Raw genomic sequence first — 72089 nt, 5'->3', positions numbered from 1 at the left:
TTGCGAAGATTTGAAGGGCCAATGTAATAATAACGTGCTCATTTTTATTTTGAGCAATAACTCGCTAATTTGTTAATTATGTATATAAAAAATGTGCCTCTCCGGTTTATTTTTTATATTCATTGCTCCTTCTAACATAACATTATATATATAACGAGCCAAGCTAATTCGTGTATTTGAAAGAAGTGCAAATGGGCTGGGGTTTCTTAGATCATAATATAAATGGGCCGCATTGACGCGGAATTATTTGTTCACCCAGCCCAGCAAATGGACTGCACATTCTAGAAAACATGGGTTAAATATATGCCACATTTTTGCAGGCTGACATGTGGGCCAATAGGTCGAAGCCTACGCAGGGCGTTGTCAACTTGGTCGGCATGCACCTTCAATCTCTCGTCTTCTTCCTCCAGCGTCGCCGGGACCGCCTGGTCCGGCCACCGGCGGCTAGCGGCTCTGCTTAGCACGCATCGCTGCGAAGCACTACCCCACCGCTGGCCAGGCTATCCCTCCACCCATCCACACCTCCTGTTATTCTTCACCGACTGCAGCCCCATGCCGCACCAGAACCAGTTATAACCCTTCTCCTCCACTCAATCTGCGACTCCACTGCCGCGTCTTCCCATCTCCGAGTCGTTCCCATCCGGGGCCTCGCCATCGTCCATCGCCTCGCTGCGCCCGGTGCGGCGTGGTCAACAAACGAGAGTCATCGGAAGAGGACTGTATGTGGAGAGCCTGACGGTTGGGACCCACGAGGTCCATGGTCGCACGCAAGGAAAGTTCCTCCTTATTAAGCTGAAAAATGTTTCCTCCACCTGACAGCTGGGACCCACCGGCTGTATCTTCGCCCGGAAGGAAGTGCCTCCTTGTTATGCGAAAAAATTATTCCTCCCGTTGACAGCTGGGACCCGTCAGATTTGGTGGCTGACTTGTGGGCCTACTAAGCGAACGTGTACGCAGGGCTTTGTCAACTTAATCAACAAATGATTCTAGCAGCTGGACCGTTGGATGTTAATCCAACAGCCGTGCTCCTTCTTCAACCTCTGTTCTTGCTCCTGTCTCCCGTGGGTGGCACCGCGGCTGTGCTGCCGCGCACCCGAACCAGTCAAGTTTCCCACTCCTCTCCATCTGCGACTCCACTGCCCCGTCTTCCCCATCTCCAGGTCGTTCCAGTCTGGGGCCTCGCCGTCATCCACCAACCTTTGGTGCGCTCAGCATGGTGTGGTCAACGTGGTCAACAACCGAGAGTCATCGGAAGATGACTGTACGTGAGATGCTGACAGTGGGGACGCACCACGCCCATGGACGCATGCATGCAATGGAACGCGGCATGGTCAACATGGTCAAGGAATGACTTCATTTGGAAGTGTAGTGTATGTGGAGAGGCTGACAGCTGGGTCCACAGCCGCAGCAAGGAAGTGCCTCCTTATTATGTGGAGAATAATGATTCCTCCACCTAACAGCAGGGACCCACCGGACGGGCCACCGTATTTTGCGAAAAAAACGTTCCCCCTGACTGCTGGGACCCACCCGACGGGTCACCGTATTTCGCGAAAAAAACCGTTCCCCCCCCCCCCCCCCCGCTGTCAGCTCTGACCCACCGGAAGTGCCTCCTTATTACGCATAAAAAAATGAATACCCCCCCCTGCTAGTTGGGACCCACCTTGGTGGGTGGCTGACTTGTGGACCTACTAAGTTGACGGGGACGGAGTGCTTTGTCAACTTAGTCAATATGAACGATTCTAGCTCCAGTGAACGTACGATGTCCATCCAACGGTCGTAGTGCTTCTTCAACCTCTGGTCTTCTTGCTCCAGCCGCCCAAAGCAGCGCCGGTCGTGCCGCATGCTCCTGCCTCCCGTGACCGGCTGTGCTGCCGCGGAGGCCTCACCGCCCCCTACTATTCCCACCGCTGGCTAGGCCCTGCGGCGACAACAGCCTCACACCGCAGCCGAACCAGTGAACCCTCGTACTCCTCTCTGCGCGGGCTTCCACTGCCGCGTCTTCCCCGGCTCCGCGTTGTCCCCTTCCTAGGCCTCGCCGTCGTCCACCGCCCTGGTGCTCTCGGTGCGGCGTGGTCATGAAACGACTTCCATCGGAAGAGTACTGTACGTGGAGAGGCTGACAGCTAGGTCCACGGCCCCAGCAAGGAAGTGCCTCCTTATTACGCGCAAAATAATTATTCCTCCACCTGACAGCGGGGACCCACCGGACGGGCCACCGTATTTCGCAAAAAAACGTATCCCCCTGACTGTTGGGACCCACCAGCTACATCTTCGCACGCAAGAAAGTGCGTCCGGGCAAAAAAACGATTTGCCCCCCTGACTGCTGGGACCCACCAGCTACATCTTCGCATGCAACGAAGTGCCTGACAGTTGGGACCCACCTGGTCAAAGCGTACGTAGCTTGGTCATTCTGGTCGCGAACGTGTATGTACATATTGGTCGATGTAGAGGCGCGCACGTGTCGTAGTAGAGGCGCGCACGTAGCATGTACACGTACGTACAGCAGCCAGTGTGCAAGAAAGAAAGTACGGCCACGTACATACGGGCAGGGTCTTGAACGCCTACTCGCGCATACGTACGGCCAGGGCTCGTGTACATGGATTGGTCGGAACGAAGAAACTACGTCGTCGTCGTGTTCATGGGGAGCCAACCGGCTGGGTCGGAATGGAATGCGTCGTCATGTTCATCGGGAGGGCTTGGACGGAACAGCCGATGGAAACGAGGTCTGGCGTACCGCAGAACGAAGGAAACGGCCTTGTGTTCGACCGGCCATGTTCGAAACGGGATCCTGTTCATCGAGAGGGGTCTGGCGTACCGCAAAACGGAGGAAACGGACCTCCTACGGTCGAAACGGGGGTCCTGTTGATCGGGAGGGGTGTGGCGTACCGCAAAACGGAGGAAACGGACTTGTGTTGGAGCGCTGCGGTCGAAACGGGGGTCATGTTCATCGGGAGGGGTGTGGCATACCGCAAAACGGGACTCCACGGGATATTGTTCATCTCCACCGTCGACCCCCTCCAGCCTCCACGGGCTACTATTCATCCACCGTCGACCTCCTCCAGCCTCCACCTGCAACTGTTCATCCAGCCTCCACCGCGCGCTACTCCACCGGCTACTGTTCAACCAGCCCTCTCTACGGGCTCCTGTTCAACCACCCCTCCACAGGCTACTGTTCATTTAGCCCTCCACGGGGTGGTCCTGTTCATCTAGCCGTCCACGGGGTCCTGTTCATCCAGCCCCAACCGGCTCAATCAATTGGGGTCCTGTTCATCCAGAGGCAACACCACGGGGTCCTGTTCATCCACCCCCACCGGGAACTGTTCATCCAAGCCCCCCCAGCAACACTCACTGTTCATCCAGAGGCAGCATCGGTCGGCTTCAGTTAGCAGTAGTAGCAAAGGAATCGCTCGAACGGGTTCAATTAACAGCCATCGATCGACCGCTCAGGTTCAGTAACGCGTAGCCTACAGTGCAATCGCTCGGGTTCAGTTAGAGCCCAACGCCTCGCTCGGGTTCAGTTAGAGCCCAAACGCCTCGCACCCACGCGCGTGCGTGTACAAGAGAAACGCGCATCCCTCGGCCCTGACCACCCACCGTAACCGGGAACACCCCGATATTTTCCTCGCCCTCGCTTCTACCATGGTTTTTTCCGTCATAGACGGCCCAAAGAATGTCATGCAGTTGCGTCTTCAGCCCGCCCAGGACGAAAATCCCATTTTCTATCATGATTTTTTGTCATAGAAGTAGGAGCCCACCACATCTATGATGATACGGGGTTTTGTCGCAATTATCGTCATAGAAGTGGCATATGTATGGCAGAATTTTTTTTGTTCGGCCCAAAATGTCTCGGATGTGTCTTTTTTTGTAGTGAAACAGAGTGTCACTAGTATGCCTCTACTTGACTAGCTCGTTGAATCAAAGATGGTTAAGTTTCCTAGCCATAGACATGAGTTTTCATTTGATTAACGGGATCACATCATTAGAGAATGATGTGATTGACTTGACACATTCCGTTAGCTTAGCACTTGATCGTTTAGTATGTTGCTTTTGCTTTCTTCATGACTTATACTTGTTCCTATGACTATGAGATTATGCAACTCCCGAATACCGGAGGAACACTTTGTGCTACCAAACGTCACAACGTAACTGGGTGATTATAAAGGTGCTCTACAGGTGTCTCCGATGGTACTTGTTGAGTTGGCATAGATCGAGATTAGGATTTGTCACTCCGATTGTCGGAGGGTATCTCTGGGCCCTCTCGGTAATGCACATCACTATAAGCCTTGCAAGCACTATAACTAATGAGTTAGTTGCGGGATGATGCATTACAGAACGAGTAAAGAGACTTGCCGGTAACGAGATTGAATTAGGTATTGAGATACCGACGATCGAATCTCGGGCAAGTAACATACCGATGACAAAGGGAACAACGTATGTTGTTATGCGGTTTGACCGATAAAGATCTTTGTATAATATGTGGGAGCCAATATGAGCATCTAGGTTCCGCTATTGGTTATTGACCGGAGACGTGTCTCGGTCATGTCTACATAGTTCTCGAACCCGTAGGGTCCGCACGCTTAACATTAGGTGACGATCGGTATTATGAGTTTATGTGTTTTGATGTACCGAAGGTAGTTTAGAGTCCCGGATATGATCACGGACATGACGAGGAGTCTCGAAATGGTCAAGACATAAAGATTGATATATTGGACGACTATGTTTCGACATCGGAAGGGTTCCGAGTGAGTTCGGGCATATACCGGAGTACCGGGGGGGTTACCGGAACCCCCCCCCCCCAGGGAGTTTAATGGGCCTTATGGGCCTTAGTGGAGAGAGAGGGGGGCTGCCAGGGCAGGCCGCACGCCCCCTCCCCCTCTGGTCCGAATTGGACTAGGAAGGGGGGCGGCGCCCCCCTTTCCTTCTCCCTTTCTCCTCCTTCCTTCTCTCCTACTCCTACTACATGGAAGGGGGGAATCCTACTCCCGGTGGGAGTAGGACTCCCCAAGGGGCACGCCATAGGAGGGCCGGCCCTCCCCTCCTCCACTCCTTTATATACGGGGGAGGGGGGCACCCCATAGACACACAAGTTGATTGTTCCAAGCCGTGTGCGGTGCCCCCTCCACCATATTCCACCTCGGTCATATCGTTGCAGTGCTTAGGCGAAGCCCTGCGCTAGTAGCTTCATCATCACCGTCATCACACTGTCGTGCTGACGAAGCTCTCCCTTGAAGCTCTACTGGATCGTGAGTTCGTGGGACGTCACCGAGCCGAACGTGTGCAGATCGCGGAGGTGGCATACGTTCGGTACTAGGATCGGTCGATCGTGAAGACGTACGACTACATCAACCGCATTGTCATAACGCTTCTGCTTACGGTCTACGAGGGTACGTGGACAACACTCTCCCCTCTCGTTGATATGCATCACCATGATCTTGCGTGTGCGTAGGAATTTTTTTGAAATTACTACGTTCCCCAACAAGAGGGACGGTGCACCTGTGATTGTCAGGTAGTCTACCAGCATCTTCTCCTTATCCTCGTGCATCAAGGAGACAACACCGCCGTAGACAATGGTGACCACGTGGTTTTTGCGGGGGCAATGACACGCATGGTTGTGGAAGTAGCATGTGTTCGCGTCTTCCGTGGCCAACATTTGATCCTTGTGGGACCGTTGGCGGGCGATGGTACGCTTGAGGGATTCGGCGGATCATTATAGCGCGTACGGTGGCTGTACCATGCGCAACCCTAAAACCTGTCTCAATCTCATACACGTCACTCCAACCGCTCGTCGATGACGTAAATCCTTGCGGGCTGACTAACCCGGCTGATTTCGATGTTGACGCAAATCTTTCTGAACCGGCGCTTTTTATCCGGAAAATCGCAAACTTCTCGATCAATTAGAGAAATCCCTCCAAGAACTCAACACCACCGTGCGCAGCCCCACGGTGGGCGCCAACTGTCGTGGATTTGTCACGGCAGATGTCCTTAATGCAAGGACTTAGTTGTGAGGCCAACGCATCTATCTGGTAGCTTGAGAGAGGTTGAGTGGGACGAGAGACGCGAGGTTTTACCCAGGTTCGGCCCCTCACGGTGGAGATAAAAGACTACATCCTGCTTCATTGATATTGTTGATGATAATGCTCACGAGTACAAGGGTGCTCTTTTGCTACCTCTATCTCGAGAGCTATTGACTTGTCTGTCTAAACTTGCAAAACTTGTCCCTCTTGGGGTGCCCTGCCCCTCCTTATATAAATTGGAGGGGCGAGTTTACATGACTAGTCCTAGTAGAATTAGGATTACTCTATTACAAGTGGAGTCCTAGTCTTGCTTCATTTGTAAGAGAATATTCTTTACGCGTTCCTCTTAAGCCGGCTCACCGGATACGCACCTTGAGTCGGTCTTCTCCTAAGCCGCCTTCTAGGCCTTGGGCCTTGTTATTCATCTAACCCGTCCTCCGGGTCACCAGTGATTTACCAGTCTCAGGCGGATCACCAGTGAGTCGCCAAACGTCAGCCAGGTCATGCATCAGGCCGGGTCATAGCGCGGGGTATATCCCCGACAGGGGAGGGTACGGGCAATGTCATTCGCAGGCGACCTATGCACCAAATAGGATCGCCTGTCTCCCTCGGCGAACCATGGTTGACGCGCCCGTGCGTCCAGCTGCTGCGCTCTCGATGAAGCGTGCGCGTGAAAGAGCAGAACGTGCCGGCCCACGTCAAACCTTTTCTTCTTTTTTTGCCGGTTTTTCGGTTTTCCCTGTTTTTTTTTCTCTTTCTGTTTCTATTTCTTTTCTTTCTACTTTTTTATATCCTTTTGTTTTTATTTTTATCCTTTGATTTCAAAAAAAAATTGATATTCCATTTTTCATTATTTTAAATTTTTTCATGGTTTCAAAATGTGTTCACAATTCAAAAATTGTTCAGTGTATACTACGAAATTGGTTAATGCTTATTGAAATATTGTTCAGTGTGTATAAAAAATGTTCAATGTGTGTTTAAATATTGCTCAACGTATACCAGAAATTTTTTTAATGTATATTTAAATATTGTTTAGTGTATATCACGAAATTTTCAATGTATATTTAACAATTGTTCATTGTATATAAAAAATTCAATAAACATTCAGAATTTCGAATTTGTGTTAATCTTTCTCAATTTTTTGTTCACTTTTTTCCGAAATATTTTTCAAATTTGGAAATTTGTTCATGATTTTCAAAAGTTATTCGTACTTTTAAGAAAATTACATTTCTCCAAGAAATGTTGAAAATAAAAGAAAAACCCTGATCTGGCACTGTATTTAGTACTTAAAGAAAAACACCATGACGATGACACAAGACTCGCCCCCAAAAAGAAAACATCACACGACCCCAACAAAAGAAAACATCTCTCGATTTCAACACGTTACCCCATCTAGGTTGCCGCTTGTCCTTCTCCTCATGAAAGAAATAGGTTAACACTAGTGTTATGATTTCCCCAAACGATAAAAACAAAAGCATTAACATACACTAAAAATTCAAAAGAAAGAAGATTAAAGCACACATGGTCACCACATTGATTTGCTGAAAAGTCATGTATTTTGTGGCAACCGAAGTAGAAACTCAAACCTAAAAACCTATGGAGAGGCAAATCAATTACATGACTACAAATGTCAAGACTCAAGTCAAATCTACAAATAGCTGATCCATTTTCACTGCAATAAATAATACAACCATATCGATATTGGCAGGAATTAAAATCATTTACATCGTTGAGATAGGATTGTAATCCTATTTGCAATCCACATACCCATACTAAAATATATTATGTTTTCTCATATGTTTTTGTTATTATGAATCAGATCGAAACAATATAGTTTATCTTTATTACATTCTATCTAAAGAAAAACATTCATAGTCGATCACTACCTGTTAGCATTTCTAGATAAATTTTTTGTCGTTAATCCACATGTGAATTCATACGGTTGAAGGTGCTATCATGTGGAGCCGCAAGGTCACATACTGTTGGTGTAATGCAGATGGAATTGACTTGAGGTAGAAATATTAATTTTAATAGGTTTCATACCTTGTACACTTTTGCACCAACATCATCTAAATATGTTTGATCATCATACTTCAAGTCAGAACCAACCGATACCCACCTGGAAATTGCAGTTGCAAATCAGCTAAAGGTAAGTAGTGAAGAACACATGATGGCAGAAATTCTTCAAAGTTCAGCAGAGCAGAGACTAGATGGGAATTCTTGCCAAAAGATTTCCATATTGCCAAATTTTCTAGATTAATCCAACAATTGTTCGGCCCTTGCCAACACCAGCAGCATCACCAATAGAAAATGAAAATATTACCTAGCCGACGTTCCCTAGGAGGGCAACCCCCAGCGAACGCCACCATTGTTGTTGCATGGATCTCAATGCGGAAACAACGCCACGTCGGATGGCTGGAGGCGTCCGCTATCCGTCATTTCCCGGCGAATGCTTGTTTTTGAATATTTTTTTTGACAAAACATGGGAGACCCGCATGTGTCGGCAGGTTTCAAACTCGCACCCTCCTTGCGGGAGCGCTCGGTCTTTTGCCAGTGGGCTGCATGGGGAATTTGTCAACATTTACGGTACAAGTAATTTTCATATATAACTTTGGCATTTTTAAATTTTAAAAATAATTTGTCTGAAAATTCATATTTTTGAATTAAAAAAGGATGGCATTTTTAATTTATTGTGAGCATAGCGGTTTTATTTGTAACATGAAGGCATTTTCTATTAGAGGATGACATTCTTTTTATTTATTGTGAGGATGGCAGTTTTATTATTATAGCATTGTCATTTTATTTGTAAGAGGATGGCATTTTTATTAGTAAAGGGTGGTAGTTTTATTTATAAAAGCATGGCATTTTCATTTTATAATAGGGTGACATTTTTATTATTGTGAGAACGGCATTTTTTTTGTTATAAGATAGGCATTTTTATTATGAGAGGATGGCATTCTTTTTTTCTGCGGGAAAACTTTCAATCTATTTATCTTCAATCATGGCAGTACAAGAAACACCAGAAAAAAAAATTACATCCGGATCCGTAGACCACCTAGCGACGATTACAAGCACTGAAGCAAGCCGAAGGCGCGCTGCTGTCATCGCCCCTCCATCGCCGGAGTCGGGCACAACTTGTTGTAGTAGACAGTCGGGAAGTCGTCATGCTAAGGCCCCATAGGACCAGTACCCGAGAACAACAACCGCCGCCGATGAAAAATAACGTAGATCGGAAGGATCCAAATCGAAGGACACACGAACGTAGACGAACAACAACGAGATCCGGCCAAATTCATCAAAGATAGATCTGCCGGAGACACACCTCCACATGCCCACCAACGATGCTAGACGCACCGCCAGAACGGGGGCTAGGCGGGGAGACCTTTATTCCATCTTCAGGGAGTCGCCGCCGTCTCGCCTTCCTGAGCAGGACACAAACCCTAGCAAGATTGAAAACAACAACTAAAAACAGAGCCCTTCCGCCGGCCCTTGTCAGGATCCACCGCGCCTCCATGGCCCTAGGGCCACCGGAGACGAGGCGGACCTGCGTCGGCGCCCGAGAGCATGGCATCTATAATACCTAACTAGTTCATCCCCACTATGATATTTCTCTCAACATGCAAGCTATCCACATCAGCAACTATGCCATCTAAGAAAAACTGATTCCACTTGCGGCCACATCATCACTAACCCTACAGCTGCCGCCCACACAATTCAATCAAACAAATCATGGGACTCGGTTTTTCCTTAATACTTAACTATCCTGGTCACTGAAGCGTCACGTCCTTTATTCACTGAACCAATCCGTCGTTTCAACTAGGATTCAGTTTTTACTTGAGGCAAATTTGACATTTTTAACCTGTGGATAAAATGAATTGCTACTAAAAAATTTTCACTCAGTCCTGGTCACCGAAGCAACCCATCGTTTCCTATTCATAACGGACGACGCATCCCTGCCCTTCTATAACCGGAGGAAGAACCCAGATGCATGGTCTCTCACATCCCGACACATCTCATCTTCCCACTTGTTTCTTATCGAGTTGCGGCCGTCAGAACCGAGCTCCGGCGTGACCTCGATGCTAAGATGGGCTTGGATGTTGCGCCACTGCACCGTGCCTGACGGAACGGTCGCATGCCCATAGTGCGTCGCTGGCTCTCGCATGGGCTTCGCACGGCCAACCACCACCGACCGTCTGCATGGGCTTAAGGCATCTCCAGCCGCGCCCCAGGAAGGCCTCCTGAAATGATTTTTTCGTGCCGGCGCCGAAAAAACGGCTCAATCACGTCCCCAGGAGTCCGATTTTCGCCGGATTGGGCCGAAAACAGCGCCGGCGGACGCAGGCCGAACCCGGCGCGCTGGGGGGCGTCCGGGGGCGCCGGGACGAGCTGTTTTGGCGCGAAAAAGACGCGGGCCAGCCGCGTCAACGACTCGGCGTCTCGTCTTCCCCCAACGGCCTCGGTTCCCGCGGGGAATCAATGGCAAGGCTGCCGCCGGTCAGCCTTACCATTGATTCCTCACGGGCGGCGCGTCACGGGACAGCGCGCCGACGCCTCCCCTCCCTCGCACGCGTACACACGGGCGCGGCCCGGCTATAAAAGCCTGCGGCCTCCACTCGCCTGTGCCCACACCAACCCCGCCCCTCGCCGCCGTCCAGCCCCTTCCTCTCCCTACCTCTACCGAGCGCCGCCGCCCAGCCCCTCCCTCTACCTCTCCCGAGCCTGCCCAGCCCCGCCGTCGCCATGGCAGAACGCTTCCCCGGAGATGAGGCGGCGGCCAACGGCTTCGGCCGCCGTTCGCTCCGCAAACAGGAGTCCTGGCTCCTGTTCCAGGCGAACATCCCGGCGCCGTCGGACATGCGCGCCGGGCCGACGGGGTGGAGACTCAGCGCCGGGGGAGTGCCCATTCCCCCGTTGCCCGACGCCGTGGCGAAGCCGAAGTACTTCGCCGAGGAGGTCGAGATCATGCGCGCGTCCCTCACCGACGCCGAACTCTCCCTCCCCCAGTACGCCGCCGACAACCACGCGGCCTGGGCGGCGTATTTCGAGCGCCGCCAACAGCAGCGCTTGGCGTCCACCAACGGCGCGCGGGTGGTCGGCGGCCGGCAGAACAGCGAGGGGCGCCACCTCTGGTGGGGCGTCCCCGGCCGCACACTCGAGGGCGGCAACGACCCGCCGTTGGCGTACCCCCCGGCGAGGGTGGCCGCCCCGGCGCAGCACCGGCGCGCCGGGCCATGGGCGCCAAGGAGGTTCGACGCCTCCTCTTCTTCCTCCTCATCACGCTCTTCTTCACACTCCTCCGGCTCTTTGACGCTGCTCGGCGTCAAGGCCGAGCCCGCGGCGGAGACGCCGCTCGGCCGGCGCACTCGCAGCGCCGGCATCGTCATCAACGAGGGCGGCCGGCGCGCCTCCTCGTCGGCTCCTCCGCGCTTCGTCAAGCCAAAGACGGAGCCGGGGCTGGCGCCGGTGAAGGCGGAGTTCGACGACGACGACGCGGCCCTCGAATGGGCGCGCCAGGACTCCATTGCGATGGAGAAGGCGCGCCGCGAGAAGGAGAAGGAGCGCCAGTGCGCCGCCCTACGCTGCTTCGAGGAGCGCCGACGCGGCCGCGAGGAAAGCGGGGTCGTCGTCTTGTGCGACAGCGACGACGACGACGACGACGACGACGCGCCGCCACCTGTTCGCCATGGCGACGCCGGGCAGGGGTCCAGCAGGGGCACCCGCATCAAGGAGGAGAACCCGACGACGACGATGGCGGCGACGACTTCAGCCCCTTTCTTTTTTTTTAGATTAGGTTAATGTGATGTTTGGCCGAATTTCGCCGACATTTGCCATGTTTGGCCGAAATTTAACTAGTTTTTATCATAACTTCGCTGAACGGTTCTGTTTTTTTTTTAAGTTACGCGCCTGGGGGCGGCCTTGGGAGCCGACGGCTGGGAATCGACTCGCCCCAGAGCCATTTTTTTCGCCGGCTCACCCTCAGGCGGCGCTTTTAGACGCCTCCTGGGAGGCCAACGGCTGGAGATGCCGTAACCCGCCCTCAGCTGCCTACAACTTCGCACCGGCGCCACCAAGAATCTTGCCGACGCCTGCCGCCCGCCACCCACCCTACAGCCCTTCATACCTCCTCCTTTTCCTCAGGCGTGGACCTGGAGCACGGCGAGCCGTTCAAGGAGATTTTAGGTGAACGCACAGGAGACTCCAGGTCTCGAGCCAATCACGTCAAAGGGTTGCTCAGCATAGGCGCTGGTGCCCTCGCTGCTCAGATAGAACATGTCGTCACCGTCCGACGAGCAGGCAAGGAACATGTCTTCACAGTCCTTGCTCGGTCGGACGTGTCTCTCTCACTTAATGACGCGGTGATTAACTGTATGGAAGTCCGTCCATTTACTACAACGACCTCACCAGGAACCGGTTGTTCGATGTCATGTGGGCGCAGTTTCGCGATAACTTGCCGTGCGAGTCCATGCCAGGAGACTCAAGCACCCTGAAGAGCTCGTGGTAGAACATCGGTTTGTACCTTGGCATGCCGGCATGTTTGGATCCTTTGGACACTGTGGGTTCGTTCGTTTCACATCTTTGGATTCTTTGGACATCGGGTTCATTCGTTTCACAGGTGTTGCTGCTGCCAATTACGTGATGTGCAACCACTACTACGACATGGACTCCGGCTTTTGCGTGAAGCTGCAGACCAACTTGCAAAACTGGAATCAACACAGGAGGTACATTTTGCTTTATAGGTTATAGAAACCAAATACCAAAATTTTAAATTAAGAATTTGTTGCTGGTTATTTGTTCTAATTTTAGGTTGGCACGTCACATCTTTTTTTTAAGCATCAGTACAGACACAAACGCTCATATACACGCGCATACACTCATCCTTATGAACGCACACACGCACACCCTATCCCTATGAGCACCTCCGAGACACTGAGCCGGCATATCATCTTGAGATTTACGAAGTCACTGTAGGCGCCTCGTCGTCGAAGGGAACGTCTCCTCCCACTGAAAGCGCATTGCCAGAAATCCTGAAATAAATCCAGGAATAATGCGAGCACCAGGATTTGAACTCTGGTGGGTTGGGGATACCACTGTCCACCTAAAAGCAACTCTAACAGACCCCGCATCTTCCCGGCCCGCAAAACGTTTTTGCAGTTCGCGAAAAAACGCACTTGCGGGCCGGCGCGGACGGCCGCAGTTGTAGACCCCGCATAATGGACCCGTAAAAAAGGATATTCCCAGAATATGCCTTTTTACGGGTTGGGGTTGCGACGTTTGATCTGGCGCAGCTCCTCCCGGCCCGCGAAACTTAAAATTGCAACTTAATTTGATCTAGCATATTGCATTGCTTTGCATCCCCTCTAGTTGCACATGCAACCGCATCATTGCCTTCGAGTGTACTAAGGAGTGCACTAACATCTATTAAATTTCTTTCTATCAACAAATCAATGTATTGCCCTTCCCAAAATCAAAATGAGCATCCATCGTCCTACACAAAAGAATGAGCCACCTCGAAGTGAGCCACAGCAATTGAGCTAAAGAATGAACTATGAAACGAGCTACTGCAAGTGCACATACCCTGTCGTTTTCGCATTTGAAGAACACCCATCCGAGGTGCTTCGGCGTGCTCGAAGTGAGCCGCAGCACTTTCCGCGTGCAGTCGTCGCACTCTATGAGCGGCATCGGCAAACCACAAAGACGCTGCGCGAGCGCCGAGCCCGGTGGACGGTCGGACGAGTCCATGCCCGCAAACCTTCGGCGACGGTGGACGGACGACCTCGTACCTGCATGCGGTGATGCGCCCTTGCCTGGGCTGCGGGAGAGGCTCCCCGACCACTCCATCGCTTGGGGCAGCAACCGGCGGCCGGAAAAAGCCAAATCCCGCGGCCCGCGATGAAGTGTCGCAGATCTGCAAATCCAGTGGCCCGCCGACGCATGGGGAAGGGGGAGGCCTTCCGGCGTGCTCCTGCCGGCTGCGGTCGCCGAAATCTTGGGCGGCGGCCGGCGGCGGCGCGAGGGGGGAGAGGAGAGGTGGTTGGTGGGAGAAAGCGCGGGATGAAATGTCCCCCCACCAACCGCTTCCGCTTACATGCAGGGCACCGCAGCCGCGAGGGGGAAACTCGCGTTTTCCCGGGTTGGGCTCGGGATTTTGTCGCGCCCCCTAAAATTTTTTGCGGGCCGGGACGGGATGCGGGGTCTGATCGGGCTGGTTTTTCCGCCCCGACCCGCATTTTGGCGGTTATTTTACGGGTCGGGGCGGAATGCGGGGTCTGCTAGAGTTGCTCTAACCATCTCAACCACAGGTTGGTTCGCCACGTCACATCTTTCAACAAGTTAATGTTTGGTATGACAAAACTACAGGGAACGGCACATCCTCATATTACGAAAACAGAATGTATAAATTCTCTCAAAAAAAACAGAATATATAAGTTTTTTCTTTTTGCAAATAAGAATCTATAAGGTTTTACTCTTTTGTCCATTCTGATTATGTTTACTTGCAGCAAAACTTACTCCATAGTCCATACAGTGATGGTCCATACACACCCTAACTCAAGAACAAGCTGGTATTTCCTTGACATTTTGTTTTGATGCATCTTCAACACCCAGTTGTTTATACAGAATTATATAGGTGTAATAATAAAAGTAATTGGTGACAACTTCCTGCTGCACCTGCTTCTTACCGCTGGCACATGCAGGCAACCCCATGGTTCTGGCAAAAGCCATCTACGCGTGTGTTTTTCCAATACATATCACCAAAAAGCAACGCTATCTTTCTGGTGCCACCACCAACATGTATTGTTAGTTCTATCACCTCCAATCTTAGTGGTAGTGGTCTCTCTGCATCTCAGCCAAATTGTACGCTTTCAACTTTCTCAAGCATTCAACCAAAGGGGAGATCAATATACAAACGTTGTCACTTCCTTTATTTGAAAAAAGGGGTCTAGATCTACAGCGATCTGATACCTTCTTCCCTTGGTCTGGGATGTCAACTAGCATAATTGCTTGCTTTGGTTTATAACAACATATGAACACATCTTTGAATTTTGCTGGTCTCCTTGGAGATTTTTTATTTATCTTTCCTAAGGTGTTCATTGGATTTAATTTCTTTTGTCTGATAAATCATAAAGGAAAGAGAGAAATAAATCTCTACACCTAATTCATCATAAAGCAAAGGCTGAAATGAATCTCTACAGGTTGTTATCGCTCATAGTTGTGAACTAGTTTTATCGGCAGCCTAAAAATATCATATGTGGTCACTAATGAGATCAAGAGAATTTGGTTACCTAATAGTACTATTTATTTTATTCCAAACTCACACGATAGAATTAGTAGCTTCATTTATTTCTCTTTGTGCCTGCTAGCAATAATATTTTTTAAGTAATATTAAAGAGCTGGTCCATTGCTGAAAACTAATTTCATTTACCCATTGTGTATGCAGTTTTGCACTATTTATTGAATGAAAACTTCAATCCTTTGTTGCATAATCTTAGACTTGCAAAATTAAATCACCGCTCCAAGATCTGCCTCTAACAGATACTCATGTTTATGAAATCATCTTTTAGTATTCATGTATATGAGAACTATCTTCAGTGCTATATGGCAATATGACTAATCTTCAAAGTAGTACATTGCAAAGCCCCTGTCTTTGTTAGTGTGTGTACCTTTTTTCCAGCAATGCCAATATGTTGCTAAGAGTGTTCCATTAGTAAACAAAAACAGCTATTTAATGATTACTGAAACCAATCCGTTTAATATTTAAAAGATTGCAAAAGATGTCCCGCAGCGACGCGCGGGGTATTCATCTAGTTATTAATGTTAGATGATCACACTTTTATTAATAAGAGCATGGTATATTTTTATAACCGTTGACTCGGTGAAGACTTGGTGGTTCTCCAACGGTTCCAGGACATTGCAGTCAAGACGAGCACTTTCCCCTATTATGTTATTATAATCTCGTGGGAAATCTGGAAAGAGCAGAATGCTATGATTTTTTGTAACACCGCGGTGCCTGTTGGTGTTATAGTTGCTGGACTCAAAGAGGAGCCGTGTTGTGGTGCCTTGCCAGTGCCAAGCATTTGTGTAACGCCATGCCGCGAGAGTGATGTCTTGCATTTGGCCTCCAACTAGAGCTCTAAAACTCCTTATTCAATGAAAATGGAAAATCTATTGCCTAGTTTAAAAAAACACTTTTTATTTCATTGCCACATAGACTGGGTTGGCACGGGAACTGGCTCCTCTACCGTGCCCAGCGACACGGTACTCTGATGTGCCTTCTTACCCAGCGTACGCATTTGTATGGGGCATACGGGCTAGAAATTAAATCTAACAAGCACAGATTAACTTGAGTAATTGACTACTTATTATTGTACCCCTAAAAAATTACTTACTATTGCATGAAAAATAATTAACTTTTAATTAGCAATACACATGGGCAGCATTCTTAAATGAAAATGACTTGTATTAGAAAAATTCTCTGTCATATTCTACGCAGAGCGGTTTCTAATATTTTATATTTTTCTTTCTCCTATTTTTGATTTGTTATTGTTTTATCGGTTTGATTAGTATGCTTCTTCGTCTTATGCTACTTGTGTAACATACTCGTCGACCACGTGCACATACGATGCATGTCGGTCGCTGCCCTTATGGGCACCTTTTTTTTTGTGGGAAGAACTCCAGATTATATTTAAAATAAGTAGTGATACAACGCAACGCAAAGAATAAGAAAATACAAATAGCACCATAGGAAACCAATCTAGCCATACCACCAACACGGGATGAGGGCGCGCTGCCGCTCCTTGCCGAAGTTGGCGAAACCCTTGGTTGTGTGCATGGATTAAAGACGATGGGAAGTCACCATCCTCAGTCCTAGAGAACTAGCACGCCGGAGATAAGCCAGATTGGAATTGTGCCGCCACTTGCACCGGCTTGTTGAGCGACGACGATGAAGCGCTGCTAGCGTTGAGAACCTGCAAATCCGGAGTCACCATGCTCGTACATAAGCTCCATGCCCCCATGTTGACGCCGGAGCGCGCGTCATCATGACGGCGGGGCCAGGGCATAAAATCCACCTCGAGGCCGGCACCACCGCCGCACCAGCCTCGATTGGTTAGCCTGCTACCAGATACGCTGATGACCGCCTCACAACGCCCACCGGAATCGAGTCCCAAGCAAATTTATTCCACATTGTCATCACCATAACCGTCAGGAAAGGAACATTGGAACGACGACATGCACACATTGCGATCAACTCTGAGGTGCCGCTGGTGTGGGAATAGAGTTGAGGCAGATTTATTCGCCCGAATGCCGCTGCCACCACCCCAACGACGCACCACAACAGATAGACCCTAAACCTACCTACTAGGCCAGAACGGAAGAACAAGATCCCCGTCCCTCTTGCCGCCGGAGCGACAAGCGAAGGGAAAGGGGACCAGCGCCCTCGCCGGCGGAGATCGGGGATGGGACTTGGTCGTTGCCTGTCGCCCAAGGGAGGAGGCAGGGGAGACATGCGCTGTTGTGCCCTTATGAGCACCTATGAGAGACATGTGAACACATTTACGTGCGACCGACGAACGCGCAACTGTAATTACGTGTGATTGATGGATATGCAGTTGCGGTCGCATGAATCCCCCGGATATGGATTTTTGTCAATCAGATATTCAACGGATATGGTAGCGTATATGATATCGATAATATCTGACGGATGTGGATTATCCGGGGTTTTTGCGAATTATCCGAGGTTATCAAATAGGATTATCTGATAAATTTAGGCCAAACAACAAGTAGCGGTCTATTTTTCGGTAGGCCGCTCCGTGAGCAAGGAGCGTCGCGAGGAGAAACACAAAGGCACAAAAATAAAAATAAAAGTACCAATCCAACTGATAAAACAACAATAAAAAAATAGGAGAAAGAAAATATAAAATACAAAGTTTGCTCTGCATAAAATATGACTGAGGTTTTTTTTTAAGGGAGTATAAAATATGACTGAGATAATACTAGCATTTTTTAGGCAACTGAGATAATAATTAGCAAAAGCATAATTTTGAGCCGTTGGTAATATTCTGGCCCGTATCAATGCGCACCCCTGGGTAGGAAGAGTACCGTGCCGCTGGGCACTGTAGAGGAGCCGGTTCCGATGGCACGGCCAGGCGCGTCCCACCGTCCGACGCATCGTATCCGTGCCGCACTCGTGTCCAAAGTTTCCAAACCTAGAAAGGAGAAAGCGTGTCCCAACGCCGCGAACCCAAATCCCGCACGCCGCACGCGGCACACCGCACGCCGAATTCGTCGCCGGAATCGTCGATCCAGCAACCGAGCCCGCCGACGGCTGGAACGTAGGGAGTAGGCGAGGAGCAGGAGGGATCGACGGAGATGGTGAGGGCCTTCTTCTTCCTCCGCGGGTGCGTGGAGCAGGCGAACGTGGCGGCAGTGGAGAAGCGGGGCCGGTTCCTCCGCCTCGCCGAGCCGGGCATTCACTTCTTCAACCCTGCGCCGGCGTGCTCGTCGCCGGGACCCTCTCCACCCGCGTCCAGTCGCTCGTCGTCCGCGTCGAGACCAAGACCAAGGTTCTCTTTCTTCCCCCATTCGCTTCCCGTCCCTCGGGCACCACGATTGCTCTGTTCCCCCATGGATTGATGGTACCCTACCCTAGATTGACAATCTTTATCACTCGCCCGTGTAGATTCGCGATTAATACTAACTGCTAGAAGCAGACGCTACTGTTTCTGCTGGGATGCTAGTAGTTACTTGTACTAGTTAATTATAATCGTTTGTTGCCCAAATCTCTGCAGCGCTGGGCAGAGTTGTTGGTATAGGTTGAAATCTTGAAACAACCCGGGCCAAGCCTAAATTCGCCAAATTAAGAGCTCTCTGCGCCCAGGACCTTGTGTCCAGTCCGGTACAGCAACCCTATCAACGATGTCATGTTACTAGTTTCTACCTTAGCCACATAATAATACATGTATGTGTTTGCGGGTTGCAATCCCCATGTCAGAAAGCGAGGGAATTTGTTTGCCATTGCCGAACCAGTTCTTTCGGGGCTAGATTGTTCTTTGGGAGGTGGTTGGCAGTTAAAATCATTTGTTGAGTTACAATGAGGCTGCAGCACACAGAATTGGTAGTTCAAATCTGCGCTATGCTTTCGATCCCTCGGCCACGTCACGATTGCTCTGTCCTCACTTGGATAGATGGTAGCCTAGATTGATCGTCTGCGTCACTTGCCGCTGCCAGATTCATAATTAAGAACTGCTGGAAGAGAAGCAGACGAGATTGCTCTGCTCATGTTTTTTAGCATATAATTAATTAAGTGTAGTTGCCCAACTCTGCAGTGTTGGGAAGAGTTGTTGCTATGAGTTGAACACCCCTGGCCAAGCCTGAAATCGCGAAATTAAGAACTCTCTAAGCCCATGGTCCGTCTCTGCCCCTGTGGCCGGCCGGTTTAGTGAAGCGAGCCTATAAATAATGTTATGCTACTAGTTTCTACCTTAGCCGCATAATAATACATATATGTAGTTGCAGGTTCCAATCCCCATGTAAGCTAGTGGAGGGAATCTGTTTTGCCATTTCCAAACCAATTCTGTCGGTGCTAGGTTGTTCTTTGGGAGATGTTTGTTAGTTCAAATCATTGTTGGTTACAATGAGATCGCAGCAGGCAAGGATGCTAGATATCGCTGCTCAACTATCTCTGAATATGAAAAACAGAGAGTAGTGTTAATGCTGTGGGATGATGTTAATATTGATAGAGAAATTATGTGTGACAGTTGGAGAACATTGCTTGCACAACGTTGGGTCTTCTGGACTTGAATTGGGTTTATAACTGGATCAAACCTTCCTTTTTATCTAATTTTGCTACTGATGGGAGATGCTTGGAAACTTAGTCATAATGACCCAATCGTTATTCACAAAAAAATGACCGACCATGTGATTGGTCTGCTGTAGTACATAAAATCCAAGTGAATGCAATGACAACTTTGCTTATTTGTATACTTGCTGAAATAATTGATGACCTCGTTTTGCCTTGCAGGATAATGTCTTTGTTCAACTGATCTCTACAATTCAATACCGGGTTGTTAGGAGAATGCAGATGATGCATTCTACAAGTTGCAAAATCCCCCAACAGCAAATTTAGTCCTACGTCTTTGCTGGTGAATATTCATATCTTGCTATGTTGTTTATACTGTCTCTTTAAAACCTAAGCTGGTGTTCTTTCTCTGGAAAATAGTGGTCCGAGCCATAGTTCCAAGAATGGAGCTGGACAGTCTTTTTGAGCAGAAAAATGCTGTTGCAAAGGCTGTACTTGAGGATCTTGAAAAGGTAACCCCATTAACCGTGTTTTCTTTATTACATGTACTACGTACTGCCACGCGGCGCATCATTACATGTATTAAAGTCATTCTGCCCGCTCCGAAGTATGTTGTTGAGGTTCTGCGTGTAGCAAAAGAGGGAACCGTGACCTACAGTAGGGAACGTCTTGGAGATTGCGGTTGGACGCCAACCAGCTGGAGATGGCTGCGAGGTGATGATCTTCTGTACATAGCGATGAGGCGCGGCCTCCTAGAGATGTCGGAGAGGTAGTGGCCATCTACTATTGTGTAAGCCGCTAGAGGAGGCGGTGTAGCACCATCGGTACCGGTTGTAGAAGTCGATGGAGGAGACGAGGTCGCAGGCACACAAGCACCAAGCGCGAATGGAAGGCACTGTGCGAGACGTAGTCAGTGGAGTTATGAGCACCAACACTATCGATGAAAGTTGTGAGGGTATTCGACGTAGAGCAACCATCATCGTCAGCAGAGGTTACGAGAGGTGTCACTATGGAGCCACTGCCCGAGGTTGCGGAAGGCACCGGGGGCAGAGGAAGCAACGTCTTAGCTGGAGGAGCACCAAGCACCGATGAACAACTCGTGTGCTAGACGGGTCAGTGTAATGAACACCATAAAAAAATCACTGGACAAACAAGAGAAATTGTGTCCAATGAAGTCACCGTACCTTTTTTTTTTTGTTATTTTACTCTTTTGTTTTAGAGAACTAGCTCTGTCTTACGGAAGAAGAGAGCGCTAGAGCATGGAAGAACGATGTATGGGGCACACGAGGGAGGGGCTTGGTCATCACCATAACCGTCAGGAAAGGAACATTGGAACGACGACATGCACACATTGCGATCAACTCTGAGGTGCCGCCGGTGTGGGAATAGAGTTGAGGCAGATTTATTCGCCTGAATGCCGCTGCCACCACCCCAACGACGCACCACAACAGACAGACCCTAACCCTACCTACTAGGCCAGAACGGAAGAACAAGATCCCCGTCCCTCTTGCCGCCGGAGCGACAAGCGAAGGGAAAGGGGACCAGCGCCCTTGCTGGCGGAGATCGGGGATGGGACTTGGTCGCTGCCTGTCGCCCAAGGGAGGAGGCAGGGGTGACATGCGCTGTTGTGCCCTTATGAGCACCTATGAGAGCCATGTGAACACATTTACGTGCGACCGACGAACGCGCAACTGTAATTACATGTGATCGATGGACATGAAGTTGCGGTCGCATGAATCCCCCGGATATGGATTTTAGTCAATCAGATATTCGACGGATATGGTAGCGTATATGATATTGATAATATCTGACGGATGTGGATTATCCGGGGTTTTTGCGAATTATCCGAGGTTATCAAATAGGATTATCTGATAATTTTAGGCCAAACAACAAGTAGCGGTCTATTTTTCGGTTTTTGGTAGGCCGCTCCATGAGCAAGGAGCGTCGCGAGGAGAAACACAAAGGCACAAAAAATAAAAATAAAAGTACCAATCCAACTGATAAAACAACAATAAAAAATAAAAATAGGAAAAAGAAAATATAAAATACAAAGTTTGCTCAGAATAATATGACTGAGATTTTTTTTGAGGGAGTATAAAATATGACTGAGATAATACTAGCATTTTTGTAGGCAAATGAGATAATAATTAGCAAAAGCATATTTTTGAGTCGTTGGTAATATTCTGGCTCATATCAGTGCGCACCCCTGGGTAGGAAGAGTACCGTGCCGCTGGGCACTGTAGAGGAGCCGGTTCCGATGGCACGGCCAGGCGCGTCCCACCGTCCGACGCATCGTATCCGACCGTGCCGCACTCGTGTCCAAAGTTTCCAAACCTAGAAAGGAGAAAGCGTGTCCCAACGCCGCGAACCCAAATCCCGCACGCCCGCACGCTGCACGCCGAATTCGTCGCCGGAATCGTCGATCCAGCAACCGAGCCCGCCGACGGCTAGAACGTAGGGAGTAGGCGAGGAGCAGGAGGGATCGTCGAAGATGGTGAGCGCCTTCTTCCTCTTCCGCGGGTGTGTGGAGGAGGCAAACGTGGCGGCAGTGGAGAAGCAGGGCCGCTTCCTCCACCTTGACGAGCCGGGCATTCGCTTCTTCAACCCTGCGCCGGCGTGCTCGTCGCCGGACCCTCTCCACCCGTGTCCAGTCGCTCGTCGTCCGCGTCGAGACCAAGACCAAGGTTCTCCCCCCCCCCCTTCGCTTCCCGTCCCTCAGGCACCACGATTGCTCTGTTCCCCCCTGGATTGATGGTACCCTACCCTAGATTGACCTTGACCATCTTCATCGCTCGCCCGTGCTAGATTCGCGATTAATACTAACTGCTAGACGCAGATGCTATTGCTTCTGCTGGGATTCTAGTAGTAACTAGTTAATTAATCATTTGTTGCCCAAATCTCTGGAGCCGTTGGGAAGAATTGTTTCTATAGATTGAAAACTTGAAACAACCCTGGCCAAGCCTAAATCCGCCAAATTAAGAGCTCTCTGCGCCCAGGACCTTGTGTCCAGTCCGGTACATCAACCCTATCAATGATGTTGTGTTACTAACCTTAGCCACATAATAATACATGTATGTGTTTGCGGGTTGCAATCCCCATGTCAGCAAGCGAGGGAATTTGTTTGCCGTTGCCGAACCAGTTCTTTCGGGGCTAGATTGTTCTTTGGGAGGTGGTTGGCAGTTAAAATCATTTGTTGAGTTACAATGAGGTTGCAGCACACAGAATTGGTAGTTCAAATCTGCGCTATGCTTTCTATCCCTTGGCCACGTCACGATTGCTCTGTCCTCACTTGGATAGATGGTAGCCTAGATTGATCGTCTGCGTCACTTGCCGCTGCCAGATTCATAATTGAGAACTGCTGGAAGAGAAGCAGACGAGATTGCTCTGCTCATGTTTTTTAGCATATAATTAATTAAGTGTAGTTGCCCAACTCTGCAGTGTTGGGAAGAGTTGTTGCTATGAGTTGAACACCCCTGGCCAAGCCTGAAATCGCGAAATTAAGAACTCTCTAAGCCCATGGTCCGTCTCTGCCCCTGTGGCCGGCCGGTTTAGTGAAGCGAGCCTATAAATAATGTTATGCTACTAGTTTCTACCTTAGCCGCATAATAATACATATATGTAGTTGCAGGTTCCAATCCCCATGTAAGCTAGTGGAGGGAATCTGTTTTGCCATTTCCAAACCAATTCTGTCGGTGCTAGGTTATTCTTTGGGAGATGTTTGTTAGTTCAAATCATTGTTGGTTACAATGAGATCGCAGCAGGCAAGGATGCTAGATATCGCTGCTCAACTATCTCTGAATATGAAAAACAGAGAGTAGTGTTAATGCTGTGGGATGATGTTAATATTGATAGAGAAATTATGTGTGACAGTTGGAGAACATTGCTTGCACGACGTTGGGTCTTCTGGACTTGAATTGGGTTTATAACTGGAGCAAACCTTCCTTTTTATCTAATTTTGCTACTGATGGGAGATGCTTGGAAACTTAGTCATAATGACCCAATCGTTATTCACAAAAAAATGACCGACCATGTGATTGGTCTGCTGTAGTACATAAAATCCAAGTGAATGCAATGACAACTTTGCTTATTTGTATATACTTGCTGAAATAATTGATGACCTCGTTTTCCCTTGCAGGATAATGTCTTTGTTCAACTGATCTCTACAATTCAATACCGGGTTGTTAGGAGAATGCAGATGATGCATTCTACAAGTTGCAAAATCCCCCAACAGCAAATTTAGTCCTACGTCTTTGCTGGTAAATATTCATATCTTGCTGTGTTGTTTATACTGTCTCTTTAAAACCTAAGCTGGTGTTCTTTCTCTGGAAAATAGTGGTCCGAGCCATAGTTCCAAGAATGGAGCTGGACAGTCTTTTTGAGCAGAAAAATGCTGTTGCAAAGGCTGTACTTGAGGATCTTGAAAAGGTAACCCCATTAACCGTGTTTTCTTTATTACATGTACTACGTACTGCCACGCGGCGCATCATTACATGTATTAAAGTCATTCTGCCCGCTCCGAAGTATGTTGTTGAGGTTCTGCGTGTAGCAAAAGAGGGAACCGTGACCTACAGTAGGGAACGTCTTGGAGATTGCGGTTGGACGCCAACCAGCTGGAGATGGCTGCGAGGTGATGATCTTCTGTACATAGCGATGAGGCGCGGCCTCCTAGAGATGTCGGAGAGGTAGTGGCCATCTACTATTGTGTAAGCCGCTAGAGGAGGCGGTGTAGCACCATCGGTACCGGTTGTAGAAGTCGATGGAGGAGACGAGGTCGCAGGCACACAAGCACCAAGCGCGAATGGAAGTCACTGTGCGAGACGTAGTCAGTGGAGTTATGAGCACCAACACTATCGATGAAAGTTGTGAGGGTATTCGATGTAGAGCAACCATCATCGTCAGCAGAGGTTACGAGAGGTGTCACTATGGAGCCACCGCCAGAGGTTGCGGAAGGCACCGGGGGCAGCGGAAGCATCGTCTTAGCTGGAGGAGCACCAAGCACCGATGAACAACTCGTGTGCTAGACGGGTCAGTGTAATGAACACCATAAAAAAATCACTGGACAAACAAGAGAAATTGTGTCCAATGAAGTCACCGTACCTTTTTTTTTTGTTATTTTACTCTTTTGTTTTAGAGAACTAGCTCTGTCTTACGGAAGAAGAGAGCGCTAGAGCATGGAAGAACGATGTATGGGGCACACGAGGGAGGGGCTTGGTCCCCTAGAGATGCCAGCCGGCGGGAAAGGCTGCCGGCTCTGAGGTCCGACGATGAAGTCTGGTGTTGAGGTCATGCGTATAGCAAACGAGGGAGTCGACACCGTGACCTGTAGTAGCGGACGTCTTAGAGATTGCTGTTGGGCTCCAACCAGTTGAAGATGTGACGAGGCGCGGTCTCCTGCAGCGGCGGGGTGCCGCTTCCTGGATATGGCAACGAGGCTCTGACCTCGACCTTCTGTACATGGTGAGGAGGCGCGACCTCCTGGAGATGTCGGAGAGGTAGCAAGCGCAAGGGAGGTGGCCACCAAGGAGAGCGTGATGTAGGTGGAGGTACCGAGCTCGGAAGGGCATGACAAGAGCGGCGGCCTATGGGAATCCATCAGGCGAAATAGGCCTGAACGACGAAGGAGAGACAAGCCTATCTGGAGACAGCAAAGTGACGATGGTTGTTGTTAGGAAAAAGACAATGGCGTGGGTCATGGAGGTGGGGTTGCACATGAGCGTACTAGCCCGAGAAAAAATGATCGGAAACTTAGATGAAGAATGATTCAGAGAAGAGCACAAGTTGTGTGCGCGAGGAAGAAAACCTATGCTCTAATACCATTTTAGGAATATGCAACTCGTATTCCTAGGTTGGCCATAGGCTATACATGTACATGTGTTGTACAATACACAAAAAGCTCCTTGTATAACAAGGAAAATACAAAGGGTACGCAACTATAATATATTATACTCTAACCTGCTGAACACCCGGACATTCTCCATTGTTGACTTGGGAGCAAAGATCTTTTACTCTCACGTGCTAGTCTGCTAGGATCTGGTCTGTGCACTAGGGTTCCTTGTTGCATATCACCATGTCGGAAAAGGCCGTGAGTGCATATCAGGCTATTCGACGGAAACTAAATCACCGCGCTTTTTCGGAAAAAATCAATATAAGTTGCAGAGTTCAGAATTCAAGGAGGAGGATTGAGGCAGTTGATCTATCAGGATTGATTGGAGAGCCCACATGCGAAGCTTGTTGGGCGGTGTTGCTTAAGGTCTGCATGTTGATCCCTTTGGTCACCCTGCTTTTTACACTGCCATGCATGTGGCTTTGGACAGCGCAAAGGATGTTAAATCCATACCACTTGATGAGTACACTTTCACGACCGAGTTTAAGTATTTTGGTGATTGGAACACCAACATTTATGGGGTCCTTGGCCCTTTTGGTACCATGCTGTGTTAATTGAGGAGTATGATGGAAGCTGCCACCCTCGACTCCATACATGTGGTAAATGATGTTGCAGGTGTGGTAATTGAGGAGTATGATGGAAGCTGCCACCCTCGACTCCATACATGTGCTAAATGGTGTTGCAGAGTGAGCCACATGTGGATCTTGAATTTGATGGATGCCCACGCCTTTTCACAACACCTTGTTGCAGGAAACGAGCAGAAGCCCATGGAAGAATGCATGATACATGGAGTAATCGGACGATGCATGCCCACTTTCAAAGCATACGATCTGCTATGCCGTCCTGAAGGGTGATGTTGCTCAATTGACGGCGCATGTAGCCATGATGACTTGCACCGTTAGCACAATGATGTCCTGGATCGACGAATGGTTTGTTGAGGAAAGATCGTGTTGAGGAGTGCAAGCACGAGAGCCGGATGGACCGTCCTTCAGCCATGTATCGGTCCATGAAGGGTAGAATTTGCATCACCGATGCGGGAAGAAGTGGGTGCGAAGAACATGGATTGTTTCTCGTTTTCGATAGGGGGGCGGCAACTTGGCCTAGAAGCAACAGGAGCGCTTCTGCCACAACCATCGGATCTGCGATGCATAGTTGAGGATGCTCGTTTCACAGATCCTGAAGCTGCCAAGTTCCACATGAAGACACACCTTGCTCAAGGCCACCAAAAGGAAAACACAAATGCACTTCTCGGTCGCCATAGGTAACCGAGGTAGTTGCATGGCGATGGCATGATAAACCGGGATGGAGAGAAGCACCGTTCTATTGGGTAGGTATGTGGCTTTGCATTACATGGGTGGCGTCTTGCTGTTATGAGGATAGCGAGTTAGCAGGCCCTGTCGATGTGATATGCGAGTTTAATCAGGCTGGTACATCGGGGCAGCGACCTCGGATGTTTGGTGCAATGTCTGTGGTCCGAGGACGATTGTTTCGTGCAGCAAGGTATAAACGCGTTTGAGTCGTGCCGCTTTGGATCTGGGGTTGTGCGTTTAGTGGAATTGTTACTTGTGTAGTTTGGTCGATGAGGCTATGTTGCTTCTGCCATGCCCTCTGTTTGGTTTTTGATTCGGTTTCTTATAAACTCGACCAATCCTCTTTTTGAATGAGATCACATTTAGGTGGACCCCATGTCGGTTTTAAAACGAGAAACACATCCCGCCCCATATTCGACATTACAAATGTGTCCGGTTTAATTTTGTACATTTGCTACTAGCCACCTTGCATACAAGTGATGTCTTGCTCACATGACTTCAATTTCTGCTCATTCATTCTGGCAAGAAAAAAGTTCTGTCAACTACAACGACAGTTCTTGTAGTGACAATTGTAGTTATCTATTAATTTTAGTAACGATGCTAGCACTATTTATCTAAATTTTAATCTGTGTTACTCAACCTGATGTTAGTATTAAAGTTTGTAAGAGTGCGCATTAAGATCAAGCTAGGGGGCAAGCTAGAGAAGCCCCCTTTGAGGTTCTTAGGGAATGTTGAGCGAGGTAAAATGCCTCTAATGTTCCATGTGCTATACAAGAAGATGCTGCTTTTTGCGTGGATTACGATACATTATGATTGACCATGTTATAGAACATTGTGGGGATGGGGTTCATCATCCAAAGGAGTTTAGTTTGGGGATTTTATGATGGTTCCAATTTACATGCGTTTCTAGCCTAGAAATGAGTTCATTGCTCAGGCTCGTGGTATTACCACCTATTGAAGAGGTGGACTGGCTAGTAGAAGGCAATGTGGTCCTAGAGGGAAAACTGGGCATGACTCGACCTGATGTACAAGGGGGAAGATGATTTGACCTTGTCTATGAAAATACATGTACATGTAGTGCCAATGCAAACAAATGTTAATTTAGGGGATTCTGGTACGAAGCCTCCTTGCAAGAGGTTATTGATTACAGACAACCACGCGTCGGTCAAGGGCCATCCCTTGGTGCCAGGGGAAATGAAGTGACATGTCTTATAGAAGACCGTGAGGGCATAATTGGGATGAGTAACTCAGCTCAGGGTTCCTCTTTGCAAGTTCAAGTGAAAAGGCAGAGGATGGTAGGGCGTGTTGCTCTTGATATTGTTTTCATCGCTTCCCCATACCTCCCTTGCACTCTCTGTTCCCTGTCGATTTGGCTTGGCGTCCTTCCCTTGTTTGCGGGTTATGTGCCACGGACCGGGTTCCGCATCCCACATTCCCTTGTTGGGCGTCCCTAGCCTTGGCGAAAGGTAGTGACGTGCACTTGGGCGCTTGGCGTCCTTGGGTAAGTTCGGGGGCGGTGCCTGAGCTTGCAACTAGGACGACAACTTGCATGGGAGCACATGATGTAGGAATAGGGCAGCACACGAATAACTCGCAGGCAGGGAAAGGATGCCTAGTTGGACTTGCAGGCAGTGGAGAGTAAATGGGTGGTGTGGGAAGAGGTGAAAACGCTGCCGGGAGTGGACTGCCGCTGCCGTCAGCCAGCCTTAGACCCAGAGCCGAACAACGACGGTATGGCGATAGGGTAAGCGAGGAAGATGGGAAGAGGACACTGGGATGAGAAAAGGCATCATCCACCACCCTATGCTTTTGCGTTAGCTGTGACGGTGGACGGTTGTGGGTAGATCCGGTGTTTACAGTGGATCTGCTACTCGGGATGCCATGACATGGTTGTTATGGAGTGAGGTGCCACAACTATTGTGGGTGTGTTTGGTTGTCGGTGGCAGGGCACTGATATGTGCGCCGTCATTACGTAGTCTGAGCTACATTGTGTGGCTCAGTGGTTGTGAAACCATGCACTTATTATGGTCCGCGCCAATGACGACAACGACATTGCACGTTGTTTCCTTCTTGAAGTCCTCATTGTGGTGCTACATCCCTCTCCATCGTGATTGCCGGTTTGACTAGGTTACTTTGTGGTCAGGCTCGTTGGATGTCGGAGCGGCGACTTCAGACGATGGTTGTATGACGAGGCAGTGACTTCGGACGGCGATGCAACAACAGTTAATGGGCAGGTCTCTGTATCTACATTGCATGGGTGTTGTCTTGATGCTACAAGGGTAGCGAGTTCGTCGGCACGGTCGACACGGTCGCGATCTGTGGGATGTTTGGTGCAACCTTTGTGGTCTGAAGTGGTTGTCTCTTTTGGCGAGATAGAAGCACCAAAATCCTCAAGCTCATGGTGGATCAACAACATTTAGTTTGGAGAGATAGAAGCCGTGTTGTACTCTAGTCTAGGCCTTTGTGAAGAAATCAGCCAACTATAAATTGGAAGGCAAATACGAAAGAGCAATAATTTGATCTTGCACACTTGGGCACATGAAGGAAGCATGAACACCAATTTGCTTGGTGCCTGGTGAGCTCATGGTTCATAGGGTAGCACACAATACTACTTGTTCTCTCTGACAAGAGAGAAGTATGTGTAGTGACAGAAACACCAACATTCTCAAGCAGCCATTGTAGCCAAGTAGCCAAGTCACTTCTGTGGCCAAAAGAGCCATACTCGCAACTCATCATCTGCACTCGAAAAAGAAAGTGACGTATGTTTCTTCTTGCAGGCAATGAGAAAACCAACAAGAAATACACAGTAAGCAGAAACAGACTGACAAACTTTAGCGTGGGAAGAGACGGCGAGAGAAAGAGTCCCACAGAAGTATCATAGAACATGGAGGAGGTGACTGTAGTGTGTCAGAAGTGGAAGTAGAGACAAACTGACTTATAATGTGAATGGGATATGGAATGTCCGGAAGAGTGACATCTAAATAGACAAGACTCCGAACAAGATGACGGTAGCGTGTCAGATTTTACAAAGGCTCGTCGTCAGAAGCACTGAGGTGGACGTTGAACTCCCATAGGAGTCTCAACATTGCGCTAACCAATAAAAGAAATGCGAGCAAGGTCTTGGATATACTTCTCGGGAAATAAAGAAGCCATCAAAGGTAGTAGAAACATTGATCCCAAGAAGGTAGCAAAGTGGACCAAGATCAGACATCAGAAACTAGTCACTCTGATATGCCTTCACAAAGGCAATGTACTCAGAGTCATCGCCATTGATGATCATGTCATCGACATATAGAAGAAGAGTCCAGTCACGAGTTGAAAGGTGGACATATAGTGCAAGACCATGAGCACTCGTCAGAAAACCAGTCACAGTCACCACTAAGACAAAACACTCAAACCAGGCACGAGGGATTTTTTAAGGCCATTGAGAGAGAGAACGACGAAGACTACGAATCATGCCATCAGGACCAGAATACCGGTGGTGGCTACATGTAGAGCTCCTCATGCAACTCACCATTAAGAAAGACATTTTTACATCAAGCTGAGAGACAAACAAGTGGCGAATAGAAGCCACAACTAGATGTGTGCGATGAGTGGTCATGTGGGCCACAAGAGCATATGTCTCATCGTAGTCATGGCCATATTCCTGCTGAAAGCCACGGACCACACGACGAGCTTTGTAATGCTCAAGAAAACAATCGGTCTTAAGATTGTAGACCCACTTACAAGTGATGGGACGAGCATGGGGAGGAAGGGAAATGAGATCCCATGTGCCGGTGAGCTCACGAGCAGCAATTTCCTCTGCCATGGTATGTCGTTCAAGATGAACAACATCACGGTAAGAAGTCGTCTTGAGAAGAGCGACGCCAGAATAATTGTAGCGGTTAATAGGAAGATGTAGGCGAGCGCGAAAGCAATAAGTTGATCTAGAGGCGGTGCGTTGCCAATAGGAGGCATGGTAGTCGAGGGAGATGGCGCATCAGAAGAATCCACAACACGCAGACGACCAATGTGGTAAAGAAGAGGATGAGTGGGATTAATGGGAGAAGCCTCGGGGGACGAGCGAGGTGAGGAAGTCTCAGGTGACGATGGCATGGGGTCTACAACAATATTATGGGAAGATGCGGAGGGATGCGCGGTGGGATGCATGGACGAGGACAGTGCGTGAGTGTAGGTGTTTCGGGAAAAGTGAGGACAGAAATATCCTCAATGGGGAGTCCAAATGAGAGGATAGACATGGGCAGGAAGGATGAGACTCATCAAAAGTCACATCCATAAGAAATGCGCAGCCGACGACTGAGAAGATCCCAACACATCAAAAAGTCAAAGTGACGCAGCCTTGTGCTCATCACTATAACCTAAGACACATTCAACGGACTGAGCAGTCAGTTTGATGAGTTCACGGGGCCCAAGAAGAGCATAGCAAACACAACCAAACAAATGAAGCATTGAGTAGTCACTAGAACGACCAGAAAGACGCTCGAGAGGGATGTTTCCTTACAAAGCAGAGGGAGGTTGAATGTTGATGAGATAGGTGGAAGTAGAAACAACGTCAACCCAAAAGTGAGACGGAATAGAGGCGACCATAACCAACGCATGAACTGCCTTAACAAGGTGATGATGCTTGCGCTCATCAATACACTGAGCATGAGCACCAGGACAAGAGAAACGAGCAAGTGCGCCCTACTCAGCAAAGACTACGCCTAGCAAATGAGAGTCATACGAATCTGCACGGAGGACACAGGTAGGAGTGGAAAACTAGGTATGAACCGTGGCGGCAAACGTCAGACCGTAGATAAGACCTTACTACAAGAAGGCATATATATCGTGTGTCGAGAAATCATCTATAAAAATAATATAGTAACAATGGCTCCTTTCGAGGCAAAGGGAGCTGGACCCCAAACATCAAAGCAAGCAAGATCGAAAGGACGTTGAATCATAGTCTCGCTATGAGGATAAGGTAACAGAACTTGTTTACAAGTCGACAAACCTAACAGTCTAAATACACCGCTATGGACAGATCCAAGAAGACGGCGTCAAACTGAGGATGGGAACCGAGAGACACACAAGTGACCAAGATGATGATGCCACAAAGAGCCGATAGTCAAGGTAGCAGAGGCGAAGAGACTCGTGGCGATGGGCAGCGGAGGGAAGATGAAACAGTCAAGCTCCTAGGGGCCTTGGGAATCAGAATGCCGAGGGCCAGCACCATGTAGATCACCCATCTGATGATCCTAATCAGAACACGAGTCAAAGTTGAGAATGCCTCTACAACCAGAGTCGACAATCTAACGACCTGAAATGTGGTAAGTCAAGGAACACTAACATGAGAGGTTTGGGAGGGAAGTACCATCAGCAGTAAGAACACTAACATGAGAATCGAGAGGTTTGGATGGAGGACAAACTGGAATAATTGTGAGTCATATGAAAAGATGCACTAGTACCAAGGATCGAAGGAAATGTACCTGGCTGTGTAAAAAGTGGTCTCTTATTACCTGTAGAACTGTCGATGGAGAACTAAAAGAAGCATCTAGCAGACATTAAAGTCTTGTAATCTCCAGCGTAGTCAGGGGCTCAACTGAAGAGGTCGATGAAGAAGTGCCAGGCGTTGAAGAACCAGAAGCAGTAAGTAGTTGTCGGAGTCGTGCAATCGTTGAAGTGGTTGATGTAGAATCACCAAAAGAGGAGTGGCCACCACCACCTGTGTAAGCTGCTAGAGGAGGCCGTGTAGCACGACTAGTGCCGGTTGTAGAAGTCCGTGGAGACGAGGTCGCAGGCTCACAAGCACCAAGTGCGAAGGGAAGGTGCATGTGTGAGATGTAGTCGGTGGAGTGATGTGCACAAAGGGAAGGGGAAGGTTGCGCCTTGAGGTACTCACCCACCGTAGGCAGTTTTGAAACAGAAAACAAACCACATGCGCTGGTGAGAAACTAGAAGTGGTTTCAACATAACAAGCGCCTCAACGTTTTCTTGCAGGCGGTTTTGGAATTCTAACTGTCTCTCGTGCTTTCTATAACAAGAATAACCACCTTCGGTGTGGGTATTACAGGCGGTTTCAATCTCTTGGCTCACAACCACTTCACATGGCCGCTTCTATTGCCCGTTTTTGTATTAGTATCGAGTTTGCAACATCAATGGACATGTCGGGCTCTATTATCTCGGAGGAGTTATGTGTAGAGAAGCTAGGGGGACTAACGTTCAAGGATGATAATGGTCGCCTGTTGGTATATCTAGTCGGAGCGTCGACACATCATACATGAGGCAAAGGCAGGATTGGCAGGGTGTGCCACGATGAGCATCAGGGTGTTAGTTGCAAACTCCATTGCTCGGAAGGCGTGAGCAATAGCCTTGATTCAGAAATTGTCTTGGCCAGCATTGGACAGTTTCAATCTCAATGCGGGCACCTCATTCCATGGTAATGGATGTAATTGGGCCTCGGGGTTCTTCTATGTGACTGAACTAGTGGCTTTATAGCAGCTATACATGTAGATACAAGCAACAGGCCCTCAACGTTCCTTTGTTTAAAGCTGAAGTAGTTCTGATGGGTCTCGAATTAATATAAGGAATGGGCATCAACTACCCCGTGGTGGAGACCGACTCATTGGATATTGTTCGAACTATCCATAACCCGTCGGAGTATCGTGCTTTTGGTGCGATGTTGACTATAAGGCGCTGTGGGCAAGAGACATGCCGAGTAGCTTTGATAGGGCGACTATATGACACTATGGACAAGAAGCAATTGAGGTTTCACATGAACTTGCTCGCTTTAGTTTCATTGAGATTTTGTGAGGTCTAAAGGGATAATCCTCCTAATTTCCTAGTTCCATTTCTAGTAAAGGACATGTTGAATTAAGTCGCCAAACTTAAAAAAAACATGTTAATTCACAAACTTGGATGGAGAGAAGCACCGTTTTGACCAGCATGAGCCAACCTCCAATGTCGAGCAGATTAGGATCCATGTGGGGATGCGGTTGATACGATTGAGAACTTTGTCCAGAAGAGGCTGCAGGTGGACCTTGCAAATTTTCTTGAACAATAAGGGGAGGCTGACGTAGGTGCACGGGAGCAGCGAGAAGGCACATGGGAAGCCTTTTCTGGTTACTTGAAGCTCAAGGTCGCCGCAAATGGATTGGCGCGATGGGCACTTCTCTTTTTTTTGAGATGGAGCACTTGTCCTCTTGTCTCCAAATTGGTGCATAAGCCCGCCAAAGAGCTAGAGCACAAGTCCTCCCTGTTAGAGTTATAATATAAGTCATGTACCCCTTTGTATTTATCCCGTTGTATAAGGGGTTTCTTGCATATGTTCCTCACCTGTACATGTATATATATCGGTCTATGGCCTCATGGGAATACAAGTTGCTTATTCCTAACATGGTATTAGAGCTAGGTCAATTTTTTTGCACGCTGCAACTCGTGCGGTTGATCCATCCCGATCTAAGCAGTCCCGCTCGATCTCCAACCAGCCTCGTGTGATTGATCTCCTGATCGAAGTCTTCCTCGATCTCCTTCTCCTCCCCGTTCCGCTGCAGATAGAAGCGCTCACCACGACCTCCCGTGATCGATGTGCTCCAGGCCCCGCTCCAGATCAAAATCGCCTCCAACCGCCGGGCCTCCAGTCGTCTCAGTCGTCGATTCCCATCGCCCAGCTGCAGCCAGCTTCAAGTGATGAGGCGCTCATCTTCCTGCTCGCCTCTACTTCTTTCCAGATCAGATCCCACCGCCTAGCTGCTCGATTCTGCCCTCCAGATCGGATCGGGCTTCCACGCAGTCGTTGACAAAAAAAATGTCTGCTGCATCGGGCTATGTTGCTGTCCCTCGCTGTCCGGTGATCTTCGATGGTACTAACTACACTGAGTTCACTGGCTTCATGCGCATTCACATGCGTGGCATCCGTCTCTGGGGTGTTCTTTCTGGCGAGGTCTGCTGTCCGCCACGTCCGGTTCCTCCGGTGGCTCCTATTCCGCCGACTCCACCGGTTCTTCCTCCGGATGCTAATCAGGCCGCCAAGGATGCGGCTAAGCTTGCTGATGAGGCTGCTGATCGTGCTTATGATGAGAGGGTTTTGGCTTATGAGGAGGCTCTTCAGACGTATCATGGTGCTCTGTCTGTTTACACCCAGTGGCTTGATGATGCTCGTGCTGCAGCTGTTCTCACTGCTAGTGTTCTGCCTCAGTTTGCTTCTGAGTTTCTGGGTCTTCCTACTGTCTTTGAGATGTGGACCCGTCTTCGTCAGCGCTATCAGCCCTCTGGTGATGCCTTATATCTTTTTGTGGTCCGTCAGGAGCATGCTCTTCAGCAGGGTGACTCTACTGTTGATGACTTCTATGCACAGAGTTCTGCTATCTGGCGCCAGCTTGATTCTCTCCGCAGTGCTGGTTGTCGTACCTGCCCCTGTTGCCAGGCTGTCCAGGCCAATTTGGAGTTTCATCGCGTCTATGAGTTTCTGTCTCGGCTCCGTAAGGAGTTTGAGCCCCGGCGTGCTCAGTTGTTTGCTCGTGGCCGTATTTCTCTCATGGAGGCGCTTCCTGAGATTCGTGCTGAGGAGACTCGCTTACGTGGTGCTGGTTTGCTGGAGGTTCCCTCTGTGCTCGCTACTCGTGCTCCTACGCCACCTGCTGCACCGAACCCCTCTCGCTCGAGTGCTCCGTCGCTCTTGTCCACTCCTTCTAGAGGCTCGGGTCGCCCCCGTCCACATTGCGACTATTGCAACAATGATGGTCATCTTGAGTCTCAGTGTTACACGAAGAAGAAACACCTGCGCAAGGCGCGATCATCATCTTCAGGGACTTCGTCATCTACCTCGACAGCTTCAGCCGTTGTTTTGACTGAACAGGATATTCTGAGACTTAAGCGTCTGCTCGCGGCTTCAGGTTCTTCCTTGACGGGTACTGCTGGTTCTGTGACTGATGCTTCCCGCACTGAGCAATCACCCTCTACACAGTCAGGTACATCCCCATGGGTTCTGGACTCTGGAGCTTCCTTTCATATGTCTTCTCATTCTTCCACTTTGTCCTCTCTTTGATCACTGGATTCTCTTGTTCATGTCTTCACTGCTGATGGTACTCCACTTTCTGTTGCTAGTAGAGGCAATCTTACCACTCCTTATTCTGTTCCTGATGTTGCTCATGTTCCTCGACTTACCATGAATCTGTTTTCTGCTGGTCAACTTACTGATTCTGGTTGTCGCGTCATCCTTGACGTTGACTCTTGTTCTGTCCAGGACCGTCGCACGCACACTCTGGTTGGGGCTGGCCCTCGCCGCCGTGATTCTCAGGGTCTTTGGGAGTTGGACTGGCTTCATGTTCCTTCCGCTGCCACCACCATCGCCAGTTCTTCCGCTTCTGTTGCCTCCGTTACTGGTTCCTTCCAGCAGTGGCATCATCGACTTGGTCATCTGTGTGGTTCTCGGTTGTCTTCTTTAGTTCGTCGAGGTCTTCTGGGGTCTGTCTCAGGAGATGTCTCTTTAGAGTGTCAGAGTTGTCGTCTTGGTAAGCAGATTCAGTTACCCTATTCACATAGTGAGTCAGTGTCCAAGCGTCCTTTCGATTTAGTCCATTCTGATGTATGGGGTCCGGCCCCTTTCGCTTCGAAAGGTGGTCATAAATACTATATTATTTTCATAGATGATTTCTCTCGTTACACATGGCTTTATTTCATGACTTCTCGTTCTGAGGTGTTGTCTATTTATAAGCATTTTGCTGCCATGGTTCATACTCAGTTCTCTTCACCCATTCGTGTTTTTCGTGCTGACTCCGCTGGCGAGTATATCTCTAAGATGTTGCATGGTGTTCTTGCTGAGCAAGGGACTCTCTCTCAATTCTCTTGTCCTGGTGCTCATGCTCAGAATGGTGTGGCTGAGCGAAAGCATCGACATCTTCTTGAGACGGCTCGTGCATTGATGATTGCTGCCTCTCTCCCGCCTCATTTTTGGGCTGAGGCCGTCTCCACATCCACCTATCTTATCAATATACAGCCTTCCGCTGCTCTACAGGGTGGTGTTCCTTTTGAGCGACTTTTTGATCGTTCTCCCGATTATTCGATGCTTCGCTCGTTTGGTTGTGTTTGCTATGTTCTTGCCTCTCGCGAACGCACCAAACTGACCGCTCAGTCTGTTGAGTGTGTCTTCTTAGGCTACAGTGATGAGCATAAGGGCTATCGTTGTTGGGATCCTATCAGTCGTCGGATGCGTATCTCTCGAGATGTGACTTTTGATGAGTCTCGTCCCTTCTACCCACGCCCATCTTCCTCGACTTTTTCAGTGCATGATATCTCTTTTCTCACTTTTCCTGACTCATCTATCACCCCCGTCGAGCCTGTACCTCTCCGTTCCACTTCCTCTCCTTCTCCACCTCTAGTTGATTTGCAGCCACCATCCTCCCCGGTCTCCTCGCCTAGCATGTCCCCTGGTTCTCCATCTTCATCTCCGATGACTTCCTCCCCGGTCTCCTCTCCCAGTATGTCACCGGATTCTACACCTTCATCTCCGGTGACTTCGTCGCCACCCCCTGATTCTACCTTGACGATTCCTCCTTCTATTATTCCATCTTTTCCTCAGCATTACACTCGTCGTCCACGACCAGTCGATGCCTCTGTGGATGAGTCGTCATCTTCCTCTCAGCCTACTTATGGCTTGCGTTCTCGTCCTCGTTCGCCTGTTGATCGCTTTGGATTTCCCACCGCTGGTGCTGCTATTCTTGAGTCGACTTCTTACCGTCAGGCTGTTGTTCATCCTGAATGGCAGTTTGCGATGGCAGAGGAGATTGCTGCTCTTGAACGCATTGGTACCTGGGATCTTGTTTCTCTTCCTCCCGGAGTCCGTCCGATCACTTGTAAGTGGGTCTACAAGGTTAAGACTCGCTCCGATGGTTCTCTTGAGCGTCACAAAGCTCGTCTTGTGGCTCGTGGTTTTCAGCAGGAGCACGGTCGTGATTATGACGAGACTTTTGCTCTTGTGGCCCATATGACTACTGTTCGTACACTTCTTGCCGTTGCCTCTGCACGCCACTGGTCTATATCTCAACTCGATGTTAAGAATGCCTTTCTTAATGGTGAGCTGCGTGAGGAGGTGTACATGCAGCCACCACCTGGGTATTCTGTTCCTGATGGCATGGTATGTCGTCTTCGTCGCTCTCTCTATGGCCTTAAGCAAGCCCCCCGCGCCTGGTTTGAGCGCTTTGCCTCTGTGATCATTGCTGCTGGTTTTTCAGCAAGTGCTCATGATCCAGCATTGTTTATTCACCTTTCTCCTCGTGGTCGGACTCTTCTTCTTCTCTATGTTGATGACATGATCATCACGGGGGATGACCCCGAGTGTATTGCCTTTGTAAAGGCCCGTCTTAGTGAGCAGTTTCTTATGTCTGATCTTGGACCTCTTCGCTACTTTCTTGGGATTGAAGTCTCTTCTACCTCTGATGGCTTTTTTATATCCCAGGAAAAGTATATCCAGGATCTTCTTGCTCGTGCTGCTCTTACTGACGAGCGTGTTGTTGAGACTCCTATGGAGCTCAATGTTCACCTCCGTGCTACTGATGGTGATCCTCTCCCTGACCCGACGCGATATCGTCATCTTGTTGGCAGTCTTGTCTATCTAGCTGTCACTCGTCCGGGCATCTCTTACCCGGTTCATATTCTGAGTTAGTTTGTTTCTGCTCCCACCTCGGTTCACTATAGTCATCTCCTTCGTGTTCTCCGATATCTTCGAGGCACGATCTCTCACCGTCTATTCTTTCCTCGCTCCAATTCTTTACAGCTTCAGGCCTATTCGGATGCTACGTGGGCTAGTGATCCTTCAGATCGCCGTTCACTTTCTGCTTACTGTGTTTTTCTTGGTGGTTCTCTCATTGCCTGGAAGACGAAGAAACAGCTTGCAGTTTCCCGTTCGAGTGCCGAGGCTGAGTTGCGAGCAATGGCGCTTTTGACGGCAGAGGTGACTTGGTTACGGTGGTTACTTCAGGATTTTGGTGTTTCTGTCACTACACCGACTCTGCTCTTATCCGACAGTACAGGTGCTATCAGCATTGCGCGCGATCCTGTGAAGCATGAGCTCACCAAGCATATTGGTGTTGATGCTTTCTATGTGCGCGCTGGTGTGCATGATCAGGTTATTGCTCTTCAGTATGTGCCTTCCGAGTTACAGTTGGCGGATTTCCTGACGAAGGCCCAGATTAGAGCACAACATGGCTTTTATCTCTCCAAACTCAGTGTTTTTCATCCACCATGAGTTTGAGGGGGGGGGTGTTAGAGTTATAATATAAGTCATGTACCCCTTTGTATTTATCCCGTTGTATAAAGGATTTCCTGCATATGTTCCACACCTGTACATGTATATATATCGGTCTATGACCTTATGGGAATACAAGTTGCTTATTCCTAACACTCCCAAGATTAGTTTGCCGCATGTTGGAGACAGGAGGGCAACCACGTCGGCAACGTACAATGACGTGGGATGTTTGATGCCACTACAACACAATAGCTCCAACAGGCCTATGCCCTACAAATAAGAAACAACAGCGGCGAAAGGGGTTGGCTTGCCACAAACGACGACGGTGAAGAACATGCCTTCCGGCCCCCTGTTATGTAGGATTTTTCAGGACACCGACTACAGGATAATGCAGACCAACTTGATGAATCTAGCACCAAAGCCAGTGTGTCGCAGGACCTGTAGGAGGAAGGGCTATGAGACTGAACAAAATGCCTTCACAATGTCAACCTTGAGCCTGGGCATCTGATGTGCAAGGAAGTGGCGGTGAGCAGAGGTGGAATCAAGATTTTCCAAAGCCTAGGGCTAAAACTAAGCTGCTACAAAAAAACAGCCAAGACTATTATACCACATGTAACAATGCATGCCATAAATACACTACATATTCATGATGCGTAGGAAATATAAACTCCTTAAATAATAAAAACAAGAGAAAACTCATAAATATACATGAAAATTCATAAATAGATATAAATGCGTGGTAGAAATTACCTGTTCAGGTCATTGTATGTATTAGAAAAAATTATGCAATGAACAGAGGAACCATTAGATAATAACCTGGTTTGGTGTGGGCAATTGAGAGGTAGCGAAGCAGATTGTTAGGGCCAAGGCGCGTGGCAGAGGCTGCTCTGCGATTAGCGACGAGCCGCCTTGACGAGGGGAAGCGACACAGCTATAATTCAGGGTTTATTTCTGACCGAGCGAGATCTTCTTCGATTAGGCGAGTTGAATGTTCGTTGGGCCATTCTTCTTTCCATTAGCGATTGGCGGATCAAGAGAGGGCTAAGAAAGTGCATGTCCATCGCTGAAACTTGGGGCTGGGCCTCTATAACACTAAATTCTGAAGAAAAATACCAATAGAGGTATCTGCACTTGTTGGGCCACCCCTGGGGCTATAGCCCTAGTTGCCCTAGGACCAATTTCGCCCTTGGTGGTTAGCTAAACCATATGGAAGTAGTCGTGAATGGAGCTGCCGTGAATGAAGGCGCTCTGGTTTTCCTTGATCAACCTAAGGAGTCAATGTACGACGCAAAGATCAAGTGGCTTTGAAAAAACCTGCCAAAGCTATACGACAAATATATCGGGCGAAAGTGCTTGATCTTGATCGAGATTTCCCTCTTTAGTTACAAGACGCTAAGGGTGTCGATGAGCTCGACGAGGCTAAGCATAGAGCTCGTAAAACTGCCTGAAGAGGGACGGTGCACTTGTGATTGTCAGGTAGTCTACTAGCATCTCCTTATCCTCGTGCGTCAAGGAGACAACACCGTCGTAGACAATGGTGACCACGTGGTTTTTGCAGTGGCAATGACACATGGTTGTGGAAGTAGCGTGTGCTCGCGTCTTCTGTGGCCAACATTTGGTCCTCGTGGGAGCGCTGGCTGGCGATTGTACGCTTGAGGGATGCCAAACCAAGCAACTTAAGCTTTAACTCTTTGCATAGGACGAACTCCTTAGGGGGAACTATCGAGACTGTTGCACCGCGTTGAGCAGGAAGATGATTTCTTCGGCCATGAGTAGTTGTAGCTTGATGCTAGGAATGTTTGATTGATCAATGATTGCAAAGCGTTGGCCGTACTTTTAGCAATGACACCCAGGGGCGGAGCTACAGGGTGGCCAGGGTGGGCCGCGGCCCACCCTGGAATTTTGGTCCGGCCTTTATACCTATGCAGTTAGAGATGGGCCAGAGAGAAAAAGAAAAGCCCAATCACACTTGACCCAACAAGCAACAACGCACGCCCCCCGCAGCCACCACTTCACGTCTACACCACATCGAGCCTTCCCGTCCACGATGCCCAGCCGCTTCTGTCTCCGCCCGCCTCGCCGCTTCCCCGCGACCCATGTCTGCCTCGCCGCTCGCCCGGACACCCACAAGCCTCCCCCACACCCACCCCACCCCACCCCTGCGGGCTGTGGCCTTGCCCCTGGCCGCCCGGCGCTCGGAGCACATCTCAGGTCTCTAGCACTCTGGTGGTTGTCAGATTTGAGGTCGCCCACTACCAAATCCCCAATTGATTTAGAGTTTGTTCTTTGTTGTGCTATCCACTGTCCAGGACACGAATCGACAACCACATAGTCCAAATAATTTTGCACATCATTTTTATTCAATTATGTCATTATGTTTGATAAAAGAAAGTTATTATTGCAAAATTATTGAATAATGAAGACGACAATGGACACTGCTTTCGTAGACATGCTATGAAGATATAAGCATACAGGATTTCTATGTGGCGTAGATGCAAAAAAAAATTAGAAGGACCACCCTGTCTTCAAATCCTAGATCCGCCACTGATGACACCCAAATGCTGGATTGGGTCAAGGTGCGGTATCACATTCTAGTCATCGCAACCACCTGGTGGAAGCCATCAAACTTAGGTTAGATATCCTCAAAGTGGAACTTGTGAGCCCTAGGCGTCAAAAGCAGGTTGTGCATAATAATTGGGTAGTGATTTGACACCATGGAGAATCCAACCCAGAACAAGCAACTAGGGTGTCGTTATTCCCAGTCCATCGAGCAGAACAAGCGGTCCAGCCACACCAAGGTCGGTGACCATCTCTAATTGCTCCAAGTGTAGGGCTGCTCGATGAGGTCTATCTCGCAAAGCTCGAGGTCATCGAGGAAACGGTGGAATCTGGCCATCCATCTTCTGTCTAGGTTAGTGTTATTCTTATACCCTGCCTAGTAGATCAGGTTGAAGTTGTTGGTTACAATCCAAGGACCAGGGTGAGAGGAGCACAGTTCCCGCGACTCTTGGAATAAGGCAAGGCGATATGCATTAGGGGAAGGACCATATACGGTCGAGAGCCACTAAGGGCCGGTTCTTTTGCAGCTTATAGTACTTAACTACTAAATTAAGCCAAAAGTTCAAAAAAACTCGTTTTGGAGTGTTGGGCTTAACTTATTTTCAGGTGTACCTCCTTCACAATGGAACTAAGATGGGGGTAGGGTGGCTTCCCGCAGTAGCTCACTTAAAAACGAAAAGGTATATCCAACTACCACCGTTATGCCACTGTTATTTGCACATTTTACAACCAATGATCTCCGAGGCGGCGCGTAGTTGGCCTGAGCCCAACAGGAGCAACAACTTGTCCTGTTGGCCTCACCCAAGCTGCTGGTTGTGAGCCCGAGCACCTGTTTGTCCTAGGAAGGTGAAGCTCGCCTATGTTCCTTCGGATGCATCGCTCTTTGTGGGGCAGCTGCAGTTCTTCTATGACCAGTCGCTGGAGACGATGAAGGGCATGTCGATGGCCTTCTACTTCTAGTCCGTCCCATTGGGATGGTTTCCATCGGAATTAGATAATGGACATCTAGATTACTTCTTTCTGCTCATTGTCACCATCACTTTGGTGAACTTTGCCATTTTTGTTGCCCTTGCCAAAAACTACACGCCCAACAGGGTTAGATAGTTGGATTCCTCTTCTACGTGGAAACTGCACATATGGTAGGACAAAATGGGTGAGCCTGTTTAAAAAAAATGATTGAACAACCTTTAAGAAAGAAATTCTTCTCGTATTCTATTGGTTTTTTGATTCCCTGGAATAGTTGTTTAAGCACGTGTGTGCAAGATGTGTCAGCATATGCTCGCGAGGGGCGATCTCTTGGAGTGGATGCCATAGAACGGTTTGAATTTAAATCCCGTGATCATGGTGCGTGTCCCCGTCTTATTCGGAAAATTATGGCTGTAGCACAAGGTGACTTTGGGTAGATGGTGCTCTTCGAGTATTGAGTCTCGAGCTTCAAGGAAAAGTTTATGTTTGGCCTTCTATGGCTGCTTTTCGACACAATTGAGAATGTACCTTATGTTCACAATGAGAGCACGTCTCATCACTTTGCTCCCATCGATTAAGGTAATATAGGTACCAAACGTGCTATTGTTGCGAGTGTCTTTCCTTGATGGTTAGCTTTATGGTGTATGCTTTTGTTGAGAGAACCATGTAATACTTCTGAGATCTTCCTTATTCATGACATATTCTCAAGGACCCGTATGTGAGACAATGATATTCCATTTGATCGACTATAACATTTCATGATGTTTGAAAATTGATGTATGTTCACATGGGCCGCAAAATGCTAAAAATAACTCAATATCGTTTAATTAGAATGGGATTACAGTCCAGGGGCATTACAAACTTCTCATTGGGTATATCACAATTTAAGCTGAAGAGACATGACCTGAAAAGAATTGGCTGGCTTATTCTCAAGGCCCTATTTTCACATCGGCTTATCTGGGCTTGTTTCCAGAGCAGGTTATACATACATAAGCCACAACTCAAAAGAACTAGCCCTAAGGCGGTGCCTGAGACAAATGGAGAGGGCGAAGGTGTGGAGGCTCCCGTAGAAAGTTCCTTGGAATTGGCCGGCAAGAGAAGATACTCGGAACCTGGGCCAAGAAGCCTTAAGGATGAATCATGAATTGCAACCAGCTTGTCTCCTCAACCCAGAGATGGGAGATGTGTTCGTCGCGAACAACATGGAGCGCATTACATTGCGGTGGCGGAATTAAGGCCTCGTAGAAGCGCGACCTAGGGGGCTAGCAAGCCTCCGTAATCAGCGCGTCGTGATCTTCCTGGGAGGCAACCACTGACATGTTGCAAATGAAAAGCTTCTTGATGGCCACGACGTCCTTGCTAGACAGGTCGCACATGAAGGAGTCTGGCCTGGAGGTCATCGATGCAAATGATCACTTCTTTAGCCCAATAAATTCTCCTAAGCGTGCCACCAACAATGGCCATGAACATGGGGATGTAGCTGTTACAACACGGCTTGGCTGGAACTCAAGCTTCAGGAGGGAAACATGCATGCCTAGATAAAGCAAGATGCGTCCTTGAAAGGCTTGTCATCGGGGAGGAGTGATATGAGAGTCACATCCATGGGCTATAACTTGGTAATCTCGATGCGCGGCTAGGGCTTAGAGAGTGCTTGCGCCTAGGTGGGCCAGAGGGCGCAGTCCATCTCAGATGCGAGGCTGTGTCGGATGGCTGGCGCACGTGAGACAAGACATGAATCCACCTTTTAGCTCGTGCGGAGGATGCATGATTTGCCACATGCGCGTAAGCTGCATGGGAAGCGACACAACTGACACTAGGCCTGGCAGCATCATCCTAGAAGGGACATGGGGGGAGCCACATGTGGAGTACCATGGCTGGGCTCGGTAGAAACAGTTGCATGGTGAGGCAATCGTATCAGGGACACGACCGGTGGCAACTGTTGGGTGGCCGACTGGACGGAAGGGATCTTCCTAGGGATACACGGAATCGGACAACTTGCGACCACTTTTAGAAAGGAAGGTACCAACATGTGACTCACATCGCTCCAAAGATGGGTCAATACAAGGTGACACAACTCTAATGTGAGGTGGCAGATCTATCGTCGCTTTGACCGAGACGTGGAGCCCACTGGATTGGGTGAGTGAACGATTGTGAGCCCGCAGAGTTGTTTGAACGCCGACCGGGAGTCATAGCATAATGAAGTGCACTGGTCATTCTCTGATGAGACCAGAAAGTAGTCAAGGACAACTTCTGACGTCGACGGTGTAGGCTGCCTGGACATAGAGAAAGGTGGGGAGGTCATCGCAGGCTAAAGTAGGACGCAACTCCATGGAACGAAACAGGCTGTGAGCCCACCTCCTGACAACATCGGTGGGAGATGGTGCATGAGCTGCAACATCTGCCATAGGTGGCTGGAAACAAGTGAGGCTAGCGACTCGTCCTTCATAGTGCCAGACTGTCGCTGGGCACAACTACAGCGGCTGCGATTGTGTCGACGTTGGCTATGAAGGCACGACGCACTAGTATTGTCATTTGGCAAATAGAACGACGAGCCATCACCTTTGAAACCGAAGGGAGGCCCACTGTCGGCATCTGGCGTGGGCTTGGGATCGCACAACATGCAATGAAATGTCAAAGTAGTAGTGAGGACAGGGTTAGTTGTCCATCCAAAGACGCAAAAGTGACGCAGGTCCCGGCGGCGAATAGTTGCTTCTTTGACACCGTTGAGGCCTCAGGAGAACGCCATAAGGGGTTGTATCATCGAGATGCCCCAGAGGTCGGCCGCTACCACATACCGCATGACAACATTGCTCGTGTGGAGCTACCAAGTCCAGGGCCAAAGAGACAGCTGGAACTTCTTCAACGGCAGGACATGCATGCCAGCATCCGCTCATGGTCATCGTGCGATCAAAGGATCAAGAAATCCTTTGGGAACGAGGTGTGCATCAAGAAGTCGAGGATGGGTACAATGAGCGCCTTAGCGTCCGACAATGCCATCTCCAGTGAGATTGTGTAGCGGTTGCCAAAGACAAAGGCAAGAACAATGTCGTGCAACTTAGTCTTTTCAACATCGATGATGGGGGCGCGCTCGATAATGCAAACCTCGGAAGATCTCGAGTCTAGGTGTTAGCGATGGAGCCACTTGTAAGGGTGGCGTGGAAGCACGAGATCCAGCGGCGATGTCCTAGTTGGTGGGGCGGGCCAACCCATACCAGCACCCGCGGTGGGCTAGGCTTGATGTGGATCGTGGTGTTGCGCGTCGGTTGGACTGCGAGGATGCTTCTACTCACGATATGGCCCAGCACCTTGTGGCGGCGGTAACATGGGGCAGCGTGCACGTCACCCCTTTTGCACTTCTCAAAAAAGTAGTCAAGGCACTTCTCAAGTAGCTCCACGGGGATGGATTTCTTCGGCCGTAAGGGGGGGGGGGGGAGCTTGGCCGCTGCTGAGATGTGGTGGGTCTCTCATATTTGACTTGTTGCCAACCTCCATTGTCCGGCCTCGAACAAGGTGAAGTGGAGGCATGACAACAGCTGACCGCAAGAGGGCGCAACACCGGTGTTCTGAGGAGGGGGCGCCGCCACGATAGGGGAGGCAGCGATCTCTGCGTATGAGCGTCTGGTGGAGGGGGCCTATCGGGGAGAACATTGATTAACGTCACTGACGCTCCTGCTCGGATACCAGGGACGAGGGCAGGTGTGTTGCCATGGAGGGGGCCATGTTGGGCTTGGAAGGGAGGTTGCCAGTACTACCTATTGGCGAAGCTCCGAGGAGGTGGCGCACGACGGCTAGGCCTTTTTACTGTGTGAATGTGGTCGCGCTAGAGGTCTACCATCTCTTGGAACGATTCTTCGAAGACTAACTAAGGAGCCAAAGAGTTGATTGTGCTGGAATTGGTCTTCGGGCTTTGTACCCGGTACAGTTGGCCGAAGATTGCCTACCAGGAGTGCCAATCGCTCTCATTCTAGAAGAAAAATATCATCTCGCCGCTCGGCATAAATTTCCATATTCACATGGGCTTCTTCTTCGACGCACCTTGGTGTTCGGTCTCCCTAAATTTGAGGTATCCTTTAATTCTGTTCCTCCCGGGCTAACATTTTGAAAGCCTAACCATCTGCAAAGCTGTCATCATGATGAGGCTGGTAAGTGAACCTGCTTTGCCTCCTATTTGCCGCCAGTTCCTCAACTTTCTTTGCAACGCTCACACCGGCGTGCCTCAACTCCCCCACAATTTTCACCTCCTCTCTCTTGCTGTTACCTCCATTTATTTCTCCCTGTCAGATTACTGGTTTTATGTTAATCTCTCTCATTCTCGAGTCTTCTTGGCTTACGTACCTATGCTCTCACTCTCCTCCCTCCCCTACAACTCTAGTTTTGAGATTTTGCTCAACAATCTCCTTATCACTAATCTCTGGTTAGTTCATAATTTGTTGAATATATGTACCCTTCTGTTCTGATATGAGAATTGAATTTGTATGCTCGGTTTTATTGTATTATGCAGGGTTCTTCTATAATTAAATGGACGCACTGTGATATGTTGTTGCTTCCACGATGTAGATTTATACAATGTAAGAGTTATTCACATGTTCTTTCCAGCTGTATCTGCATAGGTAACCATCTTGTAGTATGCATTCCACTTTTGTTGTTTTCCAAAGATAATTTATATGTAAATAACCAATATTGTATGCTAAGTGCCCTGAATATTCCACTCCGCTCTTAAAATCATTTCTTATCTTTAGGATTTATTAGGTAACACAATTCTAGGACATATGATTGTTATTGAACCTTAGGTTAATTAAGTTCCTGGCCACAACCTTTTCGTTTCCTCCATTTGATGGCTGAAGTAGATGGGGCATTAATTATCCATTTTCTGAATATAAAACTTTAAGAAATGAACTTGAGTGAGGGATAAGGAAACCTGATGTGCCTGCTGGGAAGGCCATTACAAAAGAATTGGTGGTCTACATGACTAATGCTGACATATCTCCATTTTGGTTTTGTATTTTCACTAATCATGTCAAGTTTCCCCTTCATTGGAGTAACTACTTAAGGAATCTGTTAACCGTTCATGGTTCCTGTAGCAAGAAAGAAGACAAATCTCAATTTCTTTATGAGGGGGAGAATGTATATTGCCGTATTTAAGATTTTACTTATTGATACAGTTTATCAATAGGATCTATTGACAGTCTCTTATGTATGCCTTCGGTGGTAACAATATATATAGGTAATGAACTATAACTTGTGATGCAAGTACCATAAATTATTCCCATCGTAAGATACTTAAACTTCTTGAGCGAATACTACATACATGTTTTTTTTTTGCAGGTGACCATACATGTTGAAGCTTTAAGCCTCTTGTTTGCCACATTGTTGTTTAGGTGTCAAGAGCCTTTCTTTTGAAGGTATTGGCTTATCTTTTTCCATGAGTAGTTACGTGCAAAATAATGAACCATCACTGTCTCGACCTTCAGCATTGTTTGTATCATTGGTAGCTGCCCATGACTCTACTATGAAGAAGGTGCTGAATGTGAACTGGTAGGAGTAGACATCACCTATGAGTTTACACGAGGGGGCAAAATATTCCAAAGTACTCCGATTCTATGCTCAAAAAATGCTTTGTCACAACTTCACATTCTTCAGCATGAGCCCAACATTTCTTTGGAAGTTCAAACTGCGGTGCAGACACAACGCCTTGGAAGTTCTCACATAATCAATGCTCGTGGGAGAATTCTGAATTTGTGTGTTCTCGCTTATTGTGAAAGAACTCTGGATTTCTTGGTGGCTGATGGTGGTTGATCTCACTCTTGACTGTTAGTGTGTATGCATCACAAGTTTTCTGATTGCACTTGTTGCATTGTACCATTTACAGCAGATTCTCAGGATGCAGTCTAAATGAGACTCAACCTCTTAAACCAGCTCAAGTGCTCTATTCAACTCAAAATAAAGTACAAGAGACATTTTGAGGTGTGCTTATATCGACGCATACTACCACAATGTGCATTTTTGGAGTACTTGTTGAAAGGTGAAGTTCTTAGAATCTTTATATCTTAGAACCGAGATCATGCCCCTCCTCCCACTTCAAATTTATGCTTGTGTATCATGCTGTCTAGGTCTTAAGATCTTAGCATTACCCCAACCTTTACTTGCAAGTGTTCACTAGGTGTCTTACTTGCCAGCTAACTTCTTCAAAATTAATCTAGTTTGAAAGTTAAAGCCAGCTGAATTTGGATGCTTTTGTGATGATTCACTTCATGTGTGCTTAAAGTATCTGCAAAAGGAGAAGAGAACAAAGATAGGTGATATGTGATTGTGCTTGCAACTCTTTATGATGCCTTGCATTCCATATGCATGGTAGTCTTCAACTCTTCATTGATTTTGGTTACATTTTGAGGTATCAGTTTGATGAATTATCATTTAGCATGTTCAGGTCTGTATACTAGTAGAGTTTGTACTAACGTTGCCAAACTGTACTTAAGAAAACCACACTGCTTCCTTGATATTTGGACAATCAGCTCTGCCTTTCCCTGCCGTGTTATAATTAGCAAACCACATAACCACTGTTCAAGTACTCAACTCCACATAATGTTATGAAGCACATATTGATTCTAATATGTTCCTCCTTTGGTCTTACAGGTTGCTCTTTGCCTCGAGCGCATGCATATACGCTGGATTGAACCAGCTTGAAGCACGCTTGAGCTTGAAGGAAGCTGATGTCTGGCCTGCCAAGGTATGTCCATCAAATACTTTTGATATTTTCTGTATCTACACAACTGAAATTTTAATCTCCTCAGTGGTTCAGTACAGTAAAGATGAGAAACGCATGATTTTCTCCATTGACAAAGATGCTGCATTTGTGATAAACTTTTAAAAGGTGGGAAAGCAAGCTGAATGTATGTGCAGTCCTCTTGGCTGTTCTTATCTGTTTTTTTTTCTTTATTTGCTCAAGTTGTTTGCCTGTTGGATAGTGTAATTCCATAATTTATGTCACAGTTAAAAACACTTGGAGAGGGTTTTATAACTGAATGTTAGACTCAACAGTAGATAAACCAATTAACTGACCTCTGTAGTGGATCAATTATCATGCATATTTTATGAACTTTTGAGAAGGGCGACAGATATCATTAGTATGATCCAAAGCTTAATGAGTTGTTCTCTTTGTCTAGTTTCGTACTTTGGAGACATATCCGCTTATAGCCAAGGACCTCTTTAGAGTATTACATAAGTAGACCATGTTGATGCACTACGAGTAAAACAATGAATCGTCAGAAGGTAAAACTTTTGTGAACACCCTTTTTTATATGAGAAATGAAGAGTTGTAATTTTGTGAACACCCTTTTTTATGTGAGAAATGCGTCACCTGATTTTTGAAGCTTAAATCTCATCTGGAAGGATGATTGTGAGACCAAATGTTCTGATTTTCGTCATGGGGAAGGACACGCTGAATTTGGCAACTGTTTTGAGGAAGGAGGGCAATAGTGTTTCCATAGTCTTTATGATTTAGTCTTAGCTTTACACCTTTGTAATTTAACTGTCGAAGGTAAAACTTTGAGGAATATTTTTGAATGTACTGGGATTTATGTTTCTTTCCTTGCCAAAGCACTGCACAAGTGCCATGACATATAGGCTCTGGAGAAATGGATCTGGTACTCCTAGAGAGGCTATATTGTTATGACCGGCCTGACTTACGGCCGTAGAAGGCCCACCGGGCAATCTTAGCCCACAAGTTATCTTAGGTTAATTCATATGCAAGTTATCTAGGTTATAAATATATGTTGTAAGACTCTTTTTCAGATCAAGCAATAAAAATATTATCTCTATTGCCCGGCTCCCAGAGGAGCCGGAACCCTAGTCGCCCCCCTGCCTCTTGTGCCGCTGCCGCCATCTTCCCCTTCCGCGATGGCGCCCAGCCGCCGGCGTGGCCGCTCATCACCTCGCCCAACCCCCTCCTTCCCTTACCGCTTACGTCCCAGGCCTGGTAGGGTACAAGCGCCTACCAATTTGGTATGCAGAGACTTGGGCTTGATCATGTCTTCGTCCACACCATCGCCGCCGCTGCCCGTCGTCACCTCTGCGCCGATGACCATCTGGCCGTCGTCCCGCCCCGGTGACCACCGCCGGGGCCCCCACGCTGCCAGCCCCGGTCACCACTGCCGGCCCCCATCACGTCCGCGCCGCCGCCGACCTCCATCTTCATGCCGGAATAGGTCACCAATACCTTGCGGGATCTTGTGACGGCCGTCCAAGGGCTCCACCTGAACCAGTGCCACCAGTATATGGCTGGGCCATACGCACCTCCGCAGGCTGCGCCGATCGCCGCCTACGGCCACCCCGCGCTTCCGTGGCCGTCCCAGGGCGCGCATGCATACAGCGGGCAGCCGCTGCTGCCGTTCCAGGCGGGGCCCCCGCCGTTGCCGTGGCCGACCCAGGGTGCGCCGGCCTGCACCGGGCTGTCGTTGCTGTCGTTCCAGGCGGGGCACCTCGGAGGGACCACTCTGGTCGCGGCCCCTCTGTGGTATCTGCAGCCGCCGTCCCTCGCGGCCACCGAACGCGCCCGCCCACCCTCCGCAGCCGACGCTACACCGCCGCGGTTCGCCAAGATTGACTTCGCCACATATGACGGCACGGAGGACCCCCTCAACTGGCTCAACCAGTGCGACTAGTTCTTTTGCGGGCAGCGCACCCTCGCATTGGAGCGTACCTGGCTCGCCTCTTACCACCTCTGCGGCGCGGCACAGACCTGGTAATACGCTCTCGAGCAGGACGAGGGTGCCATGCCTCCTTGGGAGCGCTTCCGCGAGCTCTGCCTCCTTCGCTTTGGGCCGCCGGTTCGTGGGAGCCGCCTGGCGGAGCTCGGCCGCCTTCCTTTCACCTCCATGGTGCAGGACTTCGCCGACCGTTTCCAGGCCCTGGCGTGCCATGCGTCGGGCGTGACGGCGCAGCAGCGCGCTGACCTCTTTGTCGGTGGCCTTCCCGATCACATTCGTGTGGACGTGGAGCTTCGCGGCCCTCAGGATCTCCAGACGGCTATGTATTACGCCCGCGCCTACGAGGCTCGCGCCCAGGCCATGCAGCCGGCCCCCCCCGGCTCGAGGAGCCCGGCAGGCCGCCCGATTTGCCCCTGCGCCGGGCCGGCCACCTCCGGCCGCTCCGGCGTCTACTACCCCGGCCACGACGCGACCCTTCCGGCGTCTCTCTCCGGCGGAGCAGATGGAGCGACGGCGCCATGGCCTCTGTTTAACTGTGATGGGCCCTATACACCGAGCCATGTCTGCCCGCGCCTCTTTTATTTGGAGACGGTGGACTTCATCGAGGAGGACACCCTAGCCGATGGGGCCGACGCACTACCGCCTCCCGCGGCTGCCTCGGCGACGGCCCTAGTGGTCTCCCTTCACGCGCTCGCTGGCATCCGCGACGAGCGGACCATGCTCTTGCCGGTGATGATCCACAGCGAGCGCTTGGTGGCCTTGGTGGATACAGGCTCCACCCATAACTTCCTGCCCGAGGCTACCATGCGTCGCTTAGCGCTTCAGCCGGCGGGTGGGGAGCAGCTTCAGGTCACGGTGGCCAATGGCGATTGCCTCCGGTGTCATGGCCTCGCACGAGACGTACCCATCACCGTCGGCGATGAACACTTCTCCATCACATGTGCGGGCATTGACTTGGGCTGTTTCGACTTCAACCTCGGCGTCGACTTCTTGCGGACCCTCGGTCCCATACTTTGGGACTTCGACGCTCTGACGATGACCTTTTGGTGGCTCGGCCGCCACATCCGGTGGGACGGCGTTGGGGGCGCCTCACCAGCGACGCCGTAGCTTCAGCTGGCCGCGGCTACCTCCGAGGCCGAGCACCCACTATTGGAGCACCTTATGCAGCAGCACGGCGACCTCTTCACCGAGCCGCAGGGCTTCCCGCCTGCCCGAGCTTATGATCACCGTATACATCTCCAGCCAGGCTCCGCAACGGTGGCAGTGCGTCCTTACCGCTACCCGCAGCTGAAGAAGGATGAGTTGGAGCGGCAGTGTGCACTCATGCTCGCCGCAGGCATCATTCGGATATCCACGTCGCCGTTTACCGCGCCGGTTCTCCTCGTCCGCAAGTCAGACGGCACGTGGCGCTTCTCGATCGACTACTGTGCCCTTAATGCTCTCACACTCAAGGACAAGTTTCCTATTCCGGTGGTCGATGAGCTCCTGGATGAGCTCCATGGGGCGCGCTTCTTCACCAAGCTTGATCTCCAGTCGGGGTACCACCAGGTGCGCATGCACCCGGACGACATCGCCAAGACGGCGTTTCGGACTCACCATGGCCACTTTGAGTTCTTGGTGATGCCCTTTGGCCTCTCCAACGCTCCGGCGACCTTCCAGGCTATGATGAACGACGTCCTCCGGCCCTACTTACGTCGGTTTGTGCTCGTTTTCTTTGATGACATTCTTATCTACAGCGCCTCGTGGGCGGAGCACCTCTAGCACGTCGCCATTGTCTTCAACGAGCTTCGGGCGCACCATCTTCATCTTAAGCGCTCGAAGTGCTCGTTCGGGACGCCTTCGGTCGCCTACCTCGGCCACGTCATCTCGGCCGACGGGGTTGCTATGGATGCCGAAAAGGTGGCGGCCGTCACAGCCTGGCCGATGCCGCAATCCCCGCGGGCTCTTCGTGGTTTTCTCGGCCTCGTGGGATACTACCGGAAGTTTATCTGGGAGTTCGGCCTCATTGCATCGCCACTCACGCGTTTGCTGCGCCGCGACGCCTTCGCACCACCTTAAGCTCGCGGCGTACGAGCGGGAGCTCACTGGCTTGGTGCAGGCGGTGCGCCATTGGCGGCCCTATCTGTGGGGTCGGTCTTTCCGGATTCGCACGGACCACTACAGCCTCAAGTTCTTGCTGGACCAGAGGCTCTCGATCGTGCCGCAGCACCAGTGAATCAGCAAGCTCTTCGGCTTCGACTTCTCCGTCGAGTATCGTCCGGGCCGCCTTAACACCGTCGCCGACGCCTTGTCTCGCCGCGACGCCGACCACGACACCACTGACGGCGACTCCGAGGGGACGGCGCTCTGCATCCGCTCCAGGCCAACCTTCGACCTCTTCACCGACATTCGCCAAGCGATGGCGGTTGCGCCCGACGCTCTTCTTCTTCAGCAGCAGTTGGCGGCGGGTGAGTTGGAGGAGCCTTGGCGCCTCGCCGATGGGTTGCTCCTTCACGGGCGCCACATCTTCGTGCTGGCGCTTGATGATCTCCGTCACCAGGTGCTGCTGCTGGCCCACTCGGCGGGCCATGAGGGGGTGCAGAAAACCCTCCATCGTATCCGCGCCGACTTCTACATCCCTGGTGATCGGGCCCTGGTCCGAGACTGGGTCCGGTCTTGTGTGACGTGCCAGTGCAACAAGACGGAGACACTACGGCCAGCTGGTTTGCTCCAGCCGTTGGAGGTGCCATCTCAAGTCTGGGCAGATATTTCCATGGACTTCATCGACGGCCTCCCTAAGGTGGGCGGCAAATCAGTCATTCTCACGGTGGTGGACCGCTTCTCCAAGTATGCTCACTTCATTGCGCTCGGTCATCCATAGACTGCTGCCTCCGTGGCTCGCGCCTTCTTCGACGGGATAGTTCGCCTCCACGGGTTTCCCTCTTCGATCATCAGCGATCGGGACCCAGTGTTCACCGGCCATGTCTGGCGCGATCTCTTCCGGTTGGCGGGCGTGAAACTCCGCCTGAGCACGGCCTTCCATCCTTAGACGGACGGCCAGTCCGAGGTTGTCAACAAGGTGATTGCCATGTATTTGTCTTGTGTCACAGGTGATCGTCCTCGCGCTTGGGTGGACTGGCTATCATGGGCGGAGTACTGCTACAACACCTCCTACCACTCCTTTTGAGGTGGTATATGGCCGACCGGCCCCGGCCATCATTCCGGTTGATTCGGCCACGGCTCGGACAGAGGTGGCGGGTGAGCTTCTGCGGCGCCGGGACAAGATGTTGGCCGAAGTCCGGCAACGCCTTCTTCAGGCCCAGCAGCTGGCCAAGCACTACTACAACGACCACCATCGCGAAGCGGAGTTTGCGGTGGGAGATTGGGTGTGGCTGCGTCTTCTTCACCGCTCTACGCAGTCACTGGACCAGCGCGCGAAGCGCAAGCTGGGCCCTTGTTACGCCGGGCCTTTTCCTGTCTTGGAGCGCATCGGGAAGGTGGCTTACTGCCTTAAGCTTCCTGCCGGTGCCCGCATCCACGACGTCTTCCATGTGGGGCTGCTGAAGCCTTTCTGTGGGGAGCAACCTGCGGCCCCTTCCGCGTTGCCTCCCACCTTTGACGGGCGCATCCTTCTGGGACCGGAGAAGGTCTTGAAGGCCCAGCTCCGTCGCGGGGTGTGGTACGTGCTGATTCAGTGGGCTGGACTTCCGGAGGACGAGGCCACTTGGGAGCAGCGTGATGAGTTCCGCCAACACTATCCAGACTTTCAGCTCGAGGACGAGCTCTTTGCGCAGGCGGGGAGAGATGTTATGACCGGCCTGACTTACGGCCGTAGAAGGCCCACTGGGCAATCTTAGCCCAGAAGTTATCTTAGGTTAATTCGTATGCAAGTTATCTAGGTTATAAATATATGCTGTAAGACTCTTTTTCAGATCAAGCAATAAGAATATTATCTCTATTGCCTGGCTCCTAGAGGAGCCGGAACCCTAGCCGCCCCATGCCTCTTGCGCCGCTGCCGCCATCTTCCTCTTCCGCGACGGCGCCCAGCCGCCGACGCGGCAGCTCATCACCTCGCCCAACCCCCTCCTTCCCTTACCGCTTACGTCCCAGGCCTAGTAGGGTACAAGCGCCTACCATATATAGTCTTATGTTTTTGTGTTATGTTGTTTGTTCAATGGAAAATATGGTTTCATGTGTACGTCATTTGTCAGATACTGGATAATTTTCCATTTTAGGTTCTTGTTAAGTCTTAAGTTTTCATCGATTGGGAATGGTATATTGTCTGGCAGTGGAACCTATGGGAGGTCCCAACTTATATAGCTCTTCCTGTATATTGTGTTTGGTCCCCCCTCCTGTTATCACACCAATTTTTTTCTGTGGTTTGCTAAGGTATGTAAGGTTTTCGCTGATGGATTTGGCTTTGGCCTGTACATATCTATGTGCATGCATAATTGCAGCCTACGCTGATGACCAATGAAAATCTGATGCAAGATGGTGCTCTCTGGTGATGGAGGCTTGTATATTTTTTGGTTAGATTCCAGTTTTGCTTGCTGTGGTGATTATACATATGCTGAACAAGCACACGGTCTGCCATAGATGTTGTGCTTTCATATGGTTGCCTTCCAAATTATTTTCTTTTTCTGGTCAATCATTTGCGTGCTGTGATACTGACTTTAACTTAGTGTTAGGTAGGTATACCATCATTAGGTTGTTGAATGAATGTGGTCGTTCTCTGTCAGGATGTATAGTTCCCTTTCCCCCTTCACCCTCAGCTGTTTAATTTTAATGGACACTCTGTTAGACGACGATACATTTACAACCGAGGGAATTAGTCCCAGGATATTGCAGTATGTGGGTTTATTTAGGTCTGTAACCTCGTATTGATAAGTGAGATAGCCCCATCAAGGATTAAGACTATACTTAAGTGTAGACTAGAATATTAAATCAAGCAAACACATACTGCAATTGATAACTGAATTACCTTGACTAGACTAGACTTAAGTGTGGACTATATTTTTGTGAATGGATATTGCAAATACCTTGACCCCAAATTAGAATTCCTTAACCTGGGTGCAACATTAACTTTCTTGGACTAACTAGAAAACTGTCCTATTCAGGCACGGCAATATTCTAACTAGCTAGAGTATTAACCTGGTTGGACCATCTCAGGTTCTATCAGCTCAGGATAAAGGGAGCGAGTCAAAGGAAATCTTCCACTTGTCAGCGCCCAGTGTCCTAGCTTTCTTGTGAGTTCAACATGTTAAGTTATATTGACCTTCCTTAGTTGTGTAATGCTGACAGCATCAGTACAGAACCAAGGAAGGTCAATATCTGCATTGATAACTGAAATGAAGTTAAAATTGGCCCGTTCAATGTCCCATTTAAGCTGATCTTAAAACAAATGGTCCTGAAAGTGTGTGGTGTCCTACATTTAAGTTGTGCATGTTTTGTAGATGATACTGTATATTTTGGGACCATTCTCATTTATGTTTGCATAGTTAATTTTATCGTTGCTTGACTATGATTATTCATGATCGTTCCTCTGTTTTATTTCTCTAGGCTCTTAGCCTGCGCCGAGGCTTGTCTCTGCTATGAAAGGAGGTTGTGATAAAAGTGTGGAAGCATTGCAAACTGGAAACCGGTGCATTAAGTTGGCCTCGGGTGTACAGTGTCTGAACCCCAGTCACTTTTGTTGATCATATAGCAAAGAGACACCAACGGTGAAGGACATGAAGAAGCGGGGGCGGAAGTCACACAGAAACTGTTACCCCAAGAGAAGCATCCTGATGTTTTCCTTGTAGAGATGTTGGATGTAACCGATAAAATTATTGATTACGAAATGTGTGCTCCGTATGGGCGGGCACATCCACGGGGTCATGAAATTGTTTGCTAGCTGAGGTTTGAAGGTAGAGCCGCCATCCAAGAATTTTGTTCCGCCTGCTATTGCTAGTGGGTACGAGGTTCATTGGTGTGGTTTGTATATCTGATCGTTGAATTGGGGTCCGGCCAAGTGATTAATAGGGATAAATCTGCAGTGTTATTCAGCAAAAACACTCTTAACCGCCTGAAAGCCCAACTCCTGTCTCTCCTAGGCTTGCGCTCTGAATGTTTGCAAGGAAAGTATCTAGGCCTGCCGAGCTATGTCGGGCAGTCCAGGCAAAAGTGCTTTGAGTACCTCCGGGAGAAGATTTGGGAAATCTTGAATGGTTGGAAAATTAAGCTCCTCTCAAAGGCTGGTAAGGAGGTCCTAATCAAAGCTGTTATCCAAGCTGTACCTAGTTACGCCATGTCCTGTTTTGAGCTTACAAAAGCTCTGTGCGACAGTATCAGCCAAATGGTGTGCAATTTCTGGTGGGCAAACCAGGAAGAAGAGGACAGACATCAGTGGGTGGGTTGGGAAAGAATGACATTGCCAAAGGAACAGGGTGGTTTGGGTTTTCGTGATCTGCACGCGTTAAATATTGCCATGCTAGCATGACAAGTGTGGCGCCTGATCCAGATTCCAGAGTCCTTATGTGCGCGTGTTCTCCAAGCTAAGTATTTCCCCCACGGTGATGTGCTTAAAGCTGAAGCTGTACCAGGCATGACTATGTGTGGCGCAGTCTCCTACAAGGCGTTGAAGTTATCAATGCCGGTATGATCTGGAGGGTACAGGTGAACGGATTAACATGTGGGAGGACCCATGGCTCCCCTCAAATGACACCCGCCGTCCACGAACCCTCCAAGGTGCACATCTGCTGACAAGGGTGTCCGAGCTCATTAACCCAATCTCAAATTGGTGGGATAAGGAATTGGTCCAGCAAACTTTCAGTCGAGAGGATGTGAAAACGATTCTGAGTATTCCAATCTACGACCAATTTGAGGACTTTGTGGCCTGGAACTTTGATAAAAAGGGTCTTTTCTCGGTCAGATCAGCCTACAGGGTTTATGTGCATCTGTTGCAAGAGCAAAAAACGTGCCAGAGGGGTGCTAGCTCGACCGGTCAGGAGGATAAATCAAAGTTTTGGCTAACACTCTGGAAGACACCGTGCCCCCCTAGGGTCCATCACTTAATGTGGAGATTCACTCTAAACAGCCACCCTCTCCTCCGTAATGTCGAAAAACTTGGGGTGGATCTTGATGTCCTTTGTCCACTATGCCACCGACAGGCTGAAGATGGGGGTCACCTATTCCTGCGCTGTAAGGAGGTCAAGAGCAGGTGGCGACACTGTGGTCTTGAGTATACCAGGCAACAAATCCTGCTATGCGACACTCCTTCTGAATTGCTAGCGGTAGTTTTCAAGCTTCCCGACCTTCTGAATTGCTAGCGGTAGTTTTCAAGCTTCCCGAAGAGATCAAGTTGCGTACAATCTGCCTGCTATGGTCCTGGTGGTCGGAGCGTAACAATGCAAACCACCAGAAGAAACGACTCGGTGCAGAGGGATTTAGCGCACGAGCGGGATATCTGACGAAGGAATGGATGGAATTCTTGGTCGGTGAGGAGAAACGAGCCCCAACCCCAACCCCAACCCCCAAATGGATTGCTCCCCCGCTGGATACCATCAAGATCAACATAGATGCGGCGTTTCAGCCTGATAAAGGAGAGGGAGGATGGGGCCTAGTAGCTCGGGACAACTCTAGAGGGTTTATTTTGGCAGCAGCAGGCAGGCTTCTGAACCTGAGTAGCACTCTACATGGGGAGGCTGAAGCGTTGTTGAAGGCTATCCAGACTGCTGAATTATATGGGATGGGACGTGTGCACTATGAGACCGACTGCCAGACTCTCCAGCTTACCATGAAAGCCACAACTCAGGACCGTAGTCCTCTTGGTGTGCTCTTCCGTGAAGCCAAGTACCTCCTCCAGTTGGTCTTTATTGATCACAAAGTCTTGTTTTGTCCTAGGGCATGTAATCTCCCGGCTCATTTGCTTGCTGCTGTAGGTTCGAAAGCTGAGCCAGGGAGCCAGCTTGTCTGGCAATCAGATTTACCATTCGATGTAACCCGTGCCATGGCCGCCGATTTGGTCGGTCCAGTGTAACTTGGGAATGCAAGGTGTTCCTGATCAAAAAAAATAAAAATAAAAATATGGTAGTTGAATTGATGATAAGGAATATATTTCAGACACATTCAGTTGTTTTGCATGCGCTGTTGTCGAGCCATCTCTCATTTCAGTTTCATTCAAGGGATGTACATGTTTTCTTAGGATTTAACTAGCAAACATACCCATGCGTTGTGACAGGAAAAAGAAATCACGAGCTCCTAGCATAACCCACATTGGTTTCGTCTCTTATCACGTGAAAGTTTTTACAAACACGTGAAGGTTTTTGAAGTCATGATCTTTCTCCACGCCCGCAAATGTGTTTGTTATTTTTTTTAACATTTTCTGAATCATATACATTTTTTTCAAATTTGCGATCAATTTTTTAATTAGTTAACTTCTTAGAAATGCGTGACATTTTTTGAAAGACAAAAATATTTCAAATTCTTGAATATTATTTGAATTCACAAATTCTTTTTTAAAATCATGAATATTTTTCAAATCCGTGAACATTTTTTACAACTTCGTGAATATTTTATTAAATCGTCAACTATTTCCAAATTTACGTTTTTTCTGAAATTGTCAACATTTTTTTGAATCCGTGAATATTTTTTGAACTAACAAATATTTTATGAAATTTGGGAATAATTTATGAAATTTGCAAAATATTTAATTTTGAAGTGAATGAATTTTTTTGAATCAATGAACCTATTTTAGAATTTGGGAACAAATTTTAAATTCGGGAACATTTTTTGAATCTAGTGAACATTTCTGTATTCACGAATATTTGTTCAAAATTCATGAATATATTCTGAATATACGGACATTTTTCCAAAGTCATGATTCTTTTTATTTCCAGAATTTATTTTCAAAATCATGGATATTTTTATACGCGAACAGACCATTTTTGAAATCCCAAATTATTGTAAAGAAGAAAAATATTAAATAAACAAGAAATAAAACAAAATGACAAAAACCAGGTTGCATCCCGCCCCGGACATGGGCCGGCCCAAAACGGTCAGCAAATAGGATGTCCGTTTAACATGATGTCCATTCGCTTTTATGAAATAAGGAGCGACTTAGGTTAGTTAATTTTTTTGGTATATGCGAACAATTGTTTTCAAAATCATGACCATTTTTAAAATCCCAAATTATTGCAAAGAAGAAAAAGAAGGAACAAGAAAAAAAAGGAAAAACAGGTTGCGTCCCGCCCCAGACCTGGGCCGGCGCAAAACGGTCAACAAATAGGACATCCTAAAACATGATGTACATTCGCTTTTATGAAATAGAGGGTAACTTAAGTCAGTTGTAAGTTCTCTCTGAAGCAGATATTTTGCCTCCATGTGGTTATGTCACGGAAGGAAATCTTTTTTATCTGAGCCCAACATGAAGGTAGCCCAATAGCCTCCAACACCCGAGCTGTCTGGCGCCCCTCATATCTAGCCCAAATGGAGGGCGGATATGGGGCGGCCCGGGCGCGTCCGCCACGTTAGTCCGTCCCACCCCGACCCTACCCTGTCTCACAAAAACCCAGTCCGGAACCCTAGCTCACTTCACTCTCCTCTGTCGCTCCGTTTCTTCTTCTCCCCTCTTTTGATATCTCCAATTCTGATTCACTCCGACGACTCCGGCGACCATGTCGAGCACTAGCAGGCGCTCCTATCGACATACTGTCGGATAATGTGAATCTTGAGTACTTTCACAAACCCCTTATCGACATACTATCGAATAATGTGATACCTGCATTCGATGTGTCTGGTCTCCATGTGGGATCTCGGTTCCTTTGCTTGAACAACGACACCACTATTATCACGATAGAGTGTAACTGGGTTCATTGCACTTGGGACCACACCAATTTCTTCAAGAAACTTCTTGATCCAGGCCGCCTCCTCTGAAGCTTTTGAAGCCACAATATATTTTGCTTCCGCTGTAGAATCTGCAATAGTGTTCTGCCTGAACTCTTCCAAACCACTGCCCCGCCATTGAGGGTGAAAACATAGCCCAATTGAGATTTGTAGTCATCTATATAAGTGATGAAGCTAGCATCCGTGTAATCATTTACAATGAGCTCTTCATCTCCTCCATAGACAAGTAGCATGTCTTTTTGTCCTCCTGAGGTACTTTTCATAACATTTTTAACAACTTCCTAGTGAGCCACTCTAAGATCATTTTGGTACCTGCTACTAACACTTAGTGCATAAGAAATATCTGATCTTGTACATATCATGGCATACATGATGGATCCAATTGCCGATGCATATGGAACTCCACTCGTCTGCACAAACTCATCAACTGTCTTAGGACATCGATTCTTGCTAAGTGTCATGCCATGTGACATTGGGAGAAAAACTTTCTTTGCATTCTCCACATTAAACCTCTTTAAAACCTTGTCAATGTACGTGCTTTGGCTCAGTGCAATTAGACGTCTTGATCAATTTCTATAGATCTTTATGCCTAATATATAAGTTGCTTCGCCTAAGTCTTTCATCGAAAACACAATTTTCATGAATCTTTTATTGTGCTAAGAAACTTTACATCATTTCCAATCAACAAAATGTAATCCACATATAAGATTAGAAATGTTATAGAGCTCCCACTAAACTTTTTGTATACACAAGCTTCTTCATCATTTTTTAATGAAGACAAACTCTTTAACCACTTCATCAAAATGTTTATTCCAGCTCCTCGATGCTTGCTTCAAACCATAGATAGATCTTTGAAGCTAGAACACCTTTTCGTTATCCTTAGGATCGACGAAACCTTCTGGTTGCATCATATATACATCCTCTTTAAGATTTCCAATTAGGAAAGCAGTTTTGACATCCATCTGCCATATCTCGTACTCGAAATATGCAGCAATTTCCATCATAATCCGCACAGACTTCAAATTACTACTGGTGAGAAAGTCTCTTCATAATTGACTCCATCAATCTGCAAAACCCCTTTCGCAACTGGCCTTTCTTTATAGATAGTAGGATTACCATCAGCATCCGTCTTTCTCTTGAAGATCCATTTACATTGTATGGTTTCACACTCTCTGAAGGCTCAACCAATTTCCAAACTTGATTCTCATACATGGACTCCATTTCAGATTTCATGGCCTTAAGCCATTCTTTTGAGCTGGGCGCCGCCATCGCTTCTGTGTACTGCACAGGTACTCTAAGAGGAATATTTCATTATGAAACCACTCAGGAGGTTCGCTAACTCTTCCTGATCTACGTGGTTCTGTTACAAACTTAACTGGAGTTTCTACAACTGGTGTGGTAACTTCCGGCTCAATTGTGCGGATAATTTCTGGAACAAATTCCAGTTCATTAGTCCAACTTACTTTCACCATAGATTCAGTAATATCGTCAAGTTGTACTGTCCTCCCACTTACTTCTTTATATTGAAACTCCTCAAGAGTGTTCATTCTTTGCAAGAAAAACACTTTGTCGTCGGACATGTGGTAGAAGGAATACAATATTGTCTCTTTGAGATAACTTACAAAGTAGCATTTGTCTACTTCGAGCTTATTTGGCTGTAAACGCTTTACATGATCACAACCCCAAATTTCGAGATGCGAAAGATTGGGTTTCTTCCCATTTCATAACTCATATGGTGTCGTGTCGATAGACTTAGACGGTGCTCTGTTTAGTGTATATGTTGATGTTTCAAGTGCATATCCCCAAAATAATAAAGGCAGATCGATAAGTGACATCATTGACCTTACCATGTCTAACAAGGTTCGGTTACCCCTCTCAGACACTCCGTTCCTCCACTGAGTTCCGGGAGGAGTAAGTTGTGAAACTATTCCACGATCACTCAGATGTTTGCTAAACTCATGACTTAGAAATTCTCCTCCACGATCTGCTCACATAAACTTTGTCTTTTTTCCACAATGATTCTCTACTTCATTCCAAAATTGTCGTGGATTTGTCACGGCAGATGTCCTTAGTGTGAGGACTTAGTCGCGAGGCCAACGCATCTATGTGGTAGCTTGAGAGGGGTTGAACGGAATCGAGAGACGCAATACAAGACAAGGGTTTAGACAGCTTCGGGCCCCGGGAAACATCATCCGGTAATAACCCTACATGTTGTTTGTGGCTAGGTCTCATTATGATCATGAGGGAGTCGCCGCATAAACCGGCTCTCCTCTTAGATGTGTCTAGCCCTAGAGATCATTTTCTTGTCCCCCCTCTTGGGGAGCCCTGCCCCTCCTTATATAAGTTAGAGGGGCGGATTACATGTGGAGTCCTAGTAGGACTAGGACTAGTCTATCTTCTCTTACAAGTTGATTACAAGTCCGGGTCTTGTTTCCTTGTAAAGGAAATATTCCTCATGCCTTCCATCTTAAGCCGGCCCACAATAACATGAGCCGGCTTACTGGGCCTTGGGCCTAGTCTTCTATCTGACCCACCGCCGGGGTCATCCGTGAGTCGTCTGACCAGTGAGCCGCCAGAACCGTGAGTCGCCAATCCTTCGACGGGTCATCGGTGAAGCGCCAAGTCCGGCCGGGTCATACTTCCGGCCGGGTCATACCACGGGGTATATCCCCGACATTAGCCCCCAGTTTAATTTGGATTTATCCATGTTAAACTGATCCTGTAAAACAAATACAAGAACAAATTTGACAGATTGTGTTTCGGGTTAAAAATTCTTGTAAGCCGGCACCTGATCATCCTTAATTCCTTGTGCTCCGGGTTAAATATTGTCTTGAGCCGGGACCTGATTATCCTTAAGTCCAATTGTCACTTCCTTCATCTAGAAAATCCGGGTCAATAAGCTAGCTTCATACTCAATTTGCTGATGTTGGTTTCTCATAGAAAAAAATTGTGAAGAATAATCCACTTGAGTAGTCTTCCAAGGCGCCGGTTTAATAAACATATTGGACTCAAGATTCATCTGGTGATCCGCCAGTTTAAAGATGTAGAGGCTGGCGAGCAAAATTGTCGGCTTGTAAATATTGATAACACCGGGTCATAACTGTTGCTGATGCCGGGTTAATCTTATGAGGACGCCGGGTAATACCTGATTTGCTCAAAACTGGTAATTTGAAGTTATTCCTCCCTTATATGCATATCACCTGTAGCCCCCAAGTGCCGGGTTGTCATGCTTGCAGCAACCTGGGACTTGTAATTACCTTATGCTCATAAAGATTTCAACCAGTGTAGCCCCCAAGGGCCGGGTCATTATGCAATAATGAGCAGGGACTTTGTAAATATGATCATGTAAACTTGAGCAACAACGTGTAGCCCCCAAGGGCCGGCTCAATAAGATATTACTGAGCTGGGACTTTGTATATGATTCATTGATAATACCATCAAATGATGTAATCTCCACCATGGAGCTTGAACCCACGTCCACAAGGTTAAGAGCTTTGTACTCTACCAACTGAATAATGGATATTTCAATATAATGGATTAAGGCTTGTGTACCATGAATTTCCGACAGGAGCAACTGGTAGCCCCCAAGTGCCGGCTCATTTAAAATGTGATGAGTCGGGTCTTCAATAAGTTGAGCAAAAAATGACTTTTTATTAGCCCCCAAGTGCCATGGTGCATGCTGGCAGTGACATGGGACTTGTATATTCGATGTAATCTTGATTTGAACAATGTAGCCCCCAAGTGCCGGGTCGTAAGCCTGCAGCGACTCGGGACTATTTCCGCCATTGTAAAATAAATCATGCCCATTGATAAAAATAATAGCCGTTGCGCTAAAGCAACTTTGAAAACATCAATCATAACACTTGTTATTGATAATTACAATAGAAATCTAGCCATGTTGGCTATTCAGGATTTGAATAATATAATCTGGTATGAAAACCTCAATCGTTCAATATCATCATGAAAATCCAGCCAGTTTTGGCTATTAAAGATTTGAATACCTCATCGGTTGACAAGTAAATCCGGAGTTTAAATACCTGGCGGCTCTTGGCCGATGACGACTTAATGCGCATTCATTGTAAGCCGGAATTTTTGTAACCCGGTGGCCTCTAGCCCTTGAGAAAATCAATAATTGATAACCCTTTTGAGACACCAATTTCAGTGATGAGCTTGGGCTGAAGCATTTATATAAGTCATAGTTCTGCAAATCCTGCACAGAGTTTAAACAACATATGCCCTGGCGACTTAACGTCAAGAGCCAGAGCGGGTAACCACCCAAATGTAGTCTTACCTTGCACACAAGTAGATCACAAGAACCCTTGGCGGTTTGCCACAGGGCGGGTCATAATACCTCACATATAACCACTGTGATATTGAATTTGTACTGCCGGTTTACATGACCTGTGCAGTAAGGGTGATAACCCAATCCTTAGAAGCCAATGCTTCAACATAGATGATGATTGTCATAAGCTGGCGACTTATAGTCAAAAGTCAAGCCGGGTTAAGCATAAAACACTTATATACATTTGAGATATAATCCAAAAAAATGTCTCAAGTCAAACCCAAAATTGTTTGCAAAAAAGACTTCAAAAATTTAAGGCTTCTGATTCGTATACGATCATAAAACCGTTCCAAAGGGGTTGAGCTAAGATTCGAATATGATCATATAGCCCCCAGTGGCTTTGGCATTGCCGATCAAGAGGGTACCGACAGCTATGTTCTCTTTATTTCGAATACGACCTATGTTTGAACAGGAAGCCCCCAAATGACCTTGAGAGTTGTTTTAACGACGCTGAGTTGAATACGATCCACGTCAGACCCAAAAGAGGTTAAGCTATGATTCGGATACGATCAAGAAGCCCCCTAGTGAGTTTGGCAGTGTGCCGATCAAAAGGGTTTCGACAGCTATGTTCTCTTTGGTTCGAATATGACCTATGTTTGAACAGGAAGCCCCCAAGTGACCATATAAGTTTTGGCATTGCACCGATCAAGAGGGTACTGATAGCTATGCTCGATGAGCAGGAAGCCCCTAAGTGATCATAATAAGATAAGCCGTAAGGCAGGATACCCAAGTTTGAACCGCGCATCATGGCAGCAAGTTCTTTTTGGCAACCTTTAATTTTTCTGAGAACTCGAACTTGTGAGAAATTAATTCTTTTTGAACCGGAACTTTAAACCGGATTTGAAAGCTTAAAAAATTTGTGAGGGACAAATTTACCTTGGGCCGGATTTTGAACCGGATTTGAGAGCTTTAGTGCTTTGTGGGAGACAGATGTCTCTTGAACCGGATTTTAAACCAGAATCCTTATTTTGAGCCGGAAATCTTCTGATGGCCTTTAAATTTTCATCGATCTAGCAGTAATCTCCGGGGCCGGGTTATTTTCCCTTCAATGACCCGGAGTTCTTGAATTTACTGAAACCGGCTATTTTTGTCGAGTCATACCATTGTAGCCCCCGAGTCTCAAGACGACTCGAGGAGTTGGCTTGAGATTCTCCATATTTGACCATAGCAGAAGGTGTATATCATTGTCGGTGATAGCGTGATGTAAACCCATAGAAGGTTGAGGTGACTGCGGCGGGTTATAAATGATCCCGTATGAGCCGTGTCAGCAACTCGGCCAATGGTTCCTTCCAACTGGCTGTTTGAAGTTAACCAAACTGTAGTGACGGCGACTTGTGCACCTGCCCATTGAACCATCCGGTGCAGACGACGGCTGACAATATATGATAATTTGCCTCTAATTTTTTGGAAGAAAACCGGGCTTCCCAAGTAGTGACTTGCTCATACTCAATAAACAGCTCATCCAGACAAGTGCGGCTCGGTGTGTCGGTGTAGACCAGGCCGCGAGAGACGGACGGTAAAGACGACCGTAACATCAGAGGCGGCATAGACAGATGAACCGGCCGTGGCGTTGTAAGCCGGTGCGGACGGGCAAGTTGTCCTCCTTGTTGTAGGCCGGCGTGGTCGCGAGAGACGGCCATGGCGTTGTAAGCGGGTGCGGGAGTCCGTTGAATAACGACGACCACCTGTGCCAAAAGATGTTGGCGTGCCTCCATCTCCGCGGTATAAAACCACTTTTTGTCATAAATAATTGCCTTGCATATATAAACAATATTGCAGACCAAGGCAAAGATAAACTTGTTTTTTGACAAAAACAACATGTGCTAATAAAACAAACTTGGATGGATATCACCTGATTTGTTTGGACGATGGATGATCCGCTTATCGCGACAGAGGTGGCTCAGGCAGACCAGCGACTTAATATAACTCCGGCGGCTCAGGCAAACCGACGACTTAATACAACCCCGGCGGCTCAAAGCGGCAAGGGCGGCTCAACGCGGCTCTGGCGGGTAGATGTAGATTAAGCTGCACGGGCGGCGACTTGCGCACACCTGTTCCATCAGTAAGCGGGCGCAGACGCCGGTGCGTGATAGTGCTGACGTACACTTCATAGGCACAACATGACACCACCTTTGCTGCATATAAAAATATATAGACCAAAGTAATTGTCTTCAAACAAAATATATGCCGATAAAATTCTTAAGAAAAATAGCACCTCATGTTTTATCGGGCGGGCGAACGCATCAGTACGTCTCCTCTGGCTTCCTCCGTTTTATCTAGGGAAACGCGTTACGCATCGCTGGATAATATCAAGCTTGATAGATTGAACCGTGCGTGAGGTACCGGAGGTGCATGGAAAGTGAATAGTATATGCATGTGATTAGCCCTCTGGCCGCATAATCCATGTCGGTTTTCTCCTTTTTTTTACATGAACAACTAGTCTCCTTGCCACGTTATCCGGTTCTTGACTCAGTCTGTTGCCTGCGTCTCCTTGACAATATAATGGACTGGTATTTTTGACCTTGATATTGGAGGGTGTTGATTTGAAGGCTACCGATGACATACGCGAGGCTGGTATTTTTTATGCTTTTCTTCTTTTTTAAGATCCCACATCCCTTTCATGTGGAGCTCCTGTCTTGAGTGGATCCAGCAACCTAGCGGCTGATTTGACCATTACGGCCTCCGGCGGAGGCAGTTCTTAGTGCGTCAGCCACGGTGGGTCAGCGAGGGGAAGCTTCTCCAGCGAGGGCGATCCATGGCAGAGGTTGACCTGGGCGACGAGCCGGCGAGCGTCTTGAGCGCGGAGGCGGCGGTCAGCCGGCGCAGGCGGCTCAGGGCGGTGGAGATGGCGCCCGCAGGCGAGCGTGAGGACGCACACGAGGCGGTCGAGGCTCCGACGACTCCGTGGCGGCTCAGGGCGCGGACGGCAGAGGAGTCCGAGTTGCTGTCTTTATCCGTTTCCAGGTCGTAGCCGTGTGTGAGCGGTGATTTGACCCTTCGATGGTTACCCTTCACGTGTAGAACAACGGCCACAGCCAAGGGATTTTTCTTCTCAGGAAATTTGGTCCTGTAGTTGCTTGTACTAATCTCTTCCTCCTAATAATAAAGCACGAATTGATTTCGTGGGTTTACAATCACAATACGCTTTTTTCCGTGAATTTACGCTTTCAATTTTTTTTCAGCAGGTCCATTTTTTTTCCAAAATCCAAGGTGGTACTAATTCACCGTCACTTTCCTTCTTCCGCACAACCAACGCCATAAAAACTGCCCGAGGCCGTCCAATCTGTTCGATCGTGTATGCAGAGATCGTGACCGTATCAAACAAGAGACCGATCCAAGTATCACGAGTCCCGACCAGATCCGAGTCAGCTCTTCTAGCCTTCCCCTTGCCTTTAAATATTGTAGGAATCGATTGCCTTGCATCAAATCGATCCAAATTTCCAATCGAAATCGATTGTTCCAAGCTATCAGGTATGGAAGAGAATCATGGTCTCGAACACCATGGACGGAAGCAAAGTCGATGGATCACGCTGGTCAGCTCCTACGGCGAGCGCTTCGTGATCACGCAATAGACGGCAGCGCTGTCACATCCACCACATGATCGAGGACAAGTGCGTCGAGAACGGCATCCCGCTCCGCCGCCGCAACAAGCACAAGGTCATCGAGTGCTGCAACATGCCGCCGCCGCCGGAGGTACCAGCACTAGTAGAAAACAGGGCTATGGTCCAGGCCGGCTCAGCCCATTAGTCCCGGTTCAGTCTAGAACCGGGACCAATGTGGGCATTCGTCCCGGTTCGTGAGCCCAGGGGGCCGGCCGGGCCACGTGGGCCATTGGTCCCGATTCGTCTGGACCTTTTGGTTCCGGTTGGTGGGACGAACCGGGACCAATGGGCCTCGCTCCTGGCCCACCACCATTGGTCCCGGTTGGTGGCTTGAACCGGGACCAAAGGCTTCCCTTTAGTCCCGGCTCATGTCACCAACCGGGACCAATGAGGTGCCTATATATACCCCCTCGCGCAAGAGCAGAGCACAGTGCTCTGTTTTTTCTGGCCGAGGGGGAGAGGGCTTTGTGGTGCTCTAGCTCACCTCCTATGCACATGAGGTGTTCGATGGAATGCTCGAGCCACACTACTTAAGCTTTCTCCTCTCGAAGCTCGACCTCCAAGCTCCATTTTCCTCGAGATTTGTCTAGATTTAGCGGTCCGTCACGCCCCGTCCCCGTCTTCACCGCCGTCGATCACCCGCGCCGATCTCATCACCGACACCACCGTGGTGAGCCTCTTGTTCTTATCTTCTTTCTGAAAGGAAAAATATTCTTACTTGTATGTTTAGATAGATACTTATATCATTTTCTTACATTTATTATTGCATCTTATATAGTGCGATGGTTTTGGTACTGTCGTGGTTCCGACTCTGACAGTGATGTAGGGGGGTGAGTATGGAGAGGCTAGATCCTAGCTATTGGGAAGTTGTTACACGCGAGGTTTACGAGTTCAGGCCCTTCTCGGAGGAAGTAATAGCCCTACGTCTCGGAGCCCGGAGGCGGTCGACTGGATTATGCATGTATGGATTACAGGGGTGCGAACCCTTCATACTGAGGAGGGGGGTGGCTTATATAGAGTTCGCCGGCCCCCTCCTGCCCTCAGTAATGCAGGGTTTAAGGTACATTTAAGATTGGGCGTTACTGGTAACGCCTCTAATAAAGTGCTATAATGACCATGAAGACTACTTAACAGCTGACCGTTTGCCTACGGAGTGACTGTAGGTCTCTTGGCAGTCGAGTGATTAGCTTCATGGTCGAGTGGTAGCTTCTTGGTCGAGTGTCTTGAACCTGTCGAGTGGGGTACCTTCAAGTCAATTGATAGGTGATTTCTTCTAGGGATGTCCTTGGGTAGGGCTCTTTGGACGGGTCCGTGCCCCTACCCTAGGTACATAGCTTCATCATTAGCCCCCGAATGGATCGAGGTTAGAGTGGGGAAAGAGTTGGGGATCCTTTCCGACTGGTTCTTTGGGGCTGTATGAGTGCCTCGTTTAGGGTCAGTTGTCACGGATGACGTCATCAACCTCTTTCAGTCGCCTTGATCCATTCCAGGCCTTTCGTCGAGTGAATATCTTTGCTTGCGACATGCCGAGTGTTGGTGCGAGCGGGATACTCTATTTTTGGCAAGTGGTTCTGCGGCCCGCGGATCTCACGGGATTCGGATTTTGGGAAGCGCGCGGGACGGGAGCAGCCGCAGTAATCGGAAGTGATAAAGCGGAAACTCCTCGATCCTCGCGTCGCCTTTTTCGCCACGTGCTGCGCGCGCGTCTGCTGCGGGATTTGACTGGATTGCCTGGGCCTACCAGTCAGCCACTCGGGAGCGGCCCCTTATAAGTTGCCGGCTCGGGGTTTCCAAGCCGTGCGCTTCTCTTCTTCTTCCTTCTTCCTCTCTCTCTTCGCCAGCCCTCCCGTGACCTTCGGCCATACCCTAGCGCCGTTAGCCCGTGTGAGACCTTGTCGGCGACGATGGTGAAGGGCAAGACCACTGCTTTGGAGCGCGCGAAGAAGGTGGCGGCGGCGGGGAAAGGAAAGAGGTCTGCACGAGGCGGATCTTCCTCCCGGACCACCCTGCCCAAGGGTTGGATTCAGGGCGACTGGATGCCATCGGTGCTCCGGCAGGAAGATCTCGACGACATGGTCGAGGGAAGAGCCATTCCCCACGAGGCTGCGCGTCTCCCGGGGAGGGAGATCGAACCTCAACCCCGCGACGGTGAGTGCGTGCTCCTCGCCACCCACATCGACTGAGGGTTTTCTCTGCCTCCCCATCCATTCTTCCGGAGCTTCTTGAATTTCTTCGGAGCGCAGCTCCATCACTTTACCCCCAACTCCATAGTCTATCTTGCAGCGTTCATTTCCATGTGCGAGGCCTTCCTGGGTTGCCGTCCGCATTGGGGGCTTTTCAAGCATATTTTTTCTTGCCGCTCTCAGTCGGTTAAAAAGGCCAAGTCGAGTGATGAGAAGACGCAAGTGATCCAGCTGTGCGGGGGCCTGGTGATCCAGACGAGGGGGAAGAGCTGTTTCCCCTCTATCACCTTCCCGGAGTCGGTCCGCAGCTGGCAGTCGACCTGGTTCTACTGCCAGGACCAGGCGACCCCCGGACAGTCGATTGGTCTTCCTCATTTTTCCCTCGACCGAGCCGAGAAGCCTGTCTCTCTGAAAGTCACGCCGGAGGAAAGGGCCCAAGTCAAGGTATTGGCGGGTCGAGTGGTTGAGCTTGTCCGTGAGGGGGTGACTGGGATGGACCTGTTAGAGGTCTTTCTCCAGAGGCGCATCCAACCGCTCCAGGCGCGAGACCACCCGATGTGGCTGTATTCTGGCCTTGACGACACCACTTGGATCCACCCGGAGGAGGTCACCGACGAGATGCTGGAGGGGTGGCTGTCAAGCATCACG

General features: G+C 48.7%; 1 pseudogene across 1 annotated transcript; it reads left to right on the top strand.

Annotated features, from left to right (window-relative positions):
- The first annotated feature begins 18162 nt into the window (after positions 1-18162).
- On the top strand, positions 18163-59300 carry LOC125518765 (uncharacterized; annotated as a pseudogene). Its single transcript, XR_015610416.1, has 9 exons — positions 18163-18574; positions 20032-20152; positions 20230-20321; positions 23945-24065; positions 24143-24234; positions 47250-47972; positions 48074-48770; positions 49382-55961; positions 56992-59300. The product of XR_015610416.1 is annotated as an uncharacterized LOC125518765 (transcript).
- The last annotated feature ends 12789 nt before the right edge of the window (positions 59301-72089 follow it).

The sequence above is a fragment of the Triticum urartu genome, chromosome 7A, assembly GCF_056163025.1.
Source record: "Triticum urartu cultivar PI428250 chromosome 7A, HENAU_Tu73, whole genome shotgun sequence".
Classification (NCBI taxonomy): domain Eukaryota; kingdom Viridiplantae; phylum Streptophyta; class Magnoliopsida; order Poales; family Poaceae; genus Triticum; species Triticum urartu.
Note: the sequence above shows the minus strand (reverse complement) of the source record. Positions and strands in the feature narration are given on the sequence as shown.